The sequence below is a fragment of the Brassica napus genome, chromosome A6, assembly GCF_020379485.1.
Source record: "Brassica napus cultivar Da-Ae chromosome A6, Da-Ae, whole genome shotgun sequence".
In the NCBI taxonomy this organism is placed as follows: Eukaryota; Viridiplantae; Streptophyta; class Magnoliopsida; order Brassicales; family Brassicaceae; genus Brassica; species Brassica napus.
The window spans coordinates 9,622,035-9,693,104 of record NC_063439.1 but is presented as its reverse complement, the minus strand read 5'-3'; the positions used below and the strand labels follow the sequence as shown (position 1 = coordinate 9,693,104).

General features: G+C 35.5%; 6 protein-coding genes and 2 pseudogenes across 9 annotated transcripts in view; 4 read left to right on the top strand and 4 right to left on the bottom strand.

Moving 5' to 3' along the window:
• Window positions 1-834, bottom strand: part of LOC106347408 (tRNA-dihydrouridine(20) synthase [NAD(P)+]-like) — a 6,850-nt gene extending 6,016 nt beyond the window's left edge. The window contains exon 1 of one of the 2 annotated variants that reach the window (XM_048782584.1): window positions 764-834. The gene's annotated coding sequence lies outside the window, so the exon portion shown is untranslated. Of the gene's footprint in view, window positions 1-388; window positions 410-763 lie in introns of those variants that run through there. The other variant, XM_048782585.1, reaches the window with a different exon arrangement.
• On the bottom strand, window positions 444-2,891 carry LOC125575395. The gene is made up of 11 exons (XM_048782583.1): window positions 2,780-2,891; window positions 2,460-2,651; window positions 2,099-2,237; window positions 1,909-2,017; window positions 1,704-1,828; window positions 1,542-1,609; window positions 1,327-1,467; window positions 1,180-1,221; window positions 970-1,094; window positions 764-865; window positions 444-671 (listed from the first exon to the last, which is right to left on the bottom strand). The coding sequence occupies exons 2-11, from the start codon at window positions 2,611-2,613 to the stop codon at window positions 543-545; spliced, it is 1,134 nt and encodes a 377-aa protein (XP_048638540.1). The 5' UTR covers window positions 2,614-2,651; window positions 2,780-2,891; the 3' UTR covers window positions 444-542.
• A 14,214-nt stretch (window positions 2,892-17,105) lies between these two features.
• LOC106347405 (probable 2-oxoglutarate-dependent dioxygenase At3g49630) lies at window positions 17,106-20,452 on the top strand. 2 transcript variants are annotated; one of them, XM_048782581.1, is made up of 11 exons: window positions 17,114-17,568; window positions 17,667-17,785; window positions 18,082-18,145; window positions 18,243-18,310; window positions 19,207-19,265; window positions 19,353-19,497; window positions 19,613-19,632; window positions 19,732-19,778; window positions 19,857-19,937; window positions 20,090-20,179; window positions 20,258-20,450. In XM_048782581.1, exons 2-11 carry the CDS (start codon window positions 17,694-17,696, stop codon window positions 20,408-20,410), a joined length of 819 nt encoding a protein of 272 aa, XP_048638538.1. In that variant the 5' UTR covers window positions 17,114-17,568; window positions 17,667-17,693; the 3' UTR covers window positions 20,411-20,450. The 2 variants fall into 2 exon arrangements, with proteins under 2 accessions (XP_048638539.1, XP_048638538.1); XM_048782582.1 differs by lacking the exon at window positions 19,857-19,937 and having other exon boundaries at window positions 17,106-17,568; window positions 20,258-20,452.
• Window positions 20,453-29,376: 8,924 nt separating this feature from the next.
• Window positions 29,377-35,174, bottom strand: LOC106347407 (tRNA-dihydrouridine(20) synthase [NAD(P)+]-like). Of its 2 annotated transcripts, XM_048782579.1 has the most exons (20): window positions 34,983-35,174; window positions 34,795-34,900; window positions 34,348-34,486; window positions 34,158-34,266; window positions 33,953-34,077; window positions 33,791-33,858; window positions 33,575-33,715; window positions 33,428-33,469; window positions 33,218-33,342; window positions 33,012-33,113; window positions 32,828-32,919; window positions 31,317-31,410; window positions 31,126-31,231; window positions 30,898-31,036; window positions 30,700-30,808; window positions 30,486-30,622; window positions 30,238-30,374; window positions 30,055-30,161; window positions 29,863-29,990; window positions 29,377-29,707 (listed from the first exon to the last, which is right to left on the bottom strand). In XM_048782579.1, the coding sequence occupies exons 1-20, from the start codon at window positions 35,025-35,027 to the stop codon at window positions 29,620-29,622; spliced, it is 2,139 nt and encodes a 712-aa protein (XP_048638536.1). In that variant the 5' UTR covers window positions 35,028-35,174; the 3' UTR covers window positions 29,377-29,619. The 2 variants fall into 2 exon arrangements, with proteins under 2 accessions (XP_048638536.1, XP_048638535.1); XM_048782578.1 differs by lacking the exons at window positions 29,377-29,707; window positions 30,700-30,808; window positions 30,898-31,036; ... (7 more) ...; window positions 33,791-33,858; window positions 33,953-34,077 and having other exon boundaries at window positions 29,859-29,990; window positions 34,983-35,173.
• Window positions 35,175-38,344: 3,170 nt separating this feature from the next.
• On the bottom strand, window positions 38,345-39,988 carry LOC106347401. The gene is made up of 8 exons (XM_048782580.1): window positions 39,813-39,988; window positions 39,548-39,625; window positions 39,386-39,453; window positions 39,170-39,310; window positions 39,023-39,064; window positions 38,813-38,937; window positions 38,607-38,708; window positions 38,345-38,514 (listed from the first exon to the last, which is right to left on the bottom strand). Exons 2-8 carry the CDS (start codon window positions 39,607-39,609, stop codon window positions 38,386-38,388), a joined length of 669 nt encoding a protein of 222 aa, XP_048638537.1. The 5' UTR covers window positions 39,610-39,625; window positions 39,813-39,988; the 3' UTR covers window positions 38,345-38,385.
• A 266-nt stretch (window positions 39,989-40,254) lies between these two features.
• LOC106350095 lies at window positions 40,255-41,580 on the top strand (annotated as a pseudogene).
• A 4,557-nt stretch (window positions 41,581-46,137) lies between these two features.
• Window positions 46,138-48,631, top strand: LOC106347397 (branched-chain-amino-acid aminotransferase 3, chloroplastic). Its single transcript, XM_013786924.3, has 10 exons — window positions 46,138-46,503; window positions 46,582-46,655; window positions 46,750-46,918; window positions 46,984-47,163; window positions 47,252-47,383; window positions 47,462-47,560; window positions 47,647-47,763; window positions 47,886-47,981; window positions 48,069-48,181; window positions 48,260-48,631. Exons 1-10 carry the CDS (start codon window positions 46,363-46,365, stop codon window positions 48,375-48,377), a joined length of 1,239 nt encoding a protein of 412 aa, XP_013642378.1. The 5' UTR covers window positions 46,138-46,362; the 3' UTR covers window positions 48,378-48,631.
• A 17,743-nt stretch (window positions 48,632-66,374) lies between these two features.
• On the top strand, window positions 66,375-68,219 carry LOC106449689 (annotated as a pseudogene).
• The last annotated feature ends 2,851 nt before the right edge of the window (window positions 68,220-71,070 follow it).

The window sequence follows — 71,070 nt, the reverse complement described above, 5'->3', positions numbered from 1 at the left end:
CCGAACCGAGAACCGAACGGGTACCCGAATATATAACAATATTAATTGTATATACATATAACATAGCTAAATATATATTTGTAATTTAAAAATCTATTAAAAGTACCAAAAGATATTTGAAAATTATAAAGTATCTGAATTATCCGAAACATCCAAAGTTTCTGAAATATCTGAAATTTTTATCTAAATCATTCTAATTGTTTTAATATTTTACCCTAAATAACCGTATTTTACCCGAACCAAAAACGAAACCAAATGAGAACCGGTTTTTTTTCCAGGTATTTTCCGGTTCCTAATTTTACTATTCGAACCGAACACGAAACTATCCGAACCGAATCAAAAATATGTCAAGTAGTAAATGGATCCTCTAACCCCCTATCTGAAGTACCTGATACCCGAGACTCGAAATGCCCAAACCTACATAAAAGAATAAACTGGTCTTCTAAAATGTAAACGACCGATCCATTCGCTTCTTTTCTTGTTTATGAATGGGAAGCAAAATAACAAATTAATCAAACAAAATTAACTGAATAATGTGTGTACTAGTAGATACATTTCCATGCTCTGTTCATAATCTTGTCTTCTACAAACGGACGCAATGACCACATCATAGTGTAAGTATCTAACTCATCAAATGATGTCTTCAAACTAAGCGATCTCACAATCTTTTCCTGCAAAACAGTGTCCGTCTCTCATCAGTAACATTTTTGAAAGTTTAATGATCAAACATGCAGATTATCTAAATGTTCAAACTCTCACACACCTGCATAACGTAGTTCTGCTTCACCATATTGTAAACCACTGCAATAACTGTAGCGTACTCTGTAACTTCAGGTTCTTGAAGAAAATGTACAATCTCATTCTCCTGAAACCAAACACATTCAAACAACATTACTCTTCTCTGTAACCATTTTTTTAGAGATATACAAGTTGGTTTCTTCGAGAAACAAGTTTATGTTGAAATCTTACCTCATCACTCGTTACCTGTCGTAACTCATCACATGATTCTACATCTAGCTGTGTTGTTGTTGCAGTCTCAATTGCAAGGGCTGCCTCATCGGTGAGACGCTCAAGCTCAGATAACAGACTTTGAGCTGCAGTTCCCACATCTTAAAGATTAGAAATATTAACCAATGGGAAAACAAGCAACCTGGTGATAAACAGTAAAAACATCACTACCATTGATCAGATGGTCAGAAAGTCCTGATATGGATGTATGCACTTCTTATTCCGGTAGTTTTGGTGAACAAAAAATGGAGAAATGTGTAAGCAGAATGTTTATAAAAATGAAGCTTTCACATAAGATTAAAAGAGTTGATCACTTACAAGCCTTTGTGCTTTTTGCAGCATCATCGATGTTAATACAGCCGAAATCTATATACGATTTTAGCCGTCTTGTTTCATTGCTCTTGATAAGGTTCTTGATCAAAGTGGACGAAGTGAGCATTGGAGAGCGTTTGAGCAAGCCTGAGATAAGAAAAGGTGTCAGAGAGAGAGAGGAATGTGGTAAAAGTGAAGACAATACAAAGTGAGAAACGTACAGAGTCCTTGCTGAAACCGTAGAAGAAAAGTGTTTGCAGCATTCCCTAGTTCCTCAAGTTTTGTGATCCTATAATCATTGCAATAACAGAGATTTAAACATAATATACTTGAAAGCACAAGGACATAAATGTAGGAGAACCAATCAATCGAAATAAACTTACCCTGTCATAAACTCTTTGAAAATATCGTAAACTTTAAGGTTCAGTTCGCTTCTCGCTTCCATCTCTTTGTCTTTAAAACTACAAGTAACAGGTACGTCTAAGTTCCTCTTAAGTGTAGCTAGAATCTGCGGGATGGAGAAGAATTCAAAAACTGATCAGCCAGATACAAATGCACAAATTTGCAAAAGGATTCAGAGGGCCATACATCATGAATGAGCTCGGGTTTAGTTAACAGAGCAGCACCCATTCCTCCTTGAATAGAGAAAGCCTTGGGACAACCCATGTTAATATCAACAGCTGCAACATCATTACACCTACAAAAATGATGATTCTTTCAAAATTCGTATAAAAAGATATGAACTTTTGGTAGAGATAATATGACTCTAGGAACATACACAATCTCAGCAGCTTTGAGAGCCCTAACAGCATCAGAAGTCCCCATTTGAAAAACAACCCTCTCTCTTTCTTCATCACATGTGCTAAAGACGACATTCTCTGTCCCTTTCTCCACAAACTCTGTTGTCCCGGAAGCAACTGTAGAGGGACAACAAGTACAATAAGGATCTGATAGAACTCCTCACTAGCAGCCTATATGATTCGTGAAAATAAGCAGGGGAATACTAAAGAGGAACTTATTAATATCTATCAAAACTAATATAGATTTGAATTCATCTTTGCTTAGTTCTAAACGAATAAACACAGTAGCTGAAAAAGATATCCCACAATATAAAGAATAAGCAGATTGAAGTACTATACCAGTCAAGCTATGAGAATCTTGATCATCCGCAAACCGTTTTCCGCCACTAAGGGGCTTACCACCGTTCCTAGGCCTCACGAAGAACTTGTTCGTCTGAACGTAACCGTTAGTCCCAGATCCTCTCGCGGTCTGTAACCCTATTCCGTTGTACATCTTTCTCTATGAACGAACTTCAATCACCTCACGAAACCCTAAAACGAAGTATCGAATAGATTGGTTCAGATTCAAATCTAACGATCTGTGCGAAAACTAAACGAGGAATCAATCGCAACCTAAAACCAAAAGGAATTAAAGAAACAGAGATCTCCGATTAAATTACCAGTGAGTATGAGAGAAATCGTCGATGGCGGCGTTATGCGTGTGGACACGGAGGAGGCGATGTATAAGATTGAACTCTTCGCAGATCTAAGCGACGGGAGGTTTAACTGTGCTTAAAAGGCCTTTTAAGTATACATACTAAATGGGCTTAGGCCCAAGAAGGTTGATTTTCTTTATAGACTGTGTGAGTGGTTAAAATTAGTTCAATATACTAAAAGAAGTGGGATACCATAGAATGTGGGAAAAATGATAATGATGGGGGAAAGCAAATTGGGGGGAAAGCAAATTGGGGGGAAATAGAATATGAAGTGCAAATAGAGTAAATGTTGTGTGTAGGGAGTACAAATTCTCTTATTTTAAAATGATATGGTGAATAGAAGAAATAGTTATTTTTGGAATGAAAATCAAAAATAAAAATTATAAATGAGATGGAAAAAGGAACTAAATTGTTAGTAAAATACATTCATCACGTTTGAGATACGAAGAAGTATTTGTCTTTTCATTTAGAAAATAATATATATAATTGTTTTTAACTTTGTTCATTATAACTGGTTAATTGATTTTAATTTCTAAAACAATGTTATATTCTAAATAAATTATTCCAGAAAGATATCTTCCAACTTTAGTTTGTTAAAATATGAAAAAAAATTGTGAAACCAAATCGTTTTGATTGGACCAGATATTGAACCGGGCACATTGGAATGTAATAACCGCATTGTTGTTTTCTTTTGGCTAAAGAACTATTTTCATTAACCAATTGTCAAACTTACAGAGGCTTTATTATCAACCTCTAAGGATTAAAATGATAAAGGTAAAAGTTAAAAATTATAAATGTGATGTATAATTATAAGAATTAAAACGTAAATAAAAATATAAAACTTTAAATTTGAAGTTCTGAATTTTCGTTTTGGAGAGCAAAAAAACTATATATAGTGTTTTTATAGATGCTCATGAGGGACATTAGCTCAAAACGCAAAAATAATCACATTGCGTTTCTTCAATTTGGTCATTACTTATTTTATTGGTTAACTTAATCAACTACTATTAAACTTTATTCGATACCGTAGACGCGCATATTCTACGCATGGGAAATAAGGTATAAGAATTACGGTAATTTGTTTCAAGAAAAAAGAATTACGCTAATTACAATCTTTAGTACTCGTTAAGTAACTTACTATATAATCCAGTATATACAAAACAATGTATTCTGAACGTTGCAAATTGTTATAAAATAATGAATATGGCAGATGGATGGAATCTTGCGGTCTTTTATCCTAAATTTTACTAATACTTTTCTTGTCAGCTATTAATATTTTTTCTTTAAATTGTACGAAACAGATAAATATATTCACATATATTTAAACGTTTTAAACACGTGACATAGACATATCTGTTTCGTTTTGGAGTTTACCAATAATACATTGTCACATATGTTCCCCATATGTTTTGGATATGGTTCATGGTGGAGTAAAACGGATCACGGGCTATCTTTTCCCACTGGCCACTGGGGCCGCGGTGGCAGCGTAGCTAGCTGTTTGGCCTCTAAGGATCTTAAGAGACAACTGGGGGGGGGGGGGGTTGATCGAAAATTAAGAAAATAACCATTTAGGGTATATTCAAATTTTTAAAGTGTTATATAATAAGACCAACGCTAAGATTTTCCGTCTATGTCTAATCTGAGATGGCTACAAACTTCAAGCCACACTTACCAATTATCGGTACGTTAAAAAAAAACCTAGATTCCTTATTTTCAAGCAGATATGATTACTCTCTCATCATCAAAATTAACTTTCACTTCATATTATGCCAAGGGAACTATAATGAAACAGTGTTGTTGCAGACATCAGTCCTTTACTTGTCAAATGCAATGATCCCGACATGATGGACGATACTGGCGTGGCGGAGGTTGTCCAAAAACTTGTAGAGGATGGATTTGATCATCCCACAAGGCCCAAAGAATAGAAGGCCTGGCCCAGACCAAGGAAAGCGATGGCTCAAATAGTCGGCTTAAACCGGTTGATTACTCGGCTTGCCTCTACAGTATCTCGAGTCGAGCGACGCCGACTAAGAGGCACCCGGCTCAGCGACTGCTCGGACGGATGCGGGCCTCTCGGCCCAATAAAGAAGGCCCACGAAGACGACTTAAGCTAGGTCAAGAACGACACATCAGAGGACTATATAAGGAGAAGGAAGAGAAACGAGATGGGGATCCGAAATCATCTGACTAACACTTGGCGGCTAGATTAGGGTTTTCACCTTTGCTTCATCTTGCCGATATCTGTACTTCTCCGGTAACTCATCGAGTTGCCGGCTTCTCTTATGTCGCATTCTCTTTACTTCTCTTGTAACCGACTGAACGTCTCTTCCGACCATAATAAAACGTCTTTGTTAAACCCACATCTTTTTATCACCGTTTTCCGATCAAACAGTTGGCGCCCACCGTGGGGCCTTTTAGCAAAGTAACGTTAGTACTATGGTTGTCAGCAACGACAGTTCTTCATCAGGCGAGGAGCGCGAAGCTCTCGAGGTGATGCCGGCTCCCGAGGTAACACCCACGCCTACACCAGTGACTCCGCTCCCCCCTCCTGCGTCTATGGAAACCATCTTGGCACGCCTCGCTCTGCAAGAAGCGGCGCAGAAGGCGGCGGTCGACCAAATCACAGCGATAGCAAAAATACTCGCCCCTATCGCTGCAAACGCCGAAGCTTCAACGGCGCAGTACCGTCGACACCTGTTCGCCACTGAACGGACCACCAACGTCGCTCCTGCGCGGGATAACAACAACCAGAGCGCCGGTATCGATAACCAGAGCGTCGGTAACAATATCAACGCAGACACCGCAAGCGAGCTGGCCGCGTTGAAACAGTCGGTCCTCGACATCAACTCCAAGATCCACCAGGTGACGACCTCGGCGCCCCAAATCGAGCACGTACTCGCGGAATCCCTCCGTACGCCCTTCACGCAGAGGGTCACCGCCGTACGACTCCAGAAGATGGAAAAACTTCGCCTCCCGACTTTCAAAGGTCTCTCCGACCCTTCTACTCATGTCACGTCCTTCAACATAGCGATGCGACGCGCAAATCTGACCGACGAAGACAAAGACGCTGGCTTTTGCCAACTCTTCGTCGAAACCCTAGAAGGACCGGCCCTTACTTGGTTCACAGGCCTCAGAGAAAACTCCGTCGATTGTTTCCACGATCTCTCGACGGCCTTCCTGAAAAATTACATCATGTTCACCAACCAAGAAACGACCGTGTCAGATTTGTGGAACCTCACTCATACCAGCGGCCAAAGTCTCCGCGACTTCATGGAGAAGTTCAAGGCTATCGTCTCGAAAGTCGATATTCCTGACCATATCGCTGTCGAGTCTCTGATGAACACTCTGCACGTCGACTCCACGTTCCGCCAGGATCTTTACCGATACCCGACGAAATCTGTTTCCGATGCCATCGCTCGCTCGAACAACTTCATCCGCATGGAAGAAGACACAAGAGCAAAATTCGCAAAAGAAGCAGCAGCGAAACAACGACCTGCCCGAACAAACGACACCCACCCTGAGCCCCGCCAGCACTCCTCCGGTGGGAATACCACTCAGAAGCGAGGCTACGTTAGTTCGGTGGGCGATGAGGAATCACCAAAAACAGCAGCTGTCACGCGAGAGAAAGCCTGGAATCACTGGGACCGAGACTCCGCCTCGAAACAATCGAAGTCGTCCGAGCCAACGAGTTCAAACTCCGAAGAGCCAAAGAAATGGTGCCTCTACCACAAAAGGGATTCCCACGATACAAAAGAATGCAAAGTCCTCATCGGGCAATTCTTCGACGGGATCACTAACGGAACGTTTCAAATGCCCACTTCTCCAACAACACCGAAAAACACCAAGAGCTGGAGTAAAAACAAGGAGAAGAAGGCACAGAGGTCTCAACCAAACACGGCACCGAGCGAGGAAAGAGCGAGCCCTGAGCGCACTCCTGTCAACAATGTTGGCCCCGCCAACGACTCGTCAGAAGACGAACATCCGCGTCGCCGGCGGCGAGTGGAAGTCATACTCTCTCATCCTTGCGACTCCTCTGACGACGACTCCTCGACAGTACAGCCAGATTTACGCGACAAACTGAACAGCCAAGTCGAGCAGTCTCTTACTACCCCGACAACAGATAAAGACCTGCGCACCCTATTGAAGCGAAAGAGCGCTACAAACGAACACGTAGGAAGCGCCGACCTCCGCACAACCATCTCAAAATCCAGCGCCAGGAGAATAGGTCAAGACGGCGACCTTCGTGACCAGCTCAATTCAAAGGCCGATGACCTGCGAATCCAACTCAACCGTTCGAAAGAGTCCGATCTGCGACGACGTCTCGAATCAAAAAAGAAAAAGCCCGCGGAAGCTCCTCAGTTCGAGAACACAACCGATGATTTAAGGAAGTAACTCGAATCATTGCGAGCTACCCGCACGCCAAACATTAGCGTCATAATGGGAGGATCGCCTCCTTGCGGCGACTCAGTTCGAGCCGTCAAAGACTACAAGCGACAAGCCACCACTTCCAAGAAGTGGCCACTTCCAGTCGAAAATGATCACCAGATCACTTTTTCGGCACTAGATACCAAGGGTATCCACATGCCGCACAACGATCCTCTCCTCGTCGACCTCGACATCGGAGAGTGCCTAGTCGCGAAAGTACTTATCGATACCGGCAGCTCAGTCGATCTCATCTTCCGCGACACACTCGACAAAATGGGAGTCGATTTAAGAGATATGAAGCCTTCCTCTCGCACCCTCACTGGCTTCAACGGAGCCTCGGATCAAATGATCGGAACAATTCGCCTCCCAGTATACGCATGTGGTATAACCCGTACCGTCAAGTTCTCCGTCATCCGAGCCAAAGCACCATACAATGCCATCCTCGGAACACCATGGTTGCATTCCATGAAAGTCGTTCCCTCGACGTACCATCAATGCGTCAAGTTTCCCGGCAAAGACGGAAAAACACAGACGATACGGGGAGATCAACAAGCCGCGAGAGAACTGCTGATTGCAACTGTAAAGATGCAGCAACAGGCTTCCCTCGTCAACTCCGTCAGCAAGCCACTCCACAAGATATACCCCCAGAAAGAGGAAGTTCGCGAAGTCGCAATTGATGAATCCGACCCAACGAAAATCATCCGAGTGGGCGTCTACCTGTCCGACGACTTATGTTCGAGGATCATCTCTTTCATCAAAGACAACGCTTCAACGTTCGCCTGGAAGACCTCCGACATGAAGGGGATCGACCCCGCAGTTACTTCCCATGAACTGCACGTCGACCCGACATTCAAACCCATCCGACAGAAGCGACGGAAACTCGGTCCAGAAAGATCTAAAGCAGTGAACGACGAATTCGACAGGCTCCTCGACGCGGGTTTTATTACCGAAGTTCGATACCCCGAATGGTTAGCCAACCCGGTCGTCGTCAAGAAGAAGAACGGCAAATGGCGCATATGCGTCGATTTCACAGACCTCAACAAGGCGTGCCCAAAGGATAGTTACCCACTCCCTCACATCGATCGTCTCGTCGAGTCAACCGCTGGCAACGAACTCCTAACCTTCATGGACGCTTTCTCAGGCTACAACCAGATCCTGATGCATCCCGACGATCGCGAGAAGACGGCATTCATCACCGACAGAGGGACTTATTGCTACAAGGTGATGCCCTTCGGGCTAAAAAACGCCGGTGCGACCTATCAGCGACTCGTTAATCGAATGTTCGCTGATCAGCTTGGCAATACCATAGAAGTGTACATCGACGATATGCTAGTCAAATCGCTCAAGGCCGACGACCACCTAAATAACTTGCGCGACTGCTTCAAGATCTTGAACGACTATGGGATGAAGCTCAACCCGGCCAAATGTACCTTCGGTGTCACCTCCGGGGAATTCCTCGGCTACATCGTTACTCAGCGAGGATTAGAAGCCAACCCCAAGCAGATCTCAGCGATTCTCGACCTTCCAAGCCCAAAAAACAGCCGCGAAGTGCAGCGACTAACGGGACGCATTGCAGCTCTCAACAGGTTCATCTCGCGATCGACCGACAAGTGTCTTCCCTTCTACGAGCTACTAAGGGGAAACAAAAGGTTCCTCTGGGATGAAAAATGTGAAGAGGCGTTCAATCAACTCAAGCATTATCTCACGACCCCACCCGTTCTATCGAAGCCAGAAGCCGGCGACACACTATCTCTCTACATCGCCGTTACATCCTCCGCCGTCAGCAGCGTATTGATTCGAGAAGACAGGGGAGAACAGAAACCAATCTTTTACACAAGTAAAAGAATGACGGAGCCCGAGACGAGATATCCAACACTAGAAAAAATGGCCCTGGCCGTCGTCACCTCGGCAAGAAAACTGCGACCCTACTTCCAGTCGCACACGATCGAAGTACTGTCCAACCAACCACTCAGAACGGTTATGCAAAATACTAACCAATCGGGACGGTTGACCAAATGGGCGATGGAGCTAAGCGAACATGATATCGTTTACAAAAATCGCACAGCAGCAAAGTCACAAGTCCTTGCCGACTTCTTGATCGAGTTGACGCCAGAGCTGGAACAAGACCTCATCCTACCAAGCGTAAACTGGATCCTCCACGTCGACGGTTCATCCACGAGTAAAGGATCAGGAGCAGGAGTGCAATTGCAATCACCAACAGGAGAGCTAATCCGTCAATCATTCAGCTTCGGTTTCGCGGCATCAAACAACGAAGCTGAGTACGAATCCCTCATCGCGGGGCTCCGTCTCGCCAAGGCGGTGAAAGCCAAACGAATCAGCGCTTACTGCGACTCTCAACTCGTCGTAAGCCAGTACCTCGGTGATTACGACGTCCGCAACGACAGGATGGACGCCTACCTCAAACTCGTCCAAGACCTCACGCGAGACTTCGAGTTCTTCGAACTCACGAAGGTTCCTCGCGGAGAAAATGTTTGTGCCGACGCCCTCGCCGCTCTGGGAAGCAAGTTACACGACCAGGTCAAAAGGACAATCCCGATCCATAAAATCGAGAAACCAAGCATCGATACGAAGGCAGAACAGGCCGCGATTATAGCAGCGATCAACGACGCGATGGACATTGACGAAGTGGAATTCCCCTCGCCAGATGATCACTCAACAGACTGGCGTAAGGAACTCATCGATTACCTCGCGGAAGGTTTACTGCCCGTCGAAAAATGGGATGCCCGGCGACTGAAACGACGCAGCACGCATTATGTCGTCCTAGACGGGGAACTACACCGATGGACTGCATCAAAGGTACTACTCAAGTGTATCGCCGGCGACGAGACGAGACTCGTCATGGCCGAGACACACGAAGGAGCAGCAGGCAACCACTCGGGCGGGCGAGCTCTCGCACTAAAAGTTAAAAACCTCGGATTCTACTGGCCAACCATGAACGCCGATTGCGAGACATACGCGCGCAAGTGCGATAAGTGCCAGCATCACGCCAAAACCATACACAGCCCAACGGAGTTTCTCCACACCTTGACTGCTCCATATCCATTTATGAGATGGGGAATGGACATCATTGGTCCGATGCCGGCATCTCGACAAAAGAAGTTCATCCTGGTCCTCACTGATTACTTCACCAAATGGGTTGAAGCCGAAGCCTATGCCAGCATAACCGACAAGGAGGTACAACACTTCGTCTGGAAGAACATAATCTGCCGACACGGGCTCCCATACGAGATAATCACGGACAACGGTTCGCAATTCATCTCGCATCACTTCAAGGGCTTCTGCGACAGATGGCGCATACGACTCAACATGTCGACACCGAGAAACCCGCAAAGTAATGGTCAAGCCGAATCGACGAATAAGACCATCATAGACGGTCTGAAGAAACGACTCGACTTAAAGAAAGGATGCTGGGCAGACGAACTAGATGGTGTCCTGTGGTCCCATAGAACCACTCCTCGCGGAGCGACGAGAACTACACCCTTCTCGTTGGCCTACGGCATCGAGGCGATGGCTCCCGCAGAAGTGAACGTGACGAGTCTACGCCGGTCGCGAATGCCACAGAACACTGAACTCAACCGCGATATGCTCCTAGATGCACTCGACGATATCGAGGAAAAGCGCGACCAAGCGTTACTCCGCATCCAGAATTACCAGCATCAAATCGAGAGCTATTACAACAAAAAGGTCAAGTCGCGTCCTCTCGAAATGGGCAACCTCGTCTTAAGAAAGGTCTTCGAAAACACTAAGGAGTGGAAGGCCGGCAAGCTCGGAGCCAACTGGGAGGGACCATACAAGATAGTCGAAGTCATCAAGCCAGGAGTATACCGCCTCGAGACTTCGACAGGCGAAGCAGTACCGAGAGCCTGGAACTCCAAACATCTCCGCCTTTTCCATCCTTAGCCTGGAAACACCAACCCGAGTGAATGCGCCGCAAAGGCCACTTTCACTCGCAATCTACTAATCGAGTAAAAGCGCCATAAAGGCCACTTTTACTCAAAAAAAAAAAAAAAAAAAAAAAAAAAATCGAGTGAATGCGCCACAAAGGCCACTTTCACTCGCAATCTAAGAACTACGAATGGCTTGATTCCCGCAAAGGGATACGTAGGCAGCCCAAAGAAAAAGGGTCCAGCCGAAAAAAAAAAAAAAATATAAACCCTCCCCGAGGAATCGATCTCCGAAGCAGACGATCACTTAAGCGATGCCTACTCGAGCACGCCCCGGCTCCTCGAACAAACGTATCGGCACTCGCATCCCACGATTGAATACGTCCTGATCAGACACGTATTCACGGGAATCGACCGCGTTGCGACCTAAACCAACACGGCCGAGACAATGACTCCGATTCATCCTATAATTAACTAAGTAAGGTCTGGCCAACCAAACACTTGAAAATTACATTAGGATCGACTCGGAACCGTCAAAGTCGAAGACTCTTAATTAACGATTTAAACTTAAAAGTGGCAAACGGTCGCGACTCAAAGAGGTCAATCGAGACAAAGTCACAACAAGTTTAAAATTATAATGATTCGACATCTCGAACAACATTTACACCGAACGAACAGAGTCACTTCAAATCTTGAGAAATCGCGATTTTGATAGACAAATCTAAAGTAAATCAGTCCAAATCACCAAAAGAGTTCGAGATAGCGAGAAAACAACAAAATAAAAGCCTCGAAGGCAAAGGTTCGAAAAAACTACAACAATGAGTCGTATAAGACTCGAAAGAAAACAACATACAAGAGACGCTAATCCTCTCGGTCGCTCCCACGATCGTTGAGGGCAGAAAGCTCCAAAGCCCTGACACTCGACTCGCGAGCAACCTCCTCATTACCTCGACGAGATCCTTCAGCCGAAGTGTCCGAGAGCACGAGGACAGGACCACCGTCTTCAGCAGCGTTGGTTCCCCGATTAGGCATCTCCCCCTCAAACGCAGCCGAAGAACCCTCTACAAAAGGCGTCGGCTCGTCGCGGCGTCCATCGATTGGATCAGAGGGCGGAGTAACAAGATTTGCTGCGGTCTCTGGGTCGATCAGACCGGCATTGGACCCGTAAGGATCAAGACTCGCCAAAATACGAGCATCTACAAACTGGGAATCCAGTATAAGAGGAGAAAGCGTGAGATCCCCCTCGGGTATCTCGCCAACCTTGAGCTCCTCGGCCTCCTGCTCGTATTTCTTCTCTTGCTCCGCGAAAAGATCGATCGTGGCTTGCAAGATGTCGCTCCCAGCCCTCTTCAAGGCTTCAAGGCATTTTCTGGTCCCAAAAGCTTGGCTATGAAGCAACCGAGCCTTGTCGTAAAGACTTCGACGTTCCTCTCGGGAGCGAATCCTGGCGAAGCGACGGTTAGCCTTTGCAGACATCTCAGCCTCAACCCTTCCTCTTTCCTTTGTCACTTCCAAGATCCTGGAATCCCTAAGGCGCTTCATCTCTCTTTCATGAGATGCAGCGAGCGAAGCTTTCTCGCCCTCGAGCTCGGCGTTCTTCTGCTCGAGTTCATGGATAACCCCGCGAGATGCCACCAAGTCGGCCTTGAGTTCGTCCCTTCGAGCCATCGCACGAGTAACCATCCCGTTGAGCCTCTCGACGTTAGCCTTCGATGTACTCAGCTGACGAGCAAAAGCTTCCTCTTTCTCCGCGTGCTCCTTCTTGGCCAGCTCAAGTTCAGTCGAGACTCCTTTCAGGGCAGTGTCGTACTTATCGATTACGACGTTCATCGCGCCGTCTCCCTAGACGAACAAGAAGATGAAAATCGTAAGAAAAAAAAAAATCAAGTAATGAAACAAGAAGCGGGAGAGATCGAAGCGTTTACCAGCAGCTTTGCCCTCGCAGCCTCCTCGTATTCATTCCCAAAGACGAGGTCCCTCACGGCGGGAAGAGGTTTCGCCCTCCCCCTGAGTTGGCGAAGAAGCTCCCCGCACTTCTCGGGAACTTACGCCAGAGGGGCCGGCCCCTCGTAGTGGAAAGAGACCTTATCCGGAAAGTTAATCCCGGGAGCCCTCCTTAAGACAGCAGAGCCGCGAGGAGATGTGCCGGTCTGAACGGCCCCCGCCCCAGTAATAGCCGGAGTTTCCTCGCTAGGAAGCGTCAGAACAGGAGATCGTACTTCATCGTCGATCTCGTCGTTGTGCCTTCTCATCAAAAGCGGCGACTCACCACTATCTTCGTCGGAACCGTCCGGGATGGCGGCGTTAAGGGAAGCCTCAGATCCATCTGCTTCCCTCGTATCATCTCGCTCTCTCGAGACTTCAGCCTCAGAAACCTCCTCTTCAGGTTGAGTTTCTTCTTCTTCCTCCTCAGTACCAGTTGGCTCCTCGGGACCCTCCGACTGAGCCTCAACGGACCTCTTGGTCTTCTTCCTCTTCTTCTTCTGAAGATCACCAGAAAGGGGGACGCCGCTCGCTTCCTCGGCACTCTCCTCGACTCCCGAGATACCCCTCTTCCTCTTCCTACTTTTCTTCGCATTCGCAGCACTGGAAGGAGGAACCTCGCCAGCGCGAGGGACAGCCGTCGAGGGTTCCCAAGTCTGGAAGAGTTCCCATTCTCTTGGCCTCGTTGACTTGTTTCTGGATATCTCTCGGAAAAATTTCTAGTCTCTTCGCGCGAAAAGGAAGAGCTGTCGGAAGATCTGATCTCCACCCTCCTGAAAACACAAGGCAGAGAGGTCAGCACGCGACAAGCGAGCCATACGGCCAAAAAAAATATATACAAGAAACGGCGAGAGAACGCACTTCGAGCAATCCGGTCTTTAAGCTCGTAGGTCTTCTCGACGGTGATCTCAGACCAACGGTAGATTCTAAGCAAAGCGACGGCTTGAACGCTCTTCAGGAAATCTTCGGGATAGACGGGAGACGTAGGATGGCCAACTGCGAACAAAAGAAAAGGAGAATCTCATTAGGAACAACAAAGTCAGACGTAGTTCGCGACAAGATACTCTACCACAGGATCGGTTCCAAAGAACCCGATAGTCCTCCTGAGGAGGCTCCTCGAAAGCCGAGTCGTCGGATTTAAGAAAGAAGTAAGAGCGATGCCAATTCTGCGTCTTGTTCGGATGACCGGCGCATACGTTACAGTTTGGTCGCATCTTCACCGAGTAGGTCCCGTCCTTCATGTCGGTTATCGACGTCATCTCCTCGAAAGATCTGACGCTCATCGGCATATCGATCTGCTCCGCTAAAACCGATAGGGTGACGGCCAGTCGCAACGAGCCATTCAATAGTTGGCTAATCGCGATGTCTCGCCGCCTAGCGTACGCAGTGATTAGTCGCGGGATCGGGAACCAACAGCGAGTGTCCTCCTGGAAGTAAGATTCGTATACCGTCTGATATCCGATCGGAGGAGACCAAGGTCTCTGCTCTTTCGTGGGGATAAGGAAAGTTACGCCCGTAGCGCCCTTGGATCGAAGAACCTTCTTCACGCTCCTCGGGGTCGATTTAGTCTCTTCTACACCCTCCCAGTCTTGACCAGCCACGAAGGCAGGGCGAAGCAGGTCGGGTAGAAGCCTCGGAAGCTCCTCGAAAATCCCGTCAGGATAGAAGGTCGTCGGGACTAACTCAGCTTCGGGATCGTCATTCTCAGGAGGATCGCCCTCCATAGGGCGAGCTCTCAAAGTAACCGAGTCGACAGGCATCGCCCCGCTCTGCCCGTCTCTCGCGCACTCAGTCGCGTCTCTAACAGCGACGTTCTCATTCCCTTCCCTCGCAAGCCTCGTAGCATCTGCGACCAGGAGCCTTTGGGAACGAGACAAATTGGCGGTGTCCATCATCGCCGCATGGTGGGTAGATTCAAGATCCCCGAGACGACCTCCGTCGGGATTCCTTGCCGGCGTCGACGTCGCCGCGACCGATTTCCCTTTCTGTTGCCTCGATAATCTCGGAACCGATGACATAGTGAAAATCGCGTCGAATGAAGGTTACAACACTTAGAGAGATAAAGGAAGGAGAGAGAAAGTACCTTTGATCGCGGAGGAAACTTGAAGAAATGAAAGGGGATCCGCGTATTTATAAGGAGAAGAGAGGGAGGAGTTCGAGGCATCATCATTAGGTCTATTCGGGCCTAAATGGGCCTCGAAATTCCCCCTAAATACCCAGCGGACCCTCGCGGCGTTTCGACTCCCCGAGACACTCGTGAAGGGAAAAAGGGGGAAAGATTCGAGGTATCATTATTAAACCTAAATGGGCCTAAACGGGCCTCGAGTTTCCCCCAAAAAACCCCATCGACTCCCGCGACTTTCCGGCTTCTTATCTTAATTAACCAAACGGTTATCCTAAGATCGGTTAAACCGGTGAATTAGCCGGGATTTGCCGATCAAAATCTGGGAGCCTGCGACTCGACGACTCCGAGAGAAGGCATTACCGCAGCCTTCCCGTGACTCGTCGACCCATCGTTTCAAACTCCCGACAGGACTTCTATTCTTTTGAACCTTCGAGTTCCAGAATCCATCATGAGCTTGTCGACTCTCCGCTCACCGATGGACTGGGGGGACTTACTGTAGAGGATGGATTTGATCATCCCACAAGGCCCAAAGAATAGAAGGCCTGGCCCAGACCAAGGAAAGCGATGGCTCAAATAATCGGCTTAAACCGGTTGATTACTCGGCTTGCCTCTACAGTATCTCGAGTCGAGCGACGCCGACTAAGAGGCACCCGGCTCAGCGACCGCTCGGACGGATGCGGGCCTCTCGGCCCAATAAGGAAGGCCCACGAAGACGACTTAAGCTAGGTCAAGAACGACACATCAGAGGACTATATAAGGAGAAGGAAGAGAAACGAGATGGGGATCCGAAATCATCTGACTAACACTTGGCGGCTAGATTAGGGTTTTCACCTTTGCTTCATCTTGCCGATATCTGTACTTCTCCGGTAACTCATCGAGTTGCCGGCTTCTTTTCTGTCGCATTCTCTTTACTTCTCTTGTAACCGACTGAACGTCTCTTCCGACCATAATAAAACGTTCTCATTCCCTTCCCTCGCAAGCCTCGTAGCATCTGCGACCAGGAGCCTTTGGGAACGAGACAAATTGGCGGTGTCCATCATCGCCGCATGGTGGGTAGATTCAAGATCCCCGAGACGACCTCCGTCGGGATTCCTTGCCGGCGTCGACGTCGCCGCGACCAATTTCCCTTTCTGTTGCCTCGATAATCTCGGAACCGATGACATAGTGAAAATCGCGTCGAATGAAGGTTACAACACTTAGAGAGATAAAGGAAGGAGAGAGAAAGTACCTTTGATCGCGGAGGAAACTTGAAGAAATGAAAGGGGATCCGCGTATTTATAAGGAGAAGAGAGGGAGGAGTTCGAGGCATCATCATTAGGTCTATTCGGGCCTAAATGGGCCTCGAAATTCCCCCTAAATACCCAGCGGACCCTCGCGGCGTTTCGACTCCCCGAGACACTCGTGAAGGGAAAAAGGGGGAAAGATTCGAGGTATCATTATTAAACCTAAATGGGCCTAAACGGGCCTCGAGTTTCCCCCAAAAGACCCCATCGACTCCCGCGACTTTCCGGCTTCTTATCTTAATTAACCAAACGGTTATCCTAAGATCGGTTAAACCGGTGAATTAGCCGGGATTTGCCGATCAAAATCTGGGAGCCTGCGACTCGACGACTCCGAGAGAAGGCATTACCGCAGCCTTCCCGTGACTCGTCGACCCATCGTTTCAAACTCCCGACAGGACTTCTATTCTTTTGAACCTTCGAGTTCCAGAATCCATCATGAGCTTGTCGACTCTCCGTTCACCGATGGACTGGGGGGACTTACTGTAGAGGATGGATTTGATCATCCCACAAGGCCCAAAGAATAGAAGGCCTGGCCCAGACCAAGGAAAGCGATGGCTCAAATAGTCGGCTTAAACCGGTTGATTACTCGGCTTGCCTCTACAGTATCTCGAGTCGAGCGACGCCGACTAAGAGGCACCCGGCTCAGCGACCGCTCGGACGGATGCGGGCCTCTCGGCCCAATAAGGAAGGCCCACGAAGACGACTTAAGCTAGGTCAAGAACGACACATCAGAGGACTATATAAGGAGAAGGAAGAGAAACGAGATGGGGATCCGAAATCATCTGACTAACACTTGGCGGCTAGATTAGGGTTTTCACCTTTGCTTCATCTTGCCGATATCTGTACTTCTCCGGTAACTCATCGAGTTGCCGGCTTCTCTTCTGTCGCATTCTCTTTACTTCTCTTGTAACCGACTGAACGTCTCTTCCGACTATAATAAAACGTCTTTGTTAAACCCACATCTTTTTATCACCGTTTTCCGATCAAACAAAACTAGATCGGGCTTGTCGGGACGTCGGATTCTTCTACGTGGTAACTAAAAAGTTAATTTGAATTTACCTTTTTCTTGTGGTTTTATGAAAATGTTCTGCATGGTTTGATGATTTGGACTGGTGAGTGTGGTGGAGCAGATTGGTCATGGAATTTCGGAGAGTCTTATGAGGAAGGTGAAAGAGATGACCCATCGATTCTTCGAGCTTCCATATGAGGAGAAACTTAAGATCAAGATTACTCCAGCAGCTGGATATAGGTTTGTTTTCAAATATCTGAAAATGTGATCTAAAACGTGTATCACGTTTTAATTACAACGCAGCTATTTTGTTCACAACTATAGACACAATCTATACTTTATCGGTGATGCATTACTTAAATGAGAGTTTGGTGGCATTTCCAACAGAACAAGAGACCAGGAACAAAACACAACTTCATGTTCGTTTGAAAATAAAGATACATCATATTAAAACAGAAAGCCAAAATTTTTAATGCTTTAATACGTTCGTAGCTGTTGTTTTTGTGGAGGATCATTAATGGTGTTGAGTTACACAGAGGATATCAGAGAATTGGAGTGAACTATACGAGCGGGAAACAAGATTTCCACGAAGCAATTGATGTAAGTGGTGTCCAACGTACTAGTCAATGTGTTGAACAATTTTGATCTATCAAGCAGTTGTGATTCTACTAATATGTATTTATTCTCTTATGGGCAGTGTTACAGAGAGTTCAAGCAAGGAAAGTATGGGGAAACTGGAAAGGTCTTGGAAGGGTTAAACCAGTGGTAAGTAATTTTTGCATTTACCTTTGTGTTGGTAAAAAAATAAACGAAAGGGACAGACGGAATTTTACCAGCTTTAATTGAATAATAGATTTTAATAGGTGAGATTATCTTCCCTAAAAATTAAATTTAAATTTAAATAAAAATATTTAGTTTTAGGTGTTCCCATATTTAAATTTTAAATCTTGATGAAAATGTTGTATTTTTAAGTTAAGATTGCCGCGTTTAAAAATATAATAATAATTTTAGTTTGTATTTTTCATTCTTAAATTATAACTGGTTTAATATTTATGTATATATTTTAATAATAATTATGAATTTAATTAGTTATTTAAACAATAATTTCTAAGAAAAAATATAAGACTAAATAGTTAAAATTTGAGTGGCACAAATCGTAAACCACATATATATTGGTAATGTTATTACAAATGATGATTATGTTTTAATAAGATAGATAGTTTTAAAATATTTTTAACAATCTTTGATATATACATATGAATAGTGGCTTTGTCAAATTATTATAATATACTGAATGGCCAAATCATTTAAACTGAGTAGAGTTAGTCAAATGATAGGATATGAAACATTTTAACTGAATAAAGCTAGTCAAATAATAGAATTGTGAAAAAATTAAAACACTAAAATTTTGGTTTTCATAGATTAATGGTATTTCAAGATGTATTTAAAATGAAAATAAAGCTCATACTAAAAAAAATGAAATCATTTCTGAAACATTGAACACTTGATAATTTATATAAATATATAATATGGTAAAAATCACGATTTTAAAATGTCAAAATATAAAAAATTGTCATCACATTTTAATTGATCACAGTAGCTTTGTCTTTCTTTGAACTATATTTCTCTTTTTTACTTTTTGTGTGACGTTTTATCTGAAGGCCAGAAAATCCTCAAGAGTACAAAGGGTTGATGGATGAGTATATTAAGTTATGCACAGGTGTGTATTCGTGTATTTCATCCATTTCGTATTTATTGTGTGTGTGTTTGTTTCCAACTTAACTAGAGATTATTTCATGATTTCAAGATCTCTCTAGAAACATCCTAAGAGGAATCTCCTTAGCTCTTGGTGGATCACCTTATGAATTTGAGGGAGAAATGGTTGGGGATCCTTTTTGGGTAATGCGTATTATTGGTTATCCAGGTGTAAACCAAGAAAATGTTATCGGATGGTAATAAACTTTTTATCATTATTGTTTTACTAGGGATACATTTCTTTTATATTAACTCTATTAGGTGGTAAACGGATGATAATTCGTCTCTTTTTTTCTGTTTACGAAATTCCAGTGGAGCTCACACTGACTATGGTAAGTAAGCTTCAACTCATACTTAAGATACTGAATATATATCAATATATTTTTTTGTACCATAGCTGGTTTGGTTTTATGAAAATCCGTGATTTGTAGGCTTGTTGACGCTTATAAATCAAGACGATGATAAAACTGCTCTTCAGGTATATATTATTACCATGATCTTCTCTGGTTTTGTTACTTAGAAAAATGGCTTTAGATTTTATTTTGTCTCCGAAAAGGTGAAAAACTTGGCTGGTGATTGGGTATCAGCTATTCCAATCCCTGGATCATTTATTTGTAACATCGGTGACATGTTAAAGGTTTTGTTTGTTCTCTCTCTCTCTCTCTCTCTCTCTCTCTCTCTCTCTCTCTCTCTCTCTCTCTCTCTCTCTCTCTCTCTCTCTCTCTCTCTCTCTCTCTCTCTCTTTTCGTTTTCACAATTCTTGAAAACATTTGGGAATCAAATATGCAGATACTTTCAAATGGAGTATACGAATCCACACTTCATAGAGTGATCAATAACTCTCCTCTATACCGTGTATGCATCGCTTTCTTCTACGAGGTGTAATAAACTTGTATAACAGTTAATTTTTGTGTATTTCTAGACTCGGATTTTGAATCATTTATCTTGTTTGAACAGACTAACTTTGACGCGATGGTTGACCCACTGGATATCTTCAAAGAGAAGTATCCAGGAGATAAAAGATCTCAAGTTTCCAAAAGAGTTGTATACGGAGAGCATCTAGTTAACAAAGTCCAGACCACCTTCGCAAATTTAGTGGAATACAGTTAATTGGATTGGTTTTCCTTTCGGGCTGGATTTTGGATTCTAATAAATAGCTAGGTTAAGATCCGCACGCGGAATGAACGTTATATATAAAAATAATTTAATATATTATTATTTATTTGTGTTCATTTACGTATGGACAGTTCTCATAAATAGATCATTTTCAAGTTTTGGTCACAAAATAGACCATAAGTAGGAAAATGACCAAAATATTTCATTTAATAGATAAAATGACACTAATACCCTAGATATATAAAAAAAACAAAAAAATAAAAAAAATATAATTTTTTATAGTTTTAGATTATATGTTTTCAAATTTGAACTTTTTTATAATTTTTTTTTCAAATTTTTATTTTATTTTTTCTTCAAATTTTATTTTTATAATTCGAAAATACTTTTTGAAACTATTTTTAAAATTTTTATTTTCAAAATTTTAATATTTATTTTCTATTTTATAAAATTTTGAACCTCAAACCCAAATCCCCATCCCTTAACTCTAAATCCTAAGGTTTAGATTAGTTAACCCTAGGGGTATAAGTATATATTTACCTCTTTAATGAAACATTTTGATCATTTTGATTCTTAGAGTTTATATTTGTGATAGAAACTTTTTTAGTGCTATCCTAGGGTATTTTCCTTTACGTATTATGTATATAATTAAATTAGAGTAAACACATAAATCAAAACAATATCTCTTGTATATTTACGATATTGTTTTGGTAAATAAATCAAAACAATTATTTTATTTATTTTATATGGTATATAACTAAATTTCAATGACATGGATATAGATATATAATATATTTTAATATAAATATTTATTATTGAAAATCCATGCTCATATGATAATACAAAATTTCTAATGTGCGAATTTTTCAATACAAATTTTAAAATTAAAATATAAAGGTTTCAATTTTTTTAATACAAATTTAGAAATTAACATATTCATGTATTTTATATGTTATATAGTTTAATTTTAAACTATATTAATATGTAGTATGAATGTCTATTAAATGAGACTCATATTCATACGATTTATGATCATTTGTATATTGTTATTGCAAAAAAAATTAAACCATTGATCATAAAATTTTAGTGTAAGATATTTAACGTTTTTAGTAATTTATAGTTGTTTTAAAATTCAAAATATGACATATAAGAAAAAATATTTTTATTATATGGTTAATGTGATTGTTTAGTATCTTTTAATAATATAAGATTAAACAAAAAATAGATAAGATACAAAAATGGTTATCAAAAATTTATTATTTATAATCATTAATTATCATATATACGTTAATCATATTAGGTAATTTCATATATTTTATTTAAGGAAAGTGCGAAAATATTCTTTTGTACATTATTTATCAATTTGATAGTTGGGAAATTGCCACAAATAGCACATTCATAGTATCACTTTTCATGTTTACACTAACCAATTTTATCCTCATTTTTAATGAAGGATAAAAGACAATTATATCCTTAGGGTTAACTAATCTAGACTTAGGGTTTAGAGTTGAAGGGGTAGGGTTTTTGGAATGTGAAATTTAGGATTCTAATAAATATATAAATAAATACTTAAAAAATATATAAATGTTTTTTTTTAAATAGTTTCAAACATAATTTTCGTTTTTCAGAAAGAAATTTGAAAAAAAAATAAATAAAAATTCGAAAAAAATTCAAAATTTTTTTTTTATAAAAAAGGTCGAATTTGAAAAAGTATAATTCGAAAACATAATTTTTTTTTTAAAGAATAATTTATTATATATATAAATAACAAGGACATAAGAGTCTTTTACCACTTAATGAAGAAGGTATTTTTGAAAATGTCTCTTTAGTGGTGGTAAAATGAAAAGTGGTACCATAAAAGTGGTAAACATGTAATTTCCCCTATATAGTTAACTTTAAAAGTATAGTATAAATTAAGATTGACTAATCTATTTTCTTAAAAATTTTGAATTTCATTCTTTTGCTGACACATAGCTACAAAACAATGTTGTATTGTTTCTCAATTAATATATAAGGGATGTTACTATATAATTTGTTACAAAAAATATCTATGAATTATGTTAACTAAATATCTCCCGTGATCATACACATATGTAAGAATTTATAAATATGTAATTTATAAATTATCTTAAACGATTAATATGACTATAATTAAAATACCAAAGCAAAACTGAATTCTCAGATTATTGTTAATTCTTTTTATCTTTTTAATCTCTTTAAAATAAGCAGTTTAAAAAAAAATGGGTGACTGTATTTTAAATATCATATTATATAAGTAAAAATAAATTTATAGATTTTTTTATTGTAATTGAAAGATATTATAGTCAGCTTAATGTATGAAAAATAAATAAATCATTTCAATAATACTAATTATAAACTATTTTTAGTCAATTAAATATATACCAATTTATGTAATCATCTAATACAATAGATAGATATATAAAAATTATTTCTATTACTTTGAAAATATATATTTTTTGTATTGTTTAAAATTATGTTTTAAATGAGATAATAGTTCTTTTTCTAATATCAAGATTATGTGTGTGAGTGTTGGTTTATGAAATCACATTATATGCAAATATATATTTTCATCTAAGAAAATATAGATACAAATAATTATTTTATTACTTCAAAAGTATATTTTATGTTATTTAAAAATATTTTTAAATGGGATATTTCTATTTTGTGAACTTTCCTTTTTGCTGAAATCATATTATATATACATATATTTTCGTTTTAATTTTTTAAAAAACTTTATAAATATTTCCTCTTTATTATATATGTTATTTGGAAAATTTTAAAAAGGAAACTAAATAAAAATTCAATAATAGTATTTAAATGTAATATATCATTAAGGATATTAGTGTAATCAACCATCGTGAGAGTTAACGTGAGCGCGACACATAAGAAACTAATTTCTCAAATAATATTTCAGAGATTCTCATTGGATTATGTATAATTTAATATCTATTATTTTGGGAAACAAATAATAAAATGTAGTTTGAACTTTGAATTTGTATAAGTGAACATAACTGAAAATATTTTGAGTCATACACGTCTATAAATATTTACAAAAAATATTTTGATCAAAATTCATAGTAAAAGTATTATTTTATCATTTAAAAATAATATTTAAATTATTTTGCAAACTATGTTTTCCTTACATAAATATTTGTATCTTAAAATTTTTGTTTTTAGTTTCAAACTCCCATTAGGAAGAAGCTAAATCATCATCATTTTCAATGAAATAAAAAAATTTCGGAGCATAACTATAAGTTATGTAATAGAAAAAATGAAAGCGAGAAAGAGAGAAGAAAAAACTAAAGAGAAAAAATAATTAGATTTCTATCAATGTAAAATATTATTTTTGTCTTTTAAAAATAAACTTCTAAATTTTTTTGCGAACTTATTTATATATATAAATATGTGTATGTTAAAACTTATGTTTTTCGTTTTAATCTCTCATTAGGAAGAAGCTAAATCATCGTCTTTTCAATGAAAAAAAAAATATTCAGCATAGCAATGTGATAGAAAAAAAGTTGAGAGAAAAAAATTGCAAAATAGAGAACAAAAACTAAAGAAAAAAAATCATTAGATCTCTATCAATGTACATTTATGAATTTTCATGTGTATAAACATTCATCAATATCCGTAAGCAATCTCCTCATTAAATGTATAGACAGCTACTTCATAGTAAGTTTCATCATCAATACTAAGTTTTGTTCAATTTTTAATTCTCGGAATATGATTATCTTATTTAGATGACATAGTCATGAACTCATGATGCAAGGCATCATTTAATACAGCAGGCACATAGTTATAAATCGTGAATGTACTGTTATCTTGTGAGACTTTTGTTGCAAGTAAGTCTGCTGGCTTGTTGCTACACCCATCGATGTTCCACTTCTTTAGATTTTGTATTCCAGTTCCAGACTTCTCGAAGATAATTGTACATTCCAAAGCTGATTTTTCTTCGTGAAACCAGATCCACTAATTTTTGCAATCTCCAAATATAACCTTAGAAAATCCTCATGACCATGATGTTTGCGTAGCAATGATTAGAGATTTGAACTCCCCTTCTAAAGCTGAGTATGTTGGATTGCAGTATTTGAAAACGCCTTCTGCATCTCTAAATATCCAACCTAAATTTGCAGTATTTGTACCAGTGTAACGACCCGGATTTTCAAATCGGTTTGGTTTTATCTTCTTTTAGTTATAATATTAATATAAACCGGTTTGGTCAAATCTAATTAATAACCACATCCTTCTTTATATTAAACGCAGCCGTAATATGTCTATATCGACATATATATTCTCTTCCTTGTAACCTAAAGAAAAGTGTAAGCAAAGCCGCCTCTTCTCTCATTGTTATTCACGATCACCATCTCCATCTTCTCCACTCTTGTTCACGTTCACTCCCATCTCTCTTCCTCATCACTTGTGTTACTCTCTTCTTCTCCTCCATTTTATTCATTTGTTCATGTGTTGTTGACCGAGAAGACGTGACGTATCCACCAACGCTAGTCACCACCGGAGCCATGTCCTCCACCATCAACCACCGTGAGCCATCCCACCGGAGCCAGCGCCTTCACCTAAGGAGTGGCTCGTGTTACTTACGTACAAGAGATCCGTTGTCATTGTGGAGAAGAGACGTACAAGCTGGAGTCATCGAATCTTGACGCCACCGGCACTGATCACCACGACCGGAGCCGTTTCAACTTGATGACTAGCCGTGATCCTCAACAGTGAGTCACCGGTGAGGGCCATGCACTTTTGGGGCTGAGATCCGCCACTACGATTCCAAGCCGTGAAGGTTAAAAGATATTATATTAATTTCTTGTGCTGCAAGTTTCATAATTAAACCCTAGATCTATTATATGATATTTATATCTCTTATTTTGCGTCTATTATTTTCCGATCTGGTCTGCCATTGTCGAGAGCTCGAGATCCATGGGGATATCATAGCTTTCTTGCTAATCAAGTTATCACATTTATTGTTGGAGCCATTTTCGGTTTTTCGATAAGGCAAAGGTGAGGGTCTATTCCGTAAATCCCGTACCAGTGTAGAATTCTCTCTATCGTAGTTTAGATTTCGAATCATGATCCGTCTATTTGAATTGAGTCTTGATTGTTAGTTATTTTATTCATTGTAAACTGGAACTAGGGGTCTAGAGGATTCAACCTTTGATTGGATTGTGTGATGTTAAGAAATGCGATATATATATATGTATGTACACATAGTTATGAGTAGGGACTATGTGCGCGGGCGGGGGCTCAGAGATGTCTGGGCTAGCGACGCTACTTTGATTGTGCGGGCAGGGGTTCAGAGACGTCTGGACTTGCGATGCTACTTGTGCGGGCGTGTGGTGCAGAGACGTTTGTACCATGGACGCTACTTGAGAGGGCGGGGGTACAGAGACATATTGTACTAGCGACGCTATGTATTATATATCCATATGAGGAGATGCGGGGTGTATGGACTAGCTTTATGCTATCATCGCATTGTTTGGTTTGTGTGACGCGCTAGGCGTCGTGTGTGTTCATGTTAGAGCTAAACTTCCATAGTGGGAGTTCTATTTACTCAAGTCAGTGGTTTGCGTGTTTAGCATCCCATACCTCACGAAGTGACTCCCCTGTTGCTCACCCCTCTTCTTCCCCTTGCAGGTGAGCTTGCCGAGTTGTTGGATATCTGGACGGTTTGGTGTCTTGGGATCATCGTATTTTATTTTGGTTTTAACTAATGATTTATACGAATTTTACATTCGATTTATTTGATATATTTTTATACTTAAATTCAAAAATGTATTTCTTTTGTAATTCTTCTATTAAATGTTATGTTAATTTGTTCGATTTTGAATAAATCGGTTTAATTCGGTATTTTATGGTTAGTAGCACGCCGTTCTCGAGAGAGAAGGAGACGGGTGTTACAACCAGCCTTATATGAACCATCATAATTGCATTTGATCCAATCCTCCATGGGTCTTTTCCATCTATTAACTCGATTTTCACGAGTTGTCATCACAGGTGGGAGTTGTGTTGAATCAATAAAACCTTGAGCGTTTCTCCATTCTTCATTATCTGTTTTCGCCAGGGAGAGAGTTGTCCTCCAAGCAGATCTTCTCTTTTGAAATATGAACATGTTTCTAGCTTTCCATATTTTTTACTTTGGAGGTTTTATGTGATACAAATGTCATTTTGAAGTTTAAAATTAATAGTGAAAAAATTTCAAGGTTTAAAGTGTCACTAAGAGATACTTTGAGAGTTTTTAATGCGATTCTCCCTATTAAAACGTAAGCAATTTTTATCTACTTACAAATAGTCTAGGTTAGACCATATCTTTTTGGGTTTCTATTATTTCTATTTATACCTAACTTATTTATTATTAAATATATATCCTAACCTAAAATTAAAGAACTAAATAACTAATATATTATTTTTTAAATAATGAATTCAATTTATATTAACACTAATTTTAAGTAACTAATCCATTATATTTTATTTATTAATATAAAAATTATGTATGCCAACTAACTTGTATATATACAATTGTACTTTAATCCAAATGCAAGAAACAAATATTTCAAAACCCTCACCATATACATAATAATATAAATCTTATAGCTAAAATATTTAAATTAAATATATATATATATATATATATAATATATATATTTGATAGAATAAATTTTAATAGTTAGCTACTATTAATTTTTAAGGATATGATGGAACATGTTATTATTGGTATTTTATGATTACAGGTTTGCTGGTTTTCCAACAAACAAATAAATAGGGCTATTTTCAAAAATGACATAATACTCAAAGTCAAACCTAAAACTAACCCTTGTTTTTTTTTTGGACTTTTCTTTTGCCTTATTCACCCCACAAGTTCATATTATTCATGAAATTGCCATTAATTTTTTTCTTCCAAAAATGGCATTTTTACTCTCTCTCGACCTCATCATCTTCAAGTATTTACAAGATTATCATTGCCATCAATACACCAATAACCATGAACAACCAATTTGAAGCTCTTAATGCACCTCAAATCGATTTACACTCTTTCTTTCTCAATTCTTATGAACTAAAAATAACATTTCTTTCACTTTCTCTTCATATCAATCTAGAAAAACCCAAGATTTTGATTCTAAATTTTTTATGGTTCATAGAGCCATTGAAACTTACGATTCTCGGTGGGTCACTTTTGTTTGAGATTTTGGGTGCTTGGAGAAGACTTCTTTGTGCTAAACAAGTTATCTCACTGGTTAAAACTATGAAATCAGTATTTTTTCAGATCTGTTCGCACAGTCGACTTCCGGGTAAATCTTCTGGCTATAGACGACTTACATGGAAGTCTTCTGGTCAATGCAGATGTTAATTTTGCAATTAACTTTTAAATGTGTTTTTAGAGACGACTTACATGGAAATCGTCCATCTTTGTTTGTTAAAAAAAAAAAATCTCGAGCCGACTTGGTAAACGGGTTAATTTTGCATTTGACTAGACTGTGTTAAAAAATTTGACTATTCCTAGACGACTTACACATAAGTCGTCCAGTATAAAATTAAAAAATCAATACTTTGTTATACTTAGACGACTTCCATGTAAGTCGTTTCAGGTTAGTTTTGCAATTGAAAAATAAAACTTAAATTTTTTTTTTTGGGTCCGTTAGACGACTTACATGGAAATCGTCCATGATTTTATTCAGAGATTCTGATTAAAAATTCCCCAAATCGAAATCCTAATAAAGATTTAAGAAGAGAAGTACCCAGGAGATTTAACTTGGTGCTGGTGGTGAATGTCGCACGAACAAACCACCGTCACTCCTATATCTTCACAGTCGTCCTCCTCCTCCTCCTCTGTCTTCTCCGTTTCCGCTTCAGAGGAGGAGAAGCTCCGCTGTGGGTTCACCTTTGTCAAAATAACGTCAGATTCAAAATAGAGAAACTGAGGGAGAGATAAAGTAGAGAGAGAGACAGAGTAGAGAGAGATATAGAGACAATCTGACCTCGTGGATGGTGGAGAGTATAAAAAAATTCGAAAAAAACGATTTATAAAAAAGTTCGAATTTGAAAAAGTATAATTCAAAAACATAAAAACTTATTATTTTTATTATAACTATTATTATTATTATTTATTTATTTAAATACTGATTTATTATATATATAGACAACAAGGGTATAAAGTCTTTTGCCACTTAATGAAGAAGATATTTTTTAAAATGTCCCTTTAGTGGTGATAAAAATGAAAAGTGGTACCATGAAAGTGGTAAACATGAAATTTCACCATAAATTACTTTATGTATTATATGTTTTACATATTATGAAATAATAAATATATAATAAACAATTAAAAATAAGTAACTATTACATATATAATTAAATGGTGCAAACATATAAATCAATTTTATTAATCCAAACAATAATATTTTTCTATTTGATAGGATATATAATTAAATTTCAATGATATTAACATACATAGTATATTTTTAATATTAATTTCTATTAAAGATGTTTTCTACTCATACGGTTTTTTGGTCATATGTTTCTTTTATAGCAAAAACTTTGAATTAGTGATAAAAAAATTTTCATTGTGGGGTTAGTATTTTTAATAATTTATAATTTTAAAAATTAAGTTGTCAATGTTTGTTCAAAGCTTTTATCAAAAAAATTGTTCTAAATAAATTTCTTTTTACTTATATGATTTTGAAATCATTTGTATTTTTGTCATAAAAGAAAAAAATCATGGATCACAAAATTTGAAGGTAAAATTTTTAACAGTTTTAGTAATTTATAGTTGTTTTTAAAAATTCAAAATATATCATAATTCGGGTCACATAAAAGTACTAGTGTGCCTTTCGCAACTGATCAATAAAAAGAAAAGAGGCTCATCCAGATTAATGCCATGCAAGGTGAAACGATTGGAATAGATAGAGGTACCAAAGTTGCTGTGTATTGCAAATTCCGCATGGTTCAAGGCTAGACTCATGTAGCGTTTAAGTTAGGGAAAGTTTGGTTACAAAGAATCCATGTAAGAGAGAAAAGGGTAGATGAAGAGAATACATGATTACATGTTTGCAATAGTGTAACTGCTTCCAGTACAAAAGATTCTAATTTCTTTCAAGTAAAAACAATGGGATCCCTCTATATATAAAACATAAAAATGAGATTACACTAAGACTCGAAACAAAAAGCAAGTATGGCATTTTGTTTCAGTCTCGCAAAACAGAATCCAAGTCATGTGTCAGGGGACGAATGTTCTTCACTGTCCAATAGTAATCTTCCAACTCGTAAAGCTTCCTGAAACATCAACAAACAACATTAGACTTCAAAACTGAATCAAATTGGTCTAAGACTCGAGCCACTACGGTGGACTATAGTTTCGATTCCGTTATGTGATTCGTTCTGTAGTAAAAACCAATAAACACACAAGTTAAAGTAAGAGGTTAGCTTACGCTATATCTGCCAAAGTGTCTGCTTTGTTGAGAGACTTTCCTTCTGCTAATTCAAGACAAGAATGATGCGCTATCATCTCCTTTATCGTGTATTTTGTGCTCTTAACATCGTTATTCCACAAGATGCTCTGCAACAAAAACACCCACAAATCAGAAAAAATTAAGTTATACCCTTAAGAGACATTTGCTAACCTTTCTAATGTATTTCTTTTTCACATCTTCCCAGTGAGACTTTCCTTTTGGAGAGAAAACTGACGCATTCCACATAGCCCCTCTTGCAACCATCACCGAAGCAGCGCCTTTGCAAGGAACAAAAGAAAAAAAAACAAGGTTATATAACTCAGATATTTGCTAATCTCTTGAAGTAAAGTGTACCTGTAGCAGTTTTAATGCGAGAGAAATCATCGTATTCTAAAACATCTCCATTTGCAATAACGGGAATGGACAATGCGGCAACTACATCTGCTATCTCGTCCCATTTAGCAGGATCCCTTGGCCTGTCTTCAACTTTCCTATATTTATATGTAAGGAGAAGCCAGTTACCAATTTGTTTTTGGTATATAAAGAAGCAGATAAAAGGAGTGAGAACTAACAACTCACAATGGTGTATGTATTATTATTACCTCCCATGTACAGCAAGTGCTGGTACACCAAGTTTCTCGATTCTCCTAGCCAATTCAACAGTATCCGCTGGTGATTTTAGCAGGCGGATCTTGCAAGTAACAGGTACGTCTAAGTTCCTCTTAAGCGTAGCTAGAATCTGTGGGATGGAGAAGAATTCAGAAACTGATCAGTCAGATATATATATGAAAAGGAGAATTGAGAGAGAGGCAATACATCATGAATGAGCTCGGGTTTAGTTAACAGAGCAGCACCCATTCCTCCTTGAATAGAGAAAGCCTTGGGGCAACCCATATTAATATCAACAGCTGCAACATCCTTGCACCTAACAAAATGATGAAAGAACAAAAAAACAGTTATTCTTTCCAAAGATATATATATACTTTTGGTAGAGAATATGAGTGTAGAATATACACAATCTCAGCAGCTTTGAGAGCCCTAACAGCATCAGAAGTCCCCATTTGGAAAACAACCCTTTCTCTTTCTTCATCACATGTGCTAAAGACGACATTCTCTGTCCCTTTCTCCACAAACTCTGTTGTCCCATAAGCAACTGTAGAGACACAATAAGAATGATTCATGAAGATAAAAACCATATGAATCAAATTGGAATTCACAATTAATGGGGATACCAATACTTACCGTTGATTCGGCGTTGGCATTTGACAAGCTTATGATCGATAATCTCTTCTCCGTATGTAATGTCGGCGCCGTACTCAGCCGCCAACATTCGGAAAGAGAGCGTTCCCTAACAACAACAACACCTCCATCAATAATAATAAGCAGCAAAGCAAGGGCGAAGGCGGGAGCTAGTTTGAGGCTTTTGAACTTACCACACGGACCATGGGAGCGAGAACAAGCTTGTTCCGGTATTCCATCTTCTTCTTCTTCTTCTTCGTGGCAACGTCGTCACACGCAGCCACGAAGATGCCCCCAAGATCTGCGCAAAACTTTCTTTGATTTTTCCTTCATAAGTTGTGTGTTTATAACTGGGCCAACTAGGCCCATTATATTTGCTTGTGTTTTCCATTGGGCGTTATTACAGGGTGATTAATTCAGACCAAGTTCTGATCTTTGTTGGATTTCCTCAATTATTCAGTTTATAAATATTATATATCTATTATGGTTTGGTCTTGTTTGAATATCTTTGGTATTTAGTTTATTCTGTTTTAACCAAAACTCATTACTATATTTATTTTTTATAAAACTTTATGAATTTTATTTTATATGATTAGAAATTAGATTTACTAAACCATAAAAATATTAATATCATTACTTTTAACTTTTCAATTAACAAAACTTAATAAAAAATAAGTTATCAGCACATAAAAAAAAGAAATAAAATATTTTAATCAAAATTAACGACACAAAATAACTATTGGCACTATATATATTACGGTCTTTAATAATTTACAGATATACTAAAATCAAATTATATTTTTTTTCTATTTCAATTAGGTAAATTCGGTTGGATTTGGTTTTACTAGCTTGAGCACACATAAAAGTAGGTTTGGACAAAAAAAATTCAGAACCGGACCGAAACCCTCAATATTAGAACGGTTCCTATATTTATATATCCGAAATAACTGAACCGAACCGGACCGAAACCCTCAAATATTCGAACGGTTCCTATATTTATATATCCGAAATAACTGAATTGAACCGGAACCGAACCAATATATCCGAAATCGGAACCGGACCGAGATCTTCAAATATTCGAACGGTTCCTATATTTATATTTCTGAAATAACTGAACCGAACCGAAACCGAACCGAGAACCGAACGGGTACCCGAATATATAAAAATATTAATTGTATATACATATAACATAGCTAAATATATATTTGTAATTTAAAAATCTATTAAAAGTACCAAAAGATATTTGAAAATTATAAAGTATCTGAATTATCCGAAACATCCAAAGTTTCTGAAATATCTGAAATTTTTATCTAAATCATTCTAATTGTTTTAATATTTTACCCTAAATAACCGTATTTTACCCGAACCAAAAACGAAACCAAATGAGAACCGGTTTTTTTTCCAGGTATTTTCCGGTTCCTAATTTTACTATTCGAACCGAACACGAAACTATCCGAACCGAATCGAAAATATGTCAAGTAGTAAATGGATCCTCTAACCCCTATCCGAAGTACCTGATACCCGAGACTCGAAATGCCCAAACCTACATAAAAGGATAAACTGGTCTTCTAAAATGTAAACGACCGATCCATTCGCTTCTTTTCTTGTTTATGAATGGGAAGCAAAATAACAAATTAATCAAACAAAATTAACTGAATAATGTGTGTACTAGTAGATACATTTCCATGCTCTGTTCATAATCTTGTCTTCTACAAACGGACGCAATGACCACATCATAGTGTAAGAATCTAGCTCATCAAATGATGTCTTCAAACTAAGCGATCTCACAATCTTTTCCTGCAAAACAGTGTCCGTCTCTCTTCAGTAACATTTTTGAAAGTTTAATGATCAAGCATGCAGATTATCTAAATGTTCAAACTCTCACACACCTGCATAACGTAGTTCTGCTTCACCATACTGTAAACCACTGCAATAACTGTAGCGTACTCTATAACTTCAGGTTCTTGAAGAAAATGTACAATCTCATTCTCCTGAAACCAAACACATTCAAACAACATTACTCTTCTCTGTAACCATTTTTTTAGAGATATACAAGTTGGTTTCTTCGAGAAACAAGTTTATGTTGAAATCTTACCTCATCACTCGTTACCTGTCGTAACTCATCACATGATTCTACATCTAGCTGTGTTGTTGTTGCAGTCTCAATTGCAAGGGCTGCCTCATCGGTGAGACGCTCAAGCTCAGATAACAGACTTTGAGCTGCAGTTCCCACATCTTAAAGATTAGAAACATTAACCAATGGGAAAACAAGCAACCTGGTGATAAACAGTAAAAACATCACTACCTTTGATCAGATGGTCAGAAAGTCCTGATAGGGATGTATGCACTTCTTATTCCGGTAGTTTTGGTGAACAAAAAATGGAGAAATGTGTAAGCAGAATGTTTATAAAAATGAAGCTTTCACATAAGATTAAAAGAGTTGATCACTTACAAGCCTTTGTGCTTTTTGCAGCATCATCGATGTTAATACAGCCGGAATCTATATACGATTTTAGCCGTCTTGTTTCATTGCTCTTGATAAGGTTCTTGATCAAAGTGGACGAAGTGAGCATTGGAGAGCGTTTGAGCAAGCCTGGGGATAAGAAAAGGTGTCAGAGAGAGAGAGGAATGTGGTAAAAGTGAAGACAATACAAAGTGAGAAACGTACAGAGTCCTTGCTGAAACCGTAGAAGAAAAGTGTTTGCAGCATTCCCTAGTTCCTCAAGTTTTGTGATCCTATAATCATTGCAATAACAGAGATTTAAACATAATATACTTGAAAGCACAAGGACATAAATGTAGGAGAACCAATCAATCGAAATAAACTTACCCTGTCATAAACTCTTTGAAAATATCGTAAACTTTAAGGTTCAGTTCGCTTCTCGCTTCCATCTCTTTGTCTTTAAAACTACAAGTAACAGGTACGTCTAAGTTCCTCTTAAGTGTAGCTAGAATCTGCGGGATGGAGAAGAATTCAAAAACTGATCAGCCAGATACAAATGCACAAATTTGCAAAAGGATTCAGAGGGCCATACATCATGAATGAGCTCGGGTTTAGTTAACAGAGCAGCACCCATTCCTCCTTGAATAGAGAAAGCCTTGGGACAACCCATGTTAATATCAACAGCTGCAACATCATTACACCTACAAAAATGATGATTCTTTCAAAATTCGTATAAAAAGATATGAACTTTTGGTAGAGATAATATGACTCTAGGAACATACACAATCTCAGCAGCTTTGAGAGCCCTAACAGCATCAGAAGTCCCCATTTGAAAAACAACCCTCTCTCTTTCTTCATCACATGTGCTAAAGACGACATTCTCTGTCCCTTTCTCCACAAACTCTGTTGTCCCGAAAGCAACTGTAGAGGGACAACAAGTACAATAAGAATCTGATAGAACTCCTCACTAGCAGCCTATATGATTCATGAAAATAAGCAGGGGAATACTAAAGAGGAACTTATTAATATCTATCAAAACTAATATAGATTTGAATTCATCTTTGCTTAGTTCTAAACGAATAAACACAGTAGCTGAAAAAGATATCCCACAATATAAAGAATAAGCAGATTGAAGTACTATACCAGTCAAGCTATGAGAATCTTGAAGTACCAAATGAATCAAATTCAAATTCACAATTAACAACCACGAGGAAGATACCAATACTCACCATTGATTCGGCGTTGGCATTTAACAAGCTTATGATCGATAATCTCTTCTCCGTATGTAATGTCGGCGCCGTACTCCGCCGCCAACATTCGGAAAGAGAGCGTTCCCTAACAACAACAACACCTCTTTGAGAGATAATAAGGAGCAAGAGCAAAGGTCTGGGAGCTAGTTTGAGGCTTTTGAACTTACCACACGAACCATAGGAGCAAGAACAAGCTTGTTCCGGTAATCCATCTTCTTCTTCTTCGTGGCAACGTCGTCACACGCAGCCACGAAGATGCCACAATCCCCCAAGATCTGCGCAGAAATTTCTTTGATTTTTCCTTCATAAGTTTTGTGTTTATATTAGGCCCAAAATAGGCCTATTATAATTGCTTGTGTTATTAGGCCTCATCTATACTATTATCCCCAGGACTATTATCTATGAAGCAATTTTTATGATTTATCTTATTTTCCATGATTTAAGACAATTTTAGTTATGTGTCATATTTTCAATTATTTTAGTTAATACATAGTTTTTCTTATTTGTCATATTTTTAATTATTTTAATTAGTCATTATTTAGATAATCTTTATTGCATAATAAAAATATGTTATTTTTGGTCTTTTTTTTTTAAAGCTATATTTGTGACAAAAACTTAAAAAGAGCTATTTGAGAGATTTGGCCTAATTTAAATTTAAATTTTGATTATTTAGTTATATAAGCTTAATATCTATTTGTTAGTATAGATTTTTCCTTTATCCATGTGATTTGTCATCTTTTCCATAATTGTAGGCAATTTTGTTGATTTGTCATCTTTTCAATACTTTTAATCAATGCATAGTTTTCTTATTTATCATATTTTAATTAAATCATTATTTTTGAATAATCTCTATAGTATAATATAATTTTAATTTTTTGATTATTTAGTTACATAAACTTAATATTTATTTGATAGTACATAATTTTCCTCTATTCGTGTGACAGCTCATGAATTAGTTGAATAGATATAAATAAATATAACAATTAAATTCTTGTGTTTATTTATGTATATATATATTAATAATTAATAATAAATTATTTTAAATAAGATCACTATGTTTCTCTGAATAATCTAATACATAGAGTTGACAAAAAAAAATCTAACACAGAGCATTTCTTTCCGAAGTCGGTGTTACTTCCGTTTAACTAAAAAATACATATGAAATCTTATATTAAAGTTATAATTTTCTATATACGAGTAAGTAGTTCTAAATTGTATATTGGTATAATTATATTTGATAAAGTTTAAACCTTAAATGAAGACATATCTAAAGTAAACCTATTAAAATCTACCGCTGAAAATTTATTCTATAAAAGGTATATTTCTTTTATTATTTTATTTAGGAATCAAGTGGTGTGTTTTCCGTATTGGTTTGGATTAAGAATCATGATACTCTTATTGAAAATTATATATGTTTATTTGATATCCAATTATAAATTAATATCATAAAATTTGGCCGACAAAGATGAAACTGAAGATCTTGATAACTAATAAATAAATAAAAAACAAAAAAATAAAATATGATGAATATAGTGAGTGTATAAAAGATTTAAAAATAATAATATTACATTTGATTTTCTATTTTTTCTAAATGCAATAAAAATCATATATATTTTGATACAAAATCTTTGTCATATATAAATAATTTGATGTTCAATTTAATTTTTTGAAAATATAAACAGTAATTTATTATGCTGATTTTTGAATCAATACTTATATATTAATAAATATCCGTAAAATAATTATTCCCGCATGTACGGGCAAAACATCTAGTTATAAATAGGGTGATTAATTTAGACCAGATTTTGATTTTCCTCAATTATTCAGTTTATAAAAGTTCATCTTTATATTAAATTATATTATGGTTTGGTCTTGTTTGAATATCTTTGAATTTTATTTTATATGATTATAAATTAGTAAAAAAATAAGTTGTCAGCACTATATTGGATTGAGGGTTTGAGAAATTTTTGGGATTTTTAAATTTAGTGGAACCTATATTGAATTTGTAGATTTTGATAAGGATTTTGAAGTTTTTGGTAGGAATTTAGATGAGTGATTTTGGTAGGATTTTTTTCTAAAAATTGGAGATTTTTAATATTTCAAACAACATAAAACAAAAGATCATTTCACAGCCCCATCTCTGTTTCATCTCAAATCTACGAAATATCATTTCACAGCTTCATCAAAACTACGAAAGATCATTCACAGCTTAAAACTACGAAAAATCATTTTACAGCTTCATCTCTGTTTACAAAATTTGTATTTATCTCTCAAGCTAAATATTTGACTCGTCTCTTCTCTTTTGACCTTGCCGCATGACACAAAAACAAAGCATACACACCTTTTCCAGTCTCCATAAAACACTTTGCAGGAGTTAAAATTATTTATACGACTAATTATAGCACTGGAACCTATGTATTGCTCTTATTCATCACTCTCTTTTTTATCTCTTTCCTTTTACGAAACATATCTCGTAAGAATCAAAAACAGAGTAGTTCTATCTCGCTCTTTCGCTGAGAGCTTCCATGTCTGAAACCAAACACAACAAAGCTTGACTCTTCCTCTCAAGTTTCCTGTTTCTTTCAAAACTCATGAAATTTTCTCAGGAAAATATGAATTGGGATTTTTCAGAAATAACAACCCAGAATTGCCTCTCTCCTTCATCAATTCCACAACCACCACCATTAACTATCTGATCCAACACAAACTTCAACCTAAACAGCAAACTAGTCCAAACATTCTCTTGATAATCATAATCCTATCGATCATCTTCTTCATCTCAGGTCTCCTTCATCTGTTAGTCAGATTCCTCCTCACACCACCGAGAAGAGACAGAGAAGATTACTTCGACAACGTCACTGCTCTTCAAGGCCAGCTTTTCCACCTCCACGAATCAGTAGTTGGCCAATCCTTCATCGACACATAACTGTTTTTCATTACAAATCCATCATCGGTCTCAAGAACTACCCCTTTTGATTGCGATGTATGCCTCTCTTAGTTCGAAACAGAGGACAAGCTCATGAAGAAGACAGACGACGTATAATTTATTAAACGAAGAAAAAACAATTGTTCATACTTATTTATTTTGAAATACCATCTCATTAGATGGTATTTGTTTCTAGTGAATTTTGTCTATAAAACCAATTATCTAATAATTCCAAATAATTTTTGATAAATATTAGGAGTGAAATCCTTCTTTTTCAATAAGGGGAGATTTGAAGGAATTTGAATAAATGATCAATCCAATAAGGGTGGATTTGATAGAAGTTTTATAAATTCTAAATACAATAAGGAGAGATTTGAACAAAAACTAGAATTCTCTCAAATCATCAGTACAATAAGCCCCCCTTATATTACGGTTTTTAATAATTAACAGATATACTAAAACCAAATTATAGTCTTTTTCCTATTTCAGTTAGGTAAATTTGGTTTTACTAGATTGAACATACATAAAAGTATAAACCGGTCTTCTAAAATGTAAACGACTGATACATTCGCCTCTTTCCTTGTTAATGAATAGGAAGCAAAATAACAAATTAATCAAACAAAATTAACTGAATAATGTGTGTACTAGTAGATACATTTCCATGCTCTGTTCATAATCTTGTCTTCTACAAACGGACGCAATGACCACATCATAGTGTAAGAATCTAGCTCATCAAATGATGTCTTCAAACTAAGCGATCTCACAATCTTTTCCTGCAAAACAGTGTCCGTCTCTCTTCAGTAACATTTTTGAAAGTTTAATGATCAAGCATGCAGATTATCTAAATGTTCAAACTCTCACACACCTGCATAACGTAGTTCTGCTTCACCATACTGTAAACCACTGCAATAACTGTAGCGTACTCTATAACTTCAGGTTCTTGAAGAAAATGTACAATCTCATTCTCCTGAAACCAAACACATTCAAACAACATTACTCTTCTCTGTAACCATTTTTTTAGAGATATACAAGTTGGTTTCTTCGAGAAACAAGTTTATGTTGAAATCTTACCTCATCACTCGTTACCTGTCGTAACTCATCACATGATTCTACATCTAGCTGTGTTGTTGTTGCAGTCTCAATTGCAAGGGCTGCCTCATCGGTGAGACGCTCAAGCTCAGATAACAGACTTTGAGCTGCAGTTCCCACATCTTAAAGATTAGAAACATTAACCAATGGGAAAACAAGCAACCTGGTGATAAACAGTAAAAACATCACTACCTTTGATCAGATGGTCAGAAAGTCCTGATAGGGATGTATGCACTTCTTATTCCGGTAGTTTTGGTGAACAAAAAATGGAGAAATGTGTAAGCAGAATGTTTATAAAAATGAAGCTTTCACATAAGATTAAAAGAGTTGATCACTTACAAGCCTTTGTGCTTTTTGCAGCATCATCGATGTTAATACAGCCGGAATCTATATACGATTTTAGCCGTCTTGTTTCATTGCTCTTGATAAGGTTCTTGATCAAAGTGGACGAAGTGAGCATTGGAGAGCATTTGAGCAAGCCTGGGGATAAGAAAAGGTGTCAGAGAGAGAGAGGAATGTGGTAAAAGTGAAGACAATACAAAGTGAGAAACGTACAGAGTCCTTGCTGAAACCGTAGAAGAAAAGTGTTTGCAGCATTCCCTAGTTCCTCAAGTTTTGTGATCCTATAATCATTGCAATAACAGAGATTTAAACATAATATACTTGAAAGCACAAGGACATAAATGTAGGAGAACCAATCAATCGAAATAAACTTACCCTGTCATAAACTCTTTGAAAATATCGTAAACTTTAAGGTTCAGTTCGCTTCTCGCTTCCATCTCTTTGTCTTTAAAACTACAAGACACATGTAGAATGTTATGAGCTAAACAGGAGGAGCTTCGACAATCTCACACGGCGATGATCTACTTCGACAAACTCATCGGAACTAAAACAATGTTACTGAGCTAATCGCAACCAAACAACAGGCTTTTAAGAAACAGTCGACAAAGTCAAGAGAAGTAACAATGGAGGATTCACAAACCAGAGTTCGAGTTTTCAAGTAGGCGATGAGAGACACACGTGTGAAATTGTGTCTCTAAGGAAACAGGGACGACGACGGAGAAGGTTAATTTCGGCGGAGAGAGGAGGAACGTGATGATGAGCTTCACGGTGGCGTTAATGGCGTCATTGTGTTCGTTAGTGTCTGGGTTTCATTGGGCTTAGGTTTAGTATAAATGTTAGAGTAATGGGCTTACATACTGCCCTTATGGGCTTAATTAATTAGCACATGAACCATTCACAAGATTAATTTTACGAAACAACCCCAATAGTATTATTAATTTCCAAATACACCCCATTGTTTGAAAACCCAAAAAAACACGGTTCGTCACCTTCCTTGGTCATAGCTCCCTTTCCCAAGCCAAAACCATAATTATCCAAATTCAATCCACAGATTTTGAAATTCCATCATTCACTCCCAAACTCTAACTTCCCACGACCACGCCGTCTCCTCCGACAGAACAATCCGCACTTACGCCATCAACCCCCCATCGCCAAACCCCTACAAGTATTCACCGGCCACCAAAACTGCATCTCCGCGTCGCCTTCTCCTCAGACGCGAGGTTCATCGCCTCAGCTTCCGACGACAAAACCCTGAAGCTCTGGGACGTCGAAACCGGCTCCCTGATCAAGAGTCCCCTTCACGGACACACCAGCTACCCCTTCTGCGTCAACTTCAATCCGCAGTCGAACATGATCGCCTCTGGCTCCTTCGACTAGAAAACGGGAAAGTGCTTGAAAGTTCCGATCCCATCACCTCCGTGGATTTCAATCGCGACGGGTCGCTTATTATTTCGAGTAGCTACGATGGGTTGTGCAGGGTGTGGGATTCGGGGACTGGGCATTGTGTGAAGACGCTGATCGACGATGAGAATCCTCCTGTCTCCTTTGTTAGATTCTCTCCCAACGGCAAGTTCATCCTTGTTGGCACCCACGATAACACGTTGGTGAGTTCTTATGCTCCAATCATTTACTTCTGTAACGCTTATTGTATTGTAGATCACGTGTAGAAAGAAATCGGTGTAGGAGAAGCCATCCAAAACTAGATTTGAAACATTGTTTAAGGGTATTTCTAAATCAAGGAATAGGTAATAGCTTTAGTGAAGTTCTGCTACTGATCATGATTTTGAAGAGTATTCAAGAGTGGTCGTGTATCTTAGTTCTTGGAGAGTCTAGCTTCAAAAATCTTTTGGTGTTTGATTTGTTTGGATTCAGTAGGGTACTGGAGAAGATTTTAGTTTTCCTGAGTTCATGATTCGTAATTAATGTATTCTCAAATTTTGCGGAGGTTGTGGAACATTTCTTCTGCTAAATTCATTAAAACATACACTGGCCACGCCAACTCTCAGTACTCCGTTTCCTCTGCCTTCTCCATCACTAATGGAAGCTGAACTCCAGGAAGTTGCTTCAGAAACTTGAGGGTCATACTGAGCCTGTCATGAGCGTGGCTTGCCACCCGACAGACAACTTGATCGCATCTGGCTCGCTCGACAAGTCTATAAGACTTTGGACACAGAAGAAATAATGAAACAGTGATAGATTGATTCTAACTTCATTATTTCAAAACCAGTCCATGTAAACATAACTTCCTTAACATGTTTGTAATCGTCCAGTGTTCACTTTCTTAGTTTAGTCTTGTTTTATTGATTCTAGCTAGCTTCCTCAATTCATTATCTTTTTTTTGTTGTGCGACTCAACTTTGTAGGTAGGCTTAAGACACAATTCTTCTTAGTTACTGTTTTACCTTTTCATTTCATTGTATTCATCAATCTATTGTCAAGCGCCTTTGTGTTCCTACGATATTAACGGTTTTCAAGTATTTCAAGTTTGAGAATTGTTCATACGAATCATACTACTGATGATGAAAAGCTTATGGTCAAAGCAGATAATGTATGATAGTGGTTGAGGCATGATGATGAAGCTAAGGTCTCCTGGTCATGTGTATTGTGTCTTATATAGATCTTTTTAAAAGTCACTTTTATTGTGAAGTCCTTGTTTTACCTTTAAATTTTGTAATATACATATCAATTAAATTTGTTCAAAAAAATATATACATCAATTAAATCAGTCAGATAATTGATTCATTTTCGGCTTTTCACTAACGAAAGAAAAATTATTTTTGAGATATGTACTCTTTGTTTATCCTCCCCCCACCCCCCATTGACAATATAGGCCATGTTCGTTTGAATGTCGTATTGATCTACAATATATGATTCGCAATTATGTGTAGCAAATTTTTGTTATTTCGTAGTAACAGTCGCAGAGACATGTTGTGGATTTGTTCGTTTTAAAGTCTCATGCGACTAAAAGTTAAAATGAACCAAAAATATAAAAAGAACAATATCCATAATAATGATTATAATAAAATAGTAAATTCAAATGAATATAAGACATAAAAAGTACTAAACAAAAACAAATTGTAAATCTACACTAAAAACAACATTCAAAATACCTAATATGGTTGATAACATCTTCTACTAATTTCATTTGTAATCACATGACACAAATGTTTCATGGCTCTATAACTAGTAGGTTCTATAAAATCAATGTATCATAGTGTAAAACACATCATAAAATAAAAGTATAAATACATCATCAAGCAAAATATTAAGACAAGTTATAAACCAAAAACACCAAGAGAAATATATAATCCTACGTATTAAAATAAATATTTAAATAAATAAACCTTTTTAATCTTGTACATCCACCTATGTTTGATGTTTTAGTCACATGCTTGAAATTTCTATATCCGCCGAAATAGAGCCATCCTCGTTTTCGTACAATCATCCTATAATTTAAACTAGATTTTCCTTGTAGAGAGCTCCATCTTTATACAACAGTTACAAGTATAGCACCAAATTCTACCTCAGAAACATCCATGTTAGTTTTATTTGGAAATTTAAATGTAAAAAATTGATTTGAAATTGTAATAAATGGATAACCATTTTTAGTTATCGCTATAGACTCCCACCAATCAACACACGTAACTATTCTTTCCATAGAATCACAACTCACACCAGTTATATTGCGAGTTAACCACTTAGACTTCCTTCTTTTTGTAATAGAACTGTTAAATTTCCTATATTTATTTCTATTAACATCATAGTTATTAGAGATATATTGGACCGTAAAATGTGTACCTTACGAAGCAAAATTATGAAGTCCGTGAAATACATGAAAACTCTGAATAGTAAAAAGAAAGATTTGAAGAGCAAGTTGATCTCAAAAGTCGTCTCTTCTTTTGTAAGAGAACTCTTTTGGATTACATACATACATGTATGGATTCATGATAAAATTATGTAACAATAACATAATAATCTAAAAAGGTTAAGGATTTGAATGTAGGACATGAGAAATGCAGAAGAAAAGCAGGAGAAAATAATATTCAGATTAATCTGTGTTTAGTTCTCAATCAACATTAAAAATGCATAACAAGTAATAATAATAAAAAATAAATATAACTGTATGCAGCACAAATCTGTTTGAAATTTTTTTGTCCTGCAAGAACAAGGAAAAAACGTGTGGACCAAAAGCAGGAGCCCAATCACTCCTTCTCTACTTTTTTTTTGAGTAACTTTTTTTTGATTTTTTTTTCTTTTACTTTCAAATATTGATAACTAGTTTATTTATTTTTTCACAACGAATATCCTCAATAAGTATTTTTTCGTTTTTAAAGAATTTTAAGATAACTTTTCATACAAATATATAATATAATATATTCTTTACATATTTATATTAAATTTTATTTAGGAGAAAGCATATATATATATATATTACATTTTATACAATTTTATAACCACATACATTAGAACTTCTATAAATTAATACTCGATAAATTAATATCTCTTTAAATTAATAAATTTCACCGGTCCCAACTTTGACCGGTTCAAAATTTGACACAAATCGATAAAGTAATACCATAATATTTTTTCAGAAAATTCTATGTAAATATATGGTTCCAATAAAATGACAAATTAACAATATATATATGTATACATATTTTATATAAGTAAGAACCTATTCTTTTTTTGTTTTATATTCACAATCAAATTATATTTATATTTTATTCACACTCAATATATTTTTGATGAAATTTAATAATATTATATTCAAAACAATATTTAAGTCATATGCAATATATATCATATATACCAAATAATATAATAAATTAATATAAATGTCAAATTTCAAAAATAAAAATTAATGTTTATCCACTAAAATCAAATATTTTTCTTATCTTAAAATAAATATTACTTAAAATAAATATTACTTAAAATAATAAATATAAATGAGGAAACTTTTGTATATTAAAATCTCTATAAATTAATAAAATTTCAAAGTCCCAATATTTTAATTTATAGAGATTCTACTGTATATACTTAATTTAGATATTCTAAATCTTATATAGTTTTTATGTAAAACATATTATACACATTATGTTAAATTATTAAATGAAAATTTTGTTAATTGAATAATATATATAAAAATTGACAATATTATTTTTATAGTTGAACCAAATGGTAAGAAAGAACTAAGAACTCAATAAAGATACAAAAATAAAAGCAAAACAAGAAAACTCTTTATATGTTTTGTCATTGTACTGCATTTTCATATAATTTCACTATTAAATTTCATATAATTTCACTATCATCATTTAATAAATTTCACTACTAAATGATGATATTTATTTTTATTTTTGTCAACCTAATGTGTTTTACTTATTTATAATAACTTTTATTTTAAATATTTAATTTTCATAAATTTGATAACAAAAAAAAATTCATAATTTTTTCATTTATTTAGATACAAAAATTTATTAAATTAGTTTGATCCGCATTTGTTCTGTTTGATCTGTATTTATTCTGCTTGAACTGCATTTCTGTTTGATCTGCATTTTTTGATCTCCATCACCCATTCGAAGTCTAAGGCTTTTCAAAAACGTTTAGAAAGACTAAAAAGTTAACCAAATCATGGGCCTGGGTTGGCCTTTGTTTGCTCACCACATGTTCGCCGCTGCTATCACACGTGACACAAGTCAGAAATAAATGGAAGCTTTTTCTCGGTTGCTCATATTTAGTAACTATTAAATTAAATTAAATTTTAAATGAAATTAAGTAACTATATATATAAGTATAGCTACAAAATTATTCTGATGCAATTTTATCATTGCTAGAATCTAAAATGATATCAAAATAAAATAAAATGACATAAAATATGACAAAATCAATTTATTTAAATGGTTATTAGAAAACATATGAAATTTTTATGATTTTTATAAAATTACAATTTTTAAGTTAATTTAAAAACAGCTTTTAATATCGAACCAGATCATGATTTTAGCATGTTTGACCGGTTTTTGATTGGATTTACCGGTATAACTCAAATCCGGTTTTTAACACAACCAGAAACAAGTAAAAAAAAATGAATCACGATCTGACCAGTTTGATCTACCGTTCCACCCCTCCGGTCCGATTTTCAAAACATTAATTACAGTTTATAATGATAAAAGCAATTTAAAAATATATTATATATTTAAATAATAAAAATAACAATACTATACATAATATACAAATACAATACGTAAATAACAATAAATATTTCACTAAAGTTATGTTACTAAATTTTTAAAATTAAAAAATGAAAATATTTGTAATTAACCAAATATTTCTATTTTCCATTAACAAAAAATATCATTGTCTACTTATCTCTCTTTTTATATGATATGTGAATTTTTAGTTATGTAAATGTATAATATTGTAGTTTAGTTATGGTTAGTATTACATATAAAATATTATAGAAGATTATAAAATATATTAATAATTGGTAATAAAATCATTTATTGGTAAAAAAAAAAGGAAAACATCACCAAATAGTAGTGGACAGAACTGTATGTGGGGGATCTGTTTTTTTCAAAAAAGAACAAAAAATTCTGTTTTCCTGCCAAATAAATTTTAAAAACAAAAAATGGTGAATGAGTGATTTAAGTGCATTTCTCCTGCAACAGCAGATGGTCTGCTTTTTTCGTGCATCCAATTCATAACCTTAATCCAAATCCTCTTACAGACCCATTTCATATATAAGTAGAGGATAAACACAGAAACACATGAAACACACCTATTTTATTATTTTTGGAGTTACTTAAGTAGCCTGTAGTTAGGTGAATAGACTTTTTAGGTATTTAATTTGTAATCTTTGTTTCTTGTGTTTTAATCACTTTTCATCTTGAGTGTTATTATGTAAACATTTTCGAATTTTTCTATTAAATGTTTTTTTTATTTGCCTTCTATCTGAATTTTTGTTTCTGTTCACAGCCTTTTAGCTAAATTACTCAAACGTATTTTTACATTGCATAATCTATTGGGGAGTACATTTTAAAAAATTGAGAAAAAAAAAAAGATTTAAACACATGAAAATAGGGGGTTAGGGCAAAAGAGAAGAAGCCTCGTCCGTCACCCATTGTCGTCTCGACACCCAAAGAAGAAGAAGCAAAACCATTACACATAACATAATTGTTTTTGTTGTTTGAGAAAGAGATGGAGAGAGCAACCATTTCCCCGAGCCTGAGTCAAAACTACCTACTTTGTCCTTCACGCGCCTTAACCACGCGCCTCCACTACTTCTCCACGACTCGAAACTTATCATCGCCTTCGTCTTCGTCTTCCTCCTCCATCAAGGTCTCTTCTTCTTCCTTCTCCACTCTTATATTAATTAATTTATCATCATCTTACCCATTTCTCCGATTATATTCACAGCTTCAGCATTCTTCTTCCAATGGCGGAACCTCCCTTACTCGTTGCAACGCCGTCCTCTCCAATTCGCCTTCCAGGTTCGTTGTATTCAAAATCATTTTGGGGTACCCTTATTATTTGTTTTGCTAATTGATGATGAGATTGGGGGTTTTATTACATTCTTGAATATAGTGCGGAGGTAGCAGACATAGATTGGGACAACATAGGGTTCGGTCTGAAGCCGACTGATTACATGTACGTCATGAAATGCAACCTCGATGGGGAGTTCTCAAAGGGTGAATTGCAACGTTTTGGGAACATTGAAGTCAGCCCATCTGCTGGTGTTCTCAACTATGGACAGGTTTTTGTTTCTTCAAAATGTCACCTCCTTTACTGTTATTGAGTCTTACTAGTGTGTGTCTGTAGGGATTGTTCGAAGGAATGAAAGCTTACAGACAGCAAGACGGTAAGAACATCCTCCTCTTTCGTCCTGAAGAGAATGCAACGCGTATGAGAAGTGGTGCCGAGAGGATGTGTATGCCTGCTCCTACCGTTGACCAGTTTGTCGAAGCTGTCAAAGCAACCGTATTAGCAAACAAACGCTGGGTAAATGAATGATATGCAAATAAAGTTTATTAATAAATTTGTTTGCTGTTATGATGAGTTAATCCATGTGTTTGTTGTTATCTATCAGGTTCCACCTGCAGGGAAAGGTTCTTTGTATATTAGACCGTTGCTAATGGGAACTGGAGCTGTTCTTGGTCTTGCCCCTGCTCCAGAATATACTTTCCTTGTCTATGTTTCTCCTGTTGGAAACTACTTCAAGGTTTTTTCGGCCTGCCTCCTCCTTTCAGTAAAGATCTAAACATTATTGTAGATTGTTGTTTAATGCAACTTCTCTCAGGAAGGTGTGGCACCGATCAATTTGATTGTGGAGAGTGAATTTCACCGTGCAACACCTGGTGGTACCGGTGGTGTTAAGACCATTGGCAACTACGCTGCAGTAAGTAAAAATCTTATTTGGTGAATAAATTGATACTGGCTTTTGAAAGTATGCTTACTTACTCACACATACAACTCATAACATAGGTACTAAAAGCACAGTCGATTGCGAAATCTAAAGGATATTCCGACGTTTTGTACCTTGATTGCCTTCACAAAAGATACCTTGAGGAGGTCTCCTCTTGCAATATCTTCATTGTCAAGGTAAAAACTCCAATGATGCCATATAGATTTCTCTCTCCCCTTGTCAGTCTCAAGCTACTGATTCTCATTTAAAGAAACGCTTTTGACCAAAAGTATTCTTGTTTACTTACTCTATCTGGCAGGACAAAGTGATATCTACTCCTGAAATAAAAGGAACCATTTTACCAGGGATTACGCGGAAAAGTATAATCGACGTGGCTCGTACCCAAGGGTTTAAGGTAATCTCTCCCTTTCTTCAAATTCTCAATTATACTCGCATCTTACCACAACTAGTTAGTTAGTGGTGACAGAGCATGTTCATGCAGGTGGAGGAAAGGAATGTGACAGTGGACGAGTTACTAGAAGCGGACGAAGTTTTCTGCACAGGAACCGCCGTGGTTGTCTCTCCCGTTGGAAGCATTACCCACAAAGGCAAAAGGTATTAAACAAGCTATAATATGTACTTTTATTGCATTTCACAAGAGTGTTTTTCATCCTGAATAATATGCACACGCAGAGTATCTTATGGAGAAGGTAGCTTTGGACCTGTCTCCGAGAAACTCTACACCGTTCTGACAAGCTTGCAGATGGGTCTGAGCGAGGACAACATGAACTGGACTGTTAATCTGAGTTAGAAAAACCTCTACACTGGTGTTTTCGGTTTTATTTTTCATTCTCGTATATGAGTCTGTCATTCTTATTCGTAAAACTACAAGTTGGATTGTTTTAAAAAACTTGGGTTGATCTTAAGAGTTGATATCTTACGACTTGGCTGCTTGAAGATCAGTAGATGTCGGTATCCTTTGTGTTTGTTTTGAAGACCAACATATAAAATTAATTTCCGGCTGGACAAGGTCAAATAAAGCAGAGGTGACTGCGGTTTATTCAAGTTCAAGCTCTCGATTTTCATGTCCATTCGTCTCTGTATAGGAAAATTGTTTTTTTAAAGCAAAAAAATTTGAAAAATAGTAACTATTGATAAAATACCCGTATAAATTTAGTGGTATTTTTTTGGTTCTAAAAATGTTTTCAAAATTTTCAGATTTTGCTCTAAATAAAGAAGAAATGGCATTCGACGAAGTAGAAAACGAAATTTATTTTTTTCATTGAATCTACAATGTTTAGAATACGTGATCTACTAAGAGTATTCTAAAAATATTTAGAATACATATTCCACGCTTAACCTACCGATTTAAAATCTTTAGAAATCAAAATCTACACATTAATATAAATCTAAAACACGTAGAAACCGACTTCTACAGATTTACTGTAAATCTAAAACATGTAGAAATCAAAATCTACATATTACTATAATTTTAAAAACCTGTAGAAACCGATTTCTACATATTAGCTATATTTTACGGATAAGAAATCAGTTCCTAAAAATATGGCAAAATATTTGGGAATATTTACTTTCATATTTTGAAAAAAAAATGATTTTTTTTTAAACAAAAAAAACTAAGAACAAAAAACATGGTAACCTTCTTCTCACGCCGTTTTTTATATTCCATTGATTGTTTACAAAATTTTCACAAATTTTTTCACATTATCGTCCAAATCAGTGTAAAATTGAGTTAGGGTTTATGAACTTGAGACTTTGATTTTCTCCCCCTTTGTTCGTGAATGAGATGAGAAATTATGGGTTTCATCCCAAAGAAATCGAGTTTTAGGAGTTGAAATCGTGTTTGGTCGGTTCAAATCAAGTGGAAATCAAACCGGATATAACCGAAGAAAACCAGAAAATCGATTTGGAAAACTTACCTGGGCACGGGATCAATCAGTCTATAACTCGAGATCGGTCAATCCGTATGAAATCGACCTTTGTCGATCGAGTGAAATGGACCAGGTCGATCAGTATATGCTCCGTATTTTTTTTGTTCTGCATAATGATCAGGATCGATCGATCCATTCGACCTTGATCGATCCCGCTTGATCGAACCCATTATTTATTATATTTAAAAATTACACGTTCAAGGGCATTATTACCATTTTAAAAATAATTAGTCTAATGAGACATAAAGTATATGAGATTAGTCTAAAGGGACATAGTTATCATTTTTTTGCTCTAAAAAAAACAATTTTCCCTGATAATTTTTAGCTATAAAAGCAATTCTATTATAGAGTATCTCAACTTTGATATATTAGAAAACCAAACAAAAGACAAAAGAATGAATGAGTATCTCAAATGTTGAAATATCCATCCAAAAATATCCTCAAATACCTCATTTGAAATATTTTATTTTTATTTTTTGTTAGATCTTTTGAAATATCAAAGTTGAAAACCCATTGATAAGTTTTGAAAATATTACACTCAGAATCATTTTAAGTTTATTATGACACAATATGATAACTTTCTTCTATAGACACACTTTTCTCCAACTTCATCACATTTTCGTTTAGTTTTTTCAAGTTAAAACAGAATTACATTGTAACTAGTAGGATTCACTCTCATCTTTTTTTTTTTAAATCAACATAGGTCTTACCACTCTCATCTATTTCTTATCTTATCTTTTTTATCTGATAATCTGTCATCTTCTTCATTTTATTATTTTTTTTATTTTCAGTTCTTTTTTCAAAAGATTATCTTTGCAAAATTTAGATTGAGCCATGAATTCAACTAATAGTGACTGATTTACCGTTGCGGACCATAAACTTTATGATTGATGTAAATCGACAAGCTCTCCACCACAATTCAAAGGTACACGATGGAGCTCATTTCTTCTACACAGATCTTCTTTTCTGCAGTCCTAAAATCTGATGGGAAGCTTCATCATCATCGTGGTGATCCCAGCCTCTCTACGTGCCTCCAGAGGACCGTAAAAGGAAGCCGCTGCTGTATCCGAGATTAGATCGTCATTCTTGAACCTTGAAATCAAGTTTTCTTAATTTTCATATTTGGTCCTTGTAATTTTAATTATTTCCACTATTGCCCCAAACTTTCTGATTTGCAAATAAGTCTTCCTGAATTAATCTAAAACTTTCAGATTTGCATTATAGATCCTATCAAATAAAATGAACAAACATGTGTACTAAAAACCTCTAAATACACCTTTTTAACAACTATACTCAAAATCATTAGAATTATAAAATATCTTAACTTGAGCAATGTATAAATGAATCGGTGTACATGCGATATTTTGTATAATGTTGTACACGTGCACAGTGAAATATTTGTGTACACGTTGACGGTATTTGATACACTGAGTATCTTACAAGTATCATTCTCATAAATAAATTACTATTATGTGCATATATGTGTACAACTGCATCATGCCCATAACTAAATTAATATTATGTACAGCCTTCATATTTATTATACACATGTACGCTATTATACTTTATCGTACATACGCACAGTGAAGAGGGAGATGACAATGGAAATGATGTTGATGATGGTGATGGTAAGTTGAGTAATCCGTTATGGTCTATATATTATCAAGGCTGCCCTCTCATCTTCTTGTCGTCTGGATCTTCTCGGCTCATATAATGCAAACCAAATTGAATTTTGTGCTATGTTTCTCAACTTGTTGTTTTTCATTTTGGTTTATTGTTCCCTTTTTGATTGATATATTCATAAAAGTGGAAGTCTTTTAAACAAAGACGTAAGAAGGCTATTCAATTTGAGTAAATTATTTCGGGTTATGGATTTGTACTTATTTAAGAATGTATGTATAACAATGTTTTCATGTCCAGTGAGACATGTTTCGAACTTATTTGTACATAAATAATATATAATATTATACATATGTACACAAAATCGATTGAACACATGTACACACATGTTACAAAGACAAGGTAGGAAATATAATATGAACGTGTATGGTATCAAGATTTAAACTAAGCTTCACTCAAAAAATGAGAACTCCTTTTATTCACGTAAACCACACTTAGAAAGACAAAATTCTCTCTTTCACATGTACACATGTGACATTATGTACTCGTGTACATGAATGAGGTACACAAACAAAACAGAAAACACAATTTTTGTTTTCAAAGTAGAAAGATTTACATAATGGGTCACATTTACACTTATTAATAACACTATGGTCACTTTCTTCTACCCACACACTTTCTCTAACTTTTTGCTCATTTATCGTTAGGTTTACTAACCAAAAAATAACTATATTATAATTAGTGGGTCCCAGTTCTCTTTTTTTTCACATCTCGTTTTTTTCTTTTTTTAAATCTCATCTGAGATTTCCCGAGTGAAATCATTGGTTTCATAATGGATCTCCTCCACATCAATCATTTGTTTTCTTCTCCAGATCCAACCCTCACCTCTTCATCGCAGCTTCTCGAATTATCATTGTACTCCTCCACCATTACCAAACCTTCTAACGTCGCTGCAATCTATAGAATTTTAGAATCTAATATATAAAACACACAATAATACATATCCTTAGTTTATAAATCTACCTTTGAATGAATGAAATATGAGAACCATGTAATAAAAAATTTGCAAAAAAAGATAAATTAGTGAGAAGATATAATAAAAATACGAGAAATGAATTTAAAGTTTGGTGTTTTGATGTTCAAAGAGATTAGAGAGAGGTTGGAGAGTTTTAGAGTGAGAAACATTACATTATTGTTGGAGCCATTTGAAAGGAAGAAATAGAATGTTTAAATTTTCTTTATATATGAAGACAAAGATTCTAATTAGGTTAAATATTTTCGATACAAAAGACTACGTGGAAAGTTTTCAAGAGAAGACTTCTTGGGAAATCTTCTACAGCCTAAAATCAAATACATGAAAAGACTTCTGGAAGATTTCTGGAATACTACGCTTTAGGCGGGAAACCTAAACTCTACTAAAATTTAGGCGGAAATATGTCAGAAAAATTCTTGGGAAGTCATTTCAAAGTCTTCCTAGGAAGTCTTCTAGAAGTTTTTCAAACCATAATCTAATCAAATAACTAATTAAATGACAAAAATAATTCATTAAACTTAAAATCAACTTATAAAGTGTTTAATATACACAAAACTAAACACATGTAGGTCAAATTGTTTTTTAAAACGGTAAGATTTTAAAATCAATCCCTAAATACAAACAATACTATAACATATGTTACTAAACCCTAAACCAAAGTCTTCTCGGAGTCTTCTAGACCCTATAATCCAATAACTAAGCAAAAACACTTCCTTAAACTTAAAAGAAATTTAGAAAGTGCTTAAATCAAGTAATTAGATAGTCACTAAACACATATATGTCAAACTAAAAAAAATTAAAAAGATAATATTTCAAAATCTAACCTTAAAAATACCAACAATACTATAACATATGTTACCAAACTCTAAACTGAAGGCTATCATGACTCAATCTACATCCATTCATCTACGTTAAACATAATTCAATTTTAGTAAAATTATATTTCCATTATTTAGAAATGTTTATTAATACATGATTTGATTTTTACTTTTTCAAAATATTTTAATAAAATTTATTAATTACTTTTATGATCTAATACATGAGAAAACTTCCTCTAGAAGACTTCTGGAAGACTTCAATTTAGGCGGGAAACCTAAATTCTTCTAAAATTTAGGTGGGAGTCCTAAATTGTACTAAAATTAGGTGGGATATATCAGAAGACCAAAAAGTCTTATGTGAGTACTCCAGACCCTATAATCAAATAACTAAACAAAAAACACTTCCTTAAACTTTTAAGATACTTAGAAAGTGTTTAAATCTTGTTATTAGATAGTCACTAAACACATATATGTCAAATTCTGAAAAAAAAATATAAGATTTCAAAATCTAACCTTAAATATACCAACAATATTATAACATATGTTACAAAATCCTAAACCAAGGACTATCCTGAGTTAATCTACTTTCACTCATCTATGTTGAAAGTAATTTAACTTTAGTAAAACTAAATTTACATCATTTAGAAATGTTTATTATTACATGATTTCACTTTTTCTCACCAAAATACTTTTTATAAAGATTTTAAATTAATTTTAAGATCTACTGAACGAGAAGACTTACAAAAAAAGTCTTCTTAGAGAAAACTTAGTCTTTGTAAGTCTTCTCATGCAGAGGGTTATAATGGTAAAACTCAATACATGTTTTTTGTTTAGTTATAACAAGATTGTTGTAATTTCACTAGAATTTTGGGTTACTTTTGCATTTGATTGAATTTGGGATACACTTTTTGTATTCAAAATCAAGTTTTGACTCATTTATGGCAACTTTCCCTTGATTATGGGTATTTTAAGTTCCATATACATAAAAAAAACATAAAATTAAAAAGAAAAAATATTTTTTAATAATAATAATGTATAATATATATACCTCACTAAAACTATATGCTATTTATTTATTTTTTTAATTATTTGATCAAAATATGCTTATCATAAAAAAAAAATTTAGGTTCCATTTTTAATATCTCTTAAAAATCAGCACTAAAATTGTGATTGTTTTTGTGAAATCATATTATATAAGTAAATATATAATTTATGGGTGTTTTTTTTGCTGTAATTGTAAGATATTATAGTCAGCTAAAGATTATGAAAAAAAAACATTTCAATAATAATAATTAGAAACTATTTTTAGTCAATTAAACATAAATCGGTTTATGTTATTAATTATTTTATGCAATCATCTAAGAAAATATGTAGTTATAAAGAAAATAATTCCATGACTTTGAATTTTTTTATTGTATAAAGTATGTTTTAAAAGGAAATAATATTTATTTTTTAATATCAAGATTATATTTGTGAACTTTTTTTTATGAAAACACATTATAAAAGAATATATATTTGTTTTCATCTCAATAATATACATATAAAGAAACTATTTTTTATTATTTTGAAAGTATATATTTGTTTTGTAAAAGTATGTTTTAAACCGAATATTATTATTTTGTGAACTTTCCTTTTTATTGAAATCATATTATATATACATATATTTTCATTTTTAATTTTTTTTAAAAATTTATAAATATTTTCTTTTTATTATATATGTTATTTGGAATAAGTAAAATGGAAACTCAAAAAAAGTTAATAATAGTATTTAAATTCAATATTTTTAATTCATTAAAGATATTTCTGTAAATAAATGTCGTAAGAATTGACGTAAGCGCGACACGTAGGAAACTGACTTATCAAATAATATTACAGAGATATAGCTTGAAACCATGATTCAATAAATATTTATTTTTATGTGTGTTTATATTAGAAAACTCAAAAAGAAGATGAGATGGCCTACGCTACAAGACCAATTGATATCAGTGGTGTTGAAATTTGAACATTATTTAAACTTTTTCTTCAAAGTTTATAACTTTTTTTACCTTTTCAGTTATATTTTCTTATAAATTCATATAAAAGGACATAGAAACAGTGTGAAAGAACTCGATAATTAGAATCCCTCGTGACTTTATTTCTCCAAGTGACTTAAAAACCTTTGTTTCCAATCTCTACTCAAGTCAACCTTTTTGTTCGTCTAGAAGCGTCGGACTGAACTCCTCCTTTTTTACAATTTACTGAATAATATCAATTTATAAAAAAGTTAAGATTACAGAATTTTTTTGTTTGAAACTAAAAATACAAAAGTTGAAGAGAAGAATATAGTGTACTTTTAAAATTTTAGTAAAAAATGCAAGATTTAAATGTTTTCAATCAAAATGGACATAAAATTTAAATATATGGATTCAATGGTTATTGGAGATTTTCGCTCATTAAAACATTTTCGTCACCTTGAACTTGAATCCATTTTTATAAAGTGCTTCTAAGGATATCTGATTTTTTTTCACTGTTGAAACATCCATAACATCAGTCAATAGGTGTGATTGGTTGAGTTGCAACTGTAGAAAATTTTCCTTAAAATTTAGTATGTTGATTTTTTTTATTTAGATTTAAGAAATATAACTTTAAAATTTCCTACGGTTAAAAAAATGGAGTTTTAGAGAATAAGACTTTTATAGATATTGTTTTTTATTTTTTGGCTGTAGTTTTTTTTTTTTAATTGTAGCTTTAAAAACTAATATAAAACATGGTTAGTGGTTTTTAAAATTATAGATAAAAATTAAAGTTAAAATCACTTTCTAGAGTCCAACCAACCACTCCAATGTTCTAATGGTACTATCGTGCATGTGGAAGCTGACACACGCAGTATCAATGATGTTGCAAGCCATATTGTTAGCCAACTGAAATGAACTCATCTTCCCAGCTCTGTACGCCTCAGACCGTCCTTCGTGAACAGTCATATGAAATTATGCATTCATATCTAGAATCAAAGAATTTGTATGAATTCTGTATATAAATCGTTTTCAATATCTTCTTCTAAAACTTTATGACCTCGTTTGCAGCATATATATTTCACATGCGTTATGTTTCCTAGCAGGATAATCTCGCTTGTAGTGATCTTTCTTGCCATAACTAAAACACATTTTATAGTTTAGGTTTCGACTTGTCTTTTAGCTACCAACTTGCTTCTTTTTCTGGTTTCCCCTTTGATGAATTCCATTTACATACAACTCATCTCGATGAGACTTGTCAACCACAATAGTTATGTTCGGTATTTATAATGAGATTCTACTGTAGAAAAACTGATCTAATTAATCCTTTATTATTAAACGTAAGAGTTGTTAATAAAATCTCATACTCCAGAGACATATTACAAATATTTTAGAGGCAGATTACTCACTCTACCTGCTGTCCTAAAAGTATTTCAAAAAATTTGGTCACGAAAAGCAACGCATCTTTAACACATTTCTAAACTTTTTTTTTCTACGGGTGTGATAAATAGATATCTAAGGTAGAGTCCGTGAGTTTCATCGGCTTCTTTTTTCTCCAGTTCAGATTATTATGAAGTATTTTTCAATTTTATATTGGGTTTGATTAGTTTACCGGATCCGAGATAACATTTCTTCAGTTAGGCAATTTTCTTACCTACCATAACGAATTTTTACTTATAATTAGTAGTAATCTATGTTTGGTACGTATCTTTTCATTTTCTGATGCAAAATTCATAAATTTCATAGTTGAAAAGAATCCAATACATAATACTTCATGCGAACATTTATTAGGTAGTTTAGTCACTACAAGAAAACGTATCTTTAACGAGGAGGCTTAACGAGGAAAAATAATCGTCGTAAAAAAACGTTGATTTTACGAGGAAAGTACGTGGAGAAAGAAAAGCATCGTTATTTCGTCGTAAGGTAACGACAAAACATATTCGTCGTAAAGACGATGTAAATTGACGTGGCTTTTACGAGGAAATAGTTTTTCCTCGTAAAAGCCACGTAAATTTCGCGAGTGCTTTACGACGAATATTTTACGTGTACTTAACGAGGAAATTTTGAATCCACCAACTTGGTAGGTGGCTCACGTTTTTTTTTTGGCCCTACAATTAATTTTTGTCGTAATTTCATAGTAAAATTACAACTACCAGATTCGAAATTTTCTATAAATATGGATGTTGGAACATCATTTTAAACACACCAACAACAAAAAACGTGAAAGAAAAAAAAATGGCTGGCTCTGGGACTATTTACGAGTTGCGGAATTGGATGTATATGCATAGAGATGCTAACGGGAGAGTGACGAAAGAATACCTTGCGGGGCTGGAGACATTTATGCACCAAGCAGATTCAACACCGCTCGCCCAAGAAAGTGGTAAGATGTTCTGTCCTTGTCGGAAATGCAACAATTCGAAATTGGCAAACCGTGAAAATGTTTGGAAGCATTTAATAAATAGAGGTTTCACGCCAAATTACTATATCTGGTTTCAACATGGGGAAGGTTATAATTATGATCAGAATGAAGCTAGTAGTAGTAATAGCAATTTTCAGGAAGAACCGGTTAATCATCATTTGCATAATGAACATAGTTACCATCAGGAGGAGATGGTAGATTATGATAGGGTTCATGATATGGTAGCTGATGCATTCGTAGCTCATGATGAAGATGAAGAACCTAATATAGATGCAAAAAAGTTTTACGGAATGTTAAACGCGGCGAATCAACCACTTTACAGTGGTTGTAGAGAAGGTCTCTCTAAATTGTCGTTGGCTGCTAGAATGATGAATATTAAAACTGATCACAATCTACCTGAAAGTTGCATGAACGAATGGGCGGACTTGTTTAAAGAGTATTTGCCGGAAGACAATGTGTCTGCTGATTCTTATTATGAGATTCAGAAATTAGTTTATAGTCTTGGGTTGCCTTCGGAGATGATAGATGTCTGCATCGACAACTGCATGATCTATTGGGGAGATGATGAGAAGCTAGAAGAATGTCGATTCTGCAAGAAGCCACGATTCAAGCCGCAAGGACGGGGACGTAATAGGGTACCGTACCAAAGGATGTGGTACCTACCAATTACAGACAGATTGAAAAGATTGTATCAATCAGAGCAGACTGCTGCAAAGATGAGATGGCATGCCGAGCATACTCAGACGGATGGTGAGATGACTCATCCATCAGATGCAAGAGCCTGGAAACATTTCAACAAAGTACATCCGGATTTTGCTAGCAATAGCCGGAATGTGTATCTCGGATTATGCACAGATGGATTTAGTCCGTTCGGAATGTCAGGGAGACAATATTCATTGTGGCCAGTCTTTCTTACGCCATACAACCTGCCACCGGAGATGTGCATGCAACGGGAGTTGCTATTCTTGACGATATTGATACCTGGTCCGAACCATCCAAAAAGGTCCCTGGATGTTTTCCTACAACCACTGATAAAAGAGTTGAAGGATTTGTGGTCAACAGGGGTGAGGACGTACGACTGTTCAACGAAGACGAATTTTACGATGCGAGCTATGCTTTTGTGGACCATAAGTGACTTTCCTGCATATGGGATGTTGTCTGGATGGACTACACATGGGAGATTAGCTTGTCCATATTGTAATGGAACGACAGATGCGTTTCAACTGAAGAATGGTAGGAAGACAAGTTGGTTTGATTGTCATCGTCGATTTCTTCCCATTGGCCATCCTTACCGAAGAAACAAGAATTTGTTTAGGCACAAAAGGGTTGTGAGAGACACTCCTCCACCATATCTAACTGGAGAACAAATTGAAGCACAAATCGACTACTACGGAGCTAACGAAACAGTTCGTTGGGGTGGTAATTGGCATGTCCCTCGTAATATGCCTGATTCTTACGGTGTTCATCACAACTGGCACAAGAAGAGTATATTTTGGGAGTTGCCATATTGGAAGGATCTTCTTCTGCGCCACAACCTCGATGTGATGCATATAGAGAAGAATTTCTTTGAGAACATCATGAATACAATATTGAATGTCCCAGGGAAGACAAAAGACAACATAAAATCGAGGTTGGACTTGCCGGATATTTGCTCAAGAAGCGAGTTACATATTAAAAGCAATGGACAAGTTCCCGTTCCGATATTCAGACTGTCTTCAGAAAAAAAGTCGGTGTTGTTCAACTGGGTGGCATCAGAAGTGAAGTTCCCCGATGGGTATGTTTCAAATCTCTCTAGATGTGTTGAAAAGGGTCAAAAGTTCTCTGGGATGAAGAGTCATGATTGTCATGTCTTTATGCAACGACTACTGCCCTTTGCATTTGCGGAGCTACTTCCAACAAACGTACATGAAGCACTTGCAGGTTCGTAGTGTTTTATATCACAATAATTTTATAACGGTCTAGTTTGCAAAATAATATACGACTAACAATGTGTTTAATTGTTTTTGGAATATAAAAGGCATTGGAGCATTTTTCAGGGATCTGAGCACACGCACTCTTAAAGAAGAAGTTGTAGAACAGCTTCAGGAGAACATTCCCATCTTATTGTGCAACTTGGAGAAGATATTTCCTCCTGGATTTTTTGACGTCATGGAGCATCTAGCTGTCCACCTCCCATATGAAGCATTGCTTCGTGGACCTGTACATTACGGATGGATGTATCAGTATGAGCGAGCCATGAAATATTTGAAGGGAAAAGCAAAGAACCTCGCCAAAGTTGAAGGTTCTATAATTGCTGGAAGTTTGACGGAAGAAGTTTCTCACTTCACATCGTACTACTTTGCGTCAAAAGTACGTACCCGTAGAAGAGCTCCAAGAAGATATGATGATGGTGGAGTTGCGCCAACATATGCAGTTGCTGGTGTTCCAGACATCTTTAGCCAGATTGGACGACTCGGTGGGAAGTCTAAAGAGGTTTGGTGGTCGAGTGAACAAGACGCTCATAGTGCACACACCTATATTCTACTCAATTGCGAGGATCCATTGATGCGTTATTTTGAAAGGTAACATATATGGACACTTCAAAACACATATAATTAATTATATAATTGCAAGAGATTCATTCCTATGAAATGTGATTAATTTTACAGCCTATTTGTTTCTCAAGTCGAAGAAACATTTCCTGGTATATCCACAAGTGACGTAGACAAAAGGAAAGATCAGCACTTCATTAAGTGGTTGCGGAATCAGGTATTATAACTCAAACTATTTTTTCATACATGATTTGTATTTTAATGTTCTCTTTATTTTTGCAGGTTGATTATGACGACGATGCAGATTATCCTAAGTGGTTACACGAAGTAATTCAATCTCCACTTGTAAAGGTCACCACATCACAGATGTATTTCACACGAGGCTACACTTTTCACACATATGAGTATGGTAGACAGCGGGCGACCAGTAACTATGGAATATGTGTGAAAGGGGAAACAGATTTCTACGGGATCTTGACGGAGATTATTGAAGTCGAATTTCCAGGGATACTGAAGCTGAAATGCGTCATCTTCAAATGTGAATGGTTCGACCCCGTCGTCAACAGAGGTGTTCGGTCTAACAAATTTGGTGTAGTTGATGTCAACGGTGGACGTCGGTACAACAAATTCGAGCCTTTCATCTTAGCTTCACAAGCAGACCAAGTTAGCTTCCTTCCATACCCTCGGATGAGAGATTCGGGTATAAATTGGTTAGCAGTGATCAAAGTTACACCTCGAGGACGAATCATCAGTGGAGAAGAACCACCATTGCAAGAAGAACAGATAAATGAAGTCGAGGAACCTGAACAAGAAATTGATGACATCCTTCTCATTGATCCGCATAATCACGAATACGAAGATCTTACCGATGATGCCACAGACGAAGCTGTAGAAGACGAGTTTAATGAAAATGATGATATTTCTAGTGATGACGAGAATGTCGATGTATCCGATTGATGTATTTGATTTTGTGTAGTTTGTTTTATGAATAAGGTAATGTGAGAGTTTGTTTTATGAATAAGGTAATGTGGGAGTTTGTTTTATGAATAAGAAATTGTGGGAGTTTGTTTTATAAATAAGTAAATGTGGGAATTGTGGTTTGGAATGGAAATAAAGATGGGGTTTGGAATATATGAAGTAGAAGATAAGGAATATGGGGTTTTGGGGTTTGGGGTTTCGGATTTTAGGGATTTAAACGTACTGCTCGTTAATTCCTCGTAATTTGACGTCGAATGTACGACGTAATCCTCGTTTATTCCACGTAGGACAAAATCGTCGTAAAGAACTCGTTAGCTTACGTGGAAATAACGACGAAAGTAAAAAAAAATAAAGAAAGCGAAACCCGTTAATTCCACGTAGGACGGAATCGTCGTAAACACCTCGAAAGGTAAATTGACGTAAATACCACGTAAAATAAATGACGAAGGAGGCACTCGTTAATTACACGTAGGACTGAATTGTCGTAAACACCTCGTAACAGAAATCGTCGTAAAAACCTCGTAGACTTAAAAACTAGAAAAAAAAAGGAAAAGAAGAGAGACACCAGATTTACATGTGGCAAGACTTCCAGCAATTATAATACTTAAGTCTCGCCCACATAAATTCTAATATCTTCTTCTCTTTCTTTTTTTCCAAATATTTCTAATTTGGTGAAAAGCGAAACTAGCTACTTCCTCATAGTATAAAAACTAGAAAAAAAGAAAAAAAGAAAGATACTGGAATTATATGTGGCGAGACTTAAGTCTCACCCACATAAATTCTAGTATCTTCTTTTCTTCTTTTTTTTTCAAATATTTCTAATTTGAAAAGTATTTTGGTGATGAGTGTGATTTGAGATAGGGTGTGTTTTGTGAGTTTGTGTGTGGTTTGAGAAGGAAAGTTGTGGGTATTTATAGAAAATAAAGGCTCGCTAATTCCTCGTAACTGTTTAACTCGTTAATTCCACGTAACCCGTTTCGTCGTAAAAACGTCGTTAACGAAAACGCGGGCCTTTGTATTTCGTCGCTAATTCGTCGTAAATGAAAACGCGGGCCTCTGTAATTCCTCGTAAGTTTACGAGGAAATTACGAGGACAAGTAATCTTATATATATCCCGAGCGAGCTCGCTCCGTCTTTCCTCTCCACTTCCTCTCCACTTCCTCCCTAATTCGTAGCAATGGTAAGTCTCTCTAATTCCTCTCTAGTTTGATTAGTTTAGGATAGATTAGGTGGTTAGTATAGGGAATTTAGATAGGTTTACGGATCTTATGTTATTTAGTGTTGATTAGGTGGATAATGTTGGGAAGTATATTGTTCACAAAAATTTAAAAAATTAAATTTTTTTCTCAGGTTCGAAAAGGTAGACTTACTGCCCATTACAGAGAGATGTTCGGTGAGCCGGGTAGTCGTTTAGACCCGTCGTCTTCTTCAGCTCCCGGTTCTTCGGGTCAGGAGACTGTCCCCGAGACTCAGTACACTCAGAGAGTCATTGGATCTCCTTCTTCTAGTGCACCATCGTTTCCTCACGTGCCTCCCCAGATGGCTCCTCCTCCTGTGCCTCCTCCGATGCCGGCACCTCCGATGCCCGCGGCCGAGATTCATCCCGATTTGATGGTGCCTCCGAGTGCTCCTTACTCGCAGTACACCGTAGAGGACATTCTCCGTCTGCCAGGCAGAGAAGGTTTACCAGTCATCGACCCCGACCGACCGGACGGAACTTTATGGTATGTTTCATTATTTTTTTATTCTTTTTAAATTCTTTTATAACTTTAAAAAATAATTTATATTTTAAATTTGTATTTTTCAGGTGGGGGATTGACGGATGTCTTGCATCGGACGTAACCGACACGATAAAAGGTTACTTCTCCATGCCACATCCGAACTGGAAAACGACGCCCCAATACGTCAGAAAGACGTGGTTCAAAATTTACGCTGTAAGTTCTATTAATTAAATATATATCTTTAAATTTTTTTATTATTTATATAATTATTTTTTCTGAAAAATTAATTATAAATTATTTTTTCCAACAGCAAAAATATAATTGGGCCTTGGGGATCACTGAGAGGGTGAGGAAGAAGTTTGTCGCGAAGGCGAAAGTTCGCTTGTTGGACACGGTCTCCAACTGGAAGGGTGACTGGATCGTGAAGGGGTATGAGCGTGGCAAACCCGCTGAGCTCACCACGGATGTCTGGGATGGCCTCATCCGATATTGGCGTCTTCCTGATTCCATTAGAATCGCCCAGTCTTGCTCTAACTCCCGTAACACAGTCGATGAGCACGGGAACGGGCCGATGCTTCACACTACGGGCCAAAAACCCCACGCCGGTGTCCGTTTGGAAATGGTAATTAAAAATTTAATTATATTAAATTTTTAGTATATTTTTATATATATTCTAATTAACAACTTTCTTAAATGTTTTTTTAGGCCAAAGAGACGGGAGAATTTCCGTCTCTTATGCAACTTTACGAGAGGACCCACAAGAACAAGGCGGGCCGATTTATAGATGGCAAGTCCGAGCAAATCTACAACGATTTGGCTGCTCGGGTTGAAGAACGCCAGACCCAGCTGACCCAACAGTCCACCGATGGATTACCCGTCACCTTATCCACACCTGAAGTGGATAAGCTTTACGAGGAGGTAAATTTTCTAAAATTTTAATTTTCTTAAATATTCATTTAATTTAACTTTAAATTTTTACTAACAAAATTTATTTTTTGTTTTTAAGGTTGTCCCTAAAAAAAAGGGACGGACGTTGGGGATTGGTTCCGTCAACGATGTTCCGAGAGCGACATCGTCTTATGGTCAGCGACGGGATGATGAAGTCTCTCAGCTGCGTAGGGAGTCCGAAGAGCTGCGTAGAGAGTCTACTCAGCTGCGATCTCGTATGGGTGGACTCGAGGGCTTCTTGGATGTTGTAGCGGCCACAAATCCGGAATGGGCGACTTTGTTGAGGAACATGCGACAACAAAATCCTATCCCAGGCCAGTCACCGACCGACGACTCACATGCCGAGGCGGATGTTCAGGCGAGGAGTGATGAATTCTACGAGGCGATTAACGACCACCACAACCACCCTTAGTTCTTTTTAATTTCGGTTCTTGTATTATGAATTCAAAACTTATTTATATATAAAATATTTTTGGTTTTGATTTTTTTAGAATTTTAATTTTATTAATAATTTAAATAATTTAAATTATATTTATAATTAATAATTTTTTATATTTCTATAAAATAATGAAACGAAGTAAATTCGTAGCTAATTTTGCGGCTTCTTTACGTGGAAGCTTAACGTGGTTTTTACGAGGAAACATTTACAAGGAAATAACGTGGAAATCTATCAAGGTTTTTACGTTTTCTTTACGTGGAAAGTTTTCAAAGTATTTACGTTTATTTTACGAGTATTTGTTTACGTGGGTTTTACGAGGAAAGTTTTTCGTGGTATTTACGAGAAAATGTAGCGACGTCCTTACGTGGAACCTTTACGTGGTCTTTACGACGAAATATCCTCCTTCGCTTTTACGACGAAATTATTTCCTCGCTATCTTACGACGAAATAGCGAGGATATATGCGTTACGACAAACGTATAACGACGAAACGGGTTTCCTCGCTAATTCATCGTAACACTGCTTTTACGACGAATTAACGAGGAAAACTGCCCTCGTAAAACTTGTGTTTTCTTTTAGTGAGTGGTCATAACTCTTAAACGGTGTCATAAAAGAGAGATTGTGCATGCACCCTATTTCGAACTTTGCTTAGGAGATGCATGTTTATCAGAGGTTGGCTATGGTCGTAAGAATTTATGGGCCTACAGATCGAATTCAGGAATTTCCAATAAGAAAAATAGTGTAAAGTACTACATAAGTCATCTTACTCTATTTCACGATTACAAAAATCTAAAGACAGTCAATATACATTAGAAAGAAACTTTAGAAATGTTCAAAAAAAAAAAACTAATTAGGTTGTGACTGGTAAATTCCAGGATAACACAGAGTAAATGATAAGAAAAAAATATAATAAAATAAAAGAAGTGAAATTTTTTTTGAAAAGTAGAATAAACTATTTATCTGCTAAATCCATGGATTAAACTAAAGTGCTTTTTTTGATTAAAAAAAAAACTAAAGTGCTTTTTCATTTTATCTACAATATATAGAGTATATATTGCATTGTGATAATTTACATGACTGATAATTTTTTGAGAGCGTTACACTAAGTCCATCTCCAACAAGACACCAAAACACCAAATTTTGTGTGATTTCATCTCCAACAAAATACCAAATTTGACACTATCCCACCAAATTTGGTGTAATGTGAATAGTATTACACTAAATTTGGTGTAATACTATTCATCACACCAAATCTTTAAAATACATATTTTAATATGTTTCATTTAATAATATACATCAATTACTATCAAATTTGTAATTAAACATAAATAATATTATATTATTTGTATTTTGAATTTATTTTCATATAATTAAAAATTTAATTTTTATTTTATTATTATATTCAAAATAAATTAGTAAATAACTATTATTATTTATCACTTACAAATAATAAAATATAAATATAATCTAGATGTAACAAAATTATTATTTATCAATTACAAATAATAGAAATATAAAAGTTTTAAAACTGAAAACATCAAATAATATATAATATTGCTTTTCGTATAAGTTTTGGTGTTATTGTTGGAGATGACAAAAGAAAATTGACACCAAAATATCAAATTTGGTGTAATTTCAACTCCAAATTTGGTGTCATTAATTGTTAGAGATGCCCTAAAGGACACATTATGGATTTGAGACACTTTATTATTGGTTTTTGTTATTGTTGGTTTTTAATTCATTATGACTTAGACCAAAGAAAAATCGTTATAACAACGATTCATATTATTAAGCTGTTAAAAAAAAGTTATAGTTGATTTAGTCAGAGACAGAGATAAAGACATAAAGAGATAAAGATAAAGAACGAAAAAAAAAGAGATTGGTTCTTATGTAGAATGAAAAATATACAGGGGATGATTGGTAATGATGGTAGAAGCTGTGGACAGCCTTTTTAATTTTTAGAGCTATTTTTTAAAGCAATTATGATTTTTTTTTTCAGAAGCTGTAGACAGACTTTTAATTTCTACAGTCATTTTTAAAAGCAATCATGCTTTTATTTTTAAAATTGAATCCAAAGCCAAAATATTTAAATAGGAAATATATTAGCTTTAGAAAACAATTTCTCTAGAGTTTTTATTTAGTGTTCTGAAAAAATTTCTACAGCAAAATAAATGAAAGTCAAAACTAAAAATTTAAAACCTAAATCTTAGAACAAAAAATCGAAAGCTACAGATTCAACTAATCAAACTCATATTTAGTTGATTTAGTTTGAGGGTATATGGGACATTATCCATGTATAATGTGCTCTCTAGCTAAAAGTGTTTTATTTTGTAATTGGAAACACATAATATGTCTTTGAGAATAAATATTTCTAATTTTTTTGTTGTATATGGACGGGTGTAAACTATAATTCAGATTAAAAATTTACTCTATAGATACCAGCCAGTTTACAGCCTTGGAGAAAATGTTCAAAAACAAAACCATTGAGAACTTTTTTTAAGAGTACAAATAGTCTTCGTTATCTTCTCTGTCTTTTTATTTTATTTTATTTATTTCACTGTTGTATAGTATTTAGTTATGTTGGGTTTAATATTTTTCTAATTTCCAAAAAGTAACTTTTTCATTTTCAATTTTAAAGAGATTCCTACTTTTTGACATCTTTTCTTAGGAAGACTTTTTGATATCTACCATCGTATGACAGTACACTATCTCCAGCTATTATATATCCTCCTTTCTTTCTTCTCTGCTTTCATATAACATTTCCCCTATAATCACACACACATCCACACCATCATTCCCACCAACGTTAAAAAATCTTGATTACAGAGAGATAATAGAGCCATAATTCAAGAACAAGACTTATATTTAGAATCGGAAAGCATACTTCTCACCAGGAGAGAAATGGGAAGGGCACCGTGTTGTGACAAAGCGAACGTGAAGAAAGGGCCTTGGTCTCCAGAGGAAGATGCAAAGCTAAAATCATACATCGAAACGAGGGGCACAGGAGGAAATTGGATTGCTTTGCCTCACAAAATTGGTATTAGTAATTACTTTTCTTCATCTACATACATATATACTATTTTTCTTGTTATAAAAAGAGCGTTCTAACTCAAAACTCAAGTATGTTTTGAAATATGTGAAAGAGTTACGTATTATGGTACCATAATGATATTGTAATCATCTTTCTGATCTCTATATTGCTCTCTTAAGAAGATTAATTGATATCTAAAGATGCTGTTTTCATAATTGTTTTTTGGTTGAGACATGGATTAAGGTCTGAGGAGATGTGGGAAGAGTTGCAGGCTGAGGTGGCTTAATTATCTGAGACCAAATATCAAACATGGTGGCTTCTCCGAGGATGAAGAAAGCATCATCTGTAACCTCTATCTTACTATTGGTAGCAGGTAATATAACTATTAGTATACATTAATATCATGTGGAAACTCTTAATTAATATGTTATATAATGTATGAATTTTATGAAGGTGGTCTATAATCGCTGCTCAATTGCCGGGACGAACAGACAACGATATAAAAAACTAATGGAACACGAGACTAAAGAAGAAGCTTATCATGAAACAACGCAAGGATCTTCAAGAAGCTTGTATTGAGCAACAAGAGATGATGGTGATGATGAAGAGACAACAACAACAAATCCAAACTAGTTTCATGATGAGACAAGACCAAACAATGTTCACATGGCCACCCCAGCAACTTCCGTTTCTTCATCATAATGATGATCAAGTACCAACTCTTGTCATGAACTCGTCCGGTGGCCAGGAAGATAGTAAGCCAGAGATCATCAAGAACATGGTCAAGATCGAAGATCAAGAACCAGAGAGAACAAACGCTTTTGATCATCTCAACATCTCTCAACTTTTGTTAGACCCTAATAATAATTACTTAGGATCAGGAGAAGGTTTCTCCATGAACTCAATCTTGAGCACCAACACAAACTCTCCACTGCGTAACACAAGTATCAGTCATCAACGGTTTAGGAATTTCCATGACGAAGCCGTCGACCTGTTTTTAGGAGAAACAAGTACTTCGGCAGATCAAAGCACCATAAGGTGGGAGGACATAAGCTCTCTTGTTTATTCTGATTCAAAGAAATGTTGTTAATTAATATTTTGCAAGATGAAACGTACATTAATATATTATTAGTATTCCCAGTCTTTGGGCTGTCCGTGATCCTGTTGTTTTCTACAGCTTGAAGTTCTAATATTTTGTGAATTTTTCCAACTTATTTTTGTCTCATCACCCCCACCCGTCGGACTCGTTAGGGCTATTAACATTAGCTGGCAACCATTAGGGTTAACAATAAGAAGTTTATGTGGATAACAAGATATGAAGATACCTAACATTTTGACCAAAAAAAGTTTTGATTATCAAATACTAAGTGAATGTGTGCAACTCCCAACTTCTCAAAGAAATGACACCTCTCTTTAGTCACTAGTCTGTTTCTTGTTTTCCTCACAGAATCAAATGGTGTCATACGAAGATTTTGTTCCCTTAGGAGTTTGGCATGCACATTCCTTGCCTATTCAAAAATCAAATCAGACTGAGAGAGTCGTATAGAAATAATTGGCACTGTCGATGAAAATAATTTAAACCCTGTTTTATAAAGAACTTGAGTCGTCTATTATATCATCAAAAAGTTTCTATTTATACTTTTATAAAGAAACTTGAGTGTGTTTCCTTTTCTTGAGTGTATTTTATGAACTTATCATCAAAAGCTGTGTTTATAAGGAAACTCATGTGTAAAATAGGTTAAACAAGAAGAATGTTTTGTCGATCAGTCCTAGAAGGCTAAAATTGAATAAGACTTCACATTATAAAAACGATATTTTGAATTTTCTCGTATTTTCACTTTCATATGGACAAATGCAAGAGAAATTGCACTCTATATACAAAACTTCTTTGCTAATTAGGTGAATACCCTAAATCCCACATGATGGTACATTGATTGGTAGACACCAAAGTTTACTGTTATAGGCAGATTGTTAATATCCATGTTATTTTTGTATTATGAGCAAATTGACTCCAAATGCAATAGTCTATATATTATTAATGACTTCGAAAAACGTTCCAAAGTAGTCTCTGAAAGATAAGCCATTTGAATGTTCCAAACATTCTCTTCAAACAACAAAATGAAAACATAACAATGCAATCGCTGACAAAAAAAGAATTATGTATAAATTATTTTACTTATTATATGTTCTCTTATATATTATAAAATAATATATATTGGATAATAAAAATTCAGTAACTATTATGTATATAAATAAATTAGTGTGAATACAGAAATAAATTTTATTAATCCAAACGATCACTTTTTCTGTTTTCTAATTTATATAATTAAATTGACATAATATATACATAGATAAATAGTATATTTTTAATATTTATATATTGCTAAATGATGCATTCTACTTATTTGTATCTTTTTAAAACAAAAAAAATTAAATCGCTGATAACAAATTTTTATTGTGCAATATTTTTTAAAGTTTTAGTAATTTATAACTTTTATAAACATTCAGCGCAAATTTTAAAACTTAATATTAAGTTGTCAGTATTTGTTCAAAGATTTTACCAAAAAAATATTGTTCAAAAAAAATTTCGAAATTAATTTTTTTATGTATTTTCTATGGTATATAGTTTAATTAAAAGATATTAATATATATGAAACTTTATACTTACATGATTTTGTAATAATTTGTATATTGTCATTAAAAAAAATTAAATCATGGATCATAAAAATTTCAATGTGAGACTTTTTAAAAATTTCAAAATATAACATATGGAAATTCTATATTTTTATTATATGGTTAATGTGATTGTTTAATATATTTTAACTAGATTAAGACCCGCGCCTTGCGCGGGATAAATATTATATTAATTTTTTTTATGTATTATATGTTTTTACATATTATGAATTAATAAATATATATTAAATCATTAAAAATCAGTAATTATTACATATATAATTAAATTGGTGTGAACATATAAATAAATTTTATAAATCCAAACAATATTTTTTATAAGATATATAATTAAATTTAAATGATATTAACATACATAGTATTACTATTTTTAATATTAATGTCTATTAAATAATGCTTTCTCCTCAGTGTTTTTTTATCATTTGTACCATTTATAGCAAAAATTTTAAATTACTGATAACAAAACTTTTATTGTGGGATTAATATTTGTAGTAATTTATAATTTAAAAAAAATTAATTTGTCAATGTTTGTTCAAAGCTTTTATCAAAAAAAATAAGGTAAGTTTAAAAACTAAAATGTTTATTTATTGTATATGGTATATAGTTTAATTTAAAATGATATATATATATATATATATATATACATATCTTTTATCTTAATAATTATATTAAACTTAGACTTTTTACTTATATGATTTTATAATCATTTGCATTTTTTCATAAAAAAAATTTTAAACCATGGATCACAAAATTTGAATGTAAAACTTTTAACAGTTTTACTAATTTATGTTCATTTTTTTAAATTCAAAAAATAACACATACAGAAAAATCTATTTTTTGTATTATATGGTTAATGTGGTTGTTTAATTTATTTTAATAGTTTAAAATTAAGCAAATATGATAAAAGATAAATTAATTTTTATCAAATCTTTTTTATTCAAAATTATTAATTGTCATATATACTTTAGCCACATTATGCAATTGTGTAACATTTATTTAAAGAAATAATAAAGAACATTAATAATGAATTTATGATTAGTTTAATAAAAAAAATATTATATAATTAGATTGACCAACTTATTTCTCTAACGATTTTAAGAATTATCCTAGTGATGACAAGAATACAATATATAGAGGATACGGATACGGTTTCAATTCTGTAACTTGGTCAAAAATTTGCTGCTATTTTTTTTTTTGAAGACTAATTTTCTGCCATCTTCTATATGATTAATACTCTTGGGCTTAGATTTTGCGATGGAGATTATGACAGCGTGGTATCCCATCCCATATATAGTTATACTGAAAACATTAGGTTAGATATTACAGCTTTGTACAC

What these genes read in the sequence shown, in the direction of transcription:
- LOC125575395 (XM_048782583.1), bottom strand. Translation starts at nt 2,613, where the DNA reads ATGTACAACGGAATAGGGTTACAGACCGCGAGAGGATCTGGGACTAAC. An exon ending in AGATTCTCATAGCTTGACTG is followed by an intron (nt 2,238 to 2,459) that starts GTATAGTACTTC and finishes GTCCCTCTACAG; the next exon opens with TTGCTTCCGGGACAACAGAG. An exon ending in AACCCGAGCTCATTCATGAT is followed by an intron (nt 1,829 to 1,908) that starts GTATGGCCCTCT and finishes TCCATCCCGCAG; the next exon opens with ATTCTAGCTACACTTAAGAG.
- LOC106347405 (XM_048782581.1), top strand. Translation starts at nt 17,694, where the DNA reads ATGAGGAAGGTGAAAGAGATGACCCATCGATTCTTCGAGCTTCCATAT. An exon ending in ACATCGGTGACATGTTAAAG is followed by an intron (nt 19,938 to 20,089) that starts GTTTTGTTTGTT and finishes TCAAATATGCAG; the next exon opens with ATACTTTCAAATGGAGTATA. An exon ending in GCATCGCTTTCTTCTACGAG is followed by an intron (nt 20,180 to 20,257) that starts GTGTAATAAACT and finishes TTGTTTGAACAG; the next exon opens with ACTAACTTTGACGCGATGGT.
- LOC106347407 (XM_048782579.1), bottom strand. Translation starts at nt 35,027, where the DNA reads ATGGATTACCGGAACAAGCTTGTTCTTGCTCCTATGGTTCGTGTG. An exon ending in TTGCGTCCGTTTGTAGAAGA is followed by an intron (nt 31,411 to 32,827) that starts CAAGATTATGAA and finishes TCTTGGGGGCAT; the next exon opens with CTTCGTGGCTGCGTGTGACG. An exon ending in TCGCATTAAAACTGCTACAG is followed by an intron (nt 30,162 to 30,237) that starts GTACACTTTACT and finishes TTCCTTGCAAAG; the next exon opens with GCGCTGCTTCGGTGATGGTT.
- LOC106347401 (XM_048782580.1), bottom strand. Translation starts at nt 39,609, where the DNA reads ATGGAAGCGAGAAGCGAACTGAACCTTAAAGTTTACGATATTTTCAAA. An exon ending in ACGGTTTCAGCAAGGACTCT is followed by an intron (nt 39,311 to 39,385) that starts GTACGTTTCTCA and finishes TCTTATCCCCAG; the next exon opens with GCTTGCTCAAATGCTCTCCA. An exon ending in GACAGGTAACGAGTGATGAG is followed by an intron (nt 38,709 to 38,812) that starts GTAAGATTTCAA and finishes GTTTGGTTTCAG; the next exon opens with GAGAATGAGATTGTACATTT.
- LOC106347397 (XM_013786924.3), top strand. Translation starts at nt 46,363, where the DNA reads ATGGAGAGAGCAACCATTTCCCCGAGCCTGAGTCAAAACTACCTACTT. An exon ending in GTGTTCTCAACTATGGACAG is followed by an intron (nt 46,919 to 46,983) that starts GTTTTTGTTTCT and finishes GTGTGTCTGTAG; the next exon opens with GGATTGTTCGAAGGAATGAA. An exon ending in TATTAGCAAACAAACGCTGG is followed by an intron (nt 47,164 to 47,251) that starts GTAAATGAATGA and finishes GTTATCTATCAG; the next exon opens with GTTCCACCTGCAGGGAAAGG.